This window comes from Saccoglossus kowalevskii, chromosome 16 (genome assembly GCF_978046115.1).
Source record: "Saccoglossus kowalevskii chromosome 16, keSacKowa6.1, whole genome shotgun sequence".
Classification (NCBI taxonomy): Eukaryota; Metazoa; Hemichordata; class Enteropneusta; family Harrimaniidae; genus Saccoglossus; species Saccoglossus kowalevskii.
Window position 1 is genome coordinate 14365645 of NC_140656.1, and position 51130 is coordinate 14416774.

General features: G+C 35.9%; 3 protein-coding genes across 4 annotated transcripts in view; 1 reads left to right on the forward strand and 2 right to left on the reverse strand.

Moving 5' to 3' along the window:
* LOC100372174 (trace amine-associated receptor 1) overlaps nt 1-916 on the reverse strand; it is a 12279-nt gene extending 11363 nt beyond the window's left edge. The window contains exon 1 of one of the 2 annotated variants that reach the window (XM_078010964.2): nt 654-916. The gene's annotated coding sequence lies outside the window, so the exon portion shown is untranslated. Of the gene's footprint in view, nt 1-493 lie in introns of both variants that reach the window. The other variant, XM_085491095.1, reaches the window with a different exon arrangement.
* A 22193-nt stretch (nt 917-23109) lies between these two features.
* Nucleotides 23110-23772, reverse strand: LOC144356058 (uncharacterized). The gene has a single exon (XM_078010971.1). The coding sequence runs from the start codon at nt 23770-23772 to the stop codon at nt 23110-23112; it is 663 nt and encodes a 220-aa protein (XP_077867097.1).
* Nucleotides 23773-24181: 409 nt separating this feature from the next.
* LOC102801490 (iron-sulfur cluster co-chaperone protein HscB-like) lies at nt 24182-50743 on the forward strand. The gene is made up of 6 exons (XM_085491097.1): nt 24182-24562; nt 25064-25160; nt 26774-26863; nt 47501-47642; nt 48590-48637; nt 49540-50743. The coding sequence occupies exons 1-6, from the start codon at nt 24192-24194 to the stop codon at nt 49635-49637; spliced, it is 846 nt and encodes a 281-aa protein (XP_085347223.1). The 5' UTR covers nt 24182-24191; the 3' UTR covers nt 49638-50743.
* The last annotated feature ends 387 nt before the right edge of the window (nt 50744-51130 follow it).

Genomic DNA, 51130 nt, shown 5'->3' on the forward strand with positions numbered 1-51130 from the left:
GACTGGAAAAAATAGCTATATTTTTCAAACGTTAACATTATCGTCTGTGGGTTTAGGTGTGGTAAGTGAAAGAATTATATTTTCATGTCTGTGATAGTTAGATACCGTTCCTAAAATTGCGTTCGTGTATTAAAAGGTCTCGGAATCGTGGCAGTCAGACCACAGTCATTGTATTAAAACGCAACAAGGCTGTTATTACCGTGATTTGCGTTCCAATTGGTCTGCCACAGTTTACTTAACATTACATACCATCTACAATACCTACTATCTAGTATCATGGTCATACAGAAAATAAATGCAAAGACATGTTTGTAAACCTAAAGCGCGCAGTCTGTCTTTCATTGTCTGCCTTCAACCATTCTATTTGCATAAGGGAGATACACAAGGTTATGCATGGCAGCGAACGACGATGTTGCACTGCATGCGGTTACAGTATTGACGTTCAGCGCGTGCAGTATTCGCTTTAACACAATACTAATATGAAGGTACTTACCAGTATACTAGCAATACGGGTCCCGCCAAATATGACGTTGGGATAGATCATAGGTGTATCTCGGAGTGCAAAACGCTGACTTGTAAACACATGCGCAGTTCTAGTGTGGTACTATCGAATGTCATTCTTTATAATCCAAAAAAGATACTCGGTTACTTACTGTATCTGTGACTATCTCGACTCCCCTACTTAATACGTCGTAGATGTTTCAATTCACACACACTTTACACGACGGTTAAATTAAGGCACAGGCCAATACTCAGTTGGTCAATTCCAGAAAGATTCGGTGAGCAAAAAAAAAAAGCCATCAATTAAGTCGACTTAACACTGAGCAAGTTCCGCTTCAGTTAGCAGGAATAACTTCTTGTTGTACATCTGATTTGCATACGAGTTGACGTCTCGCATAATAATAACCGATCAGTGATTTGCTCAACAATGTGGTAAGTCGACACGCACCCAATCCTATACTCAGTGTTGTTGTTTTCGTAGAAATGCGGAAACGGAAGTTACTTGCGTGATTTCATCGGGAAATACCAAAATATAAAACAGTTCTAAGTAATATACATTTTATTACCAAACGCTTCAGCGTGGTATTAAGAGTTTCTTTTCAGGGGTGGGTGATACCAAGGTGGGAAATGGATGCACATATGGGGTTAATTCCTTGAATTGCAATATAGAGGGTTCAGGCTGAAATACAATATATAGTGTTTTCATGTTTCGTCTGATATTTCTGTGGTATTCTGCTGCTGTAAGTAATGCACGATTTGTTCCGAGTTGGGGGCAATGCGACTAAACAGTAATTGAAATTCAGGACACTATTTTTTAAAACGCGTTGCTTGAATAAAACTAACCAGACACATTCAATTTACCAGACTATTGAACAACTAAGAAAAGTGAAAAAAATACTTCTTATCGCCAGCATAAATGCGTAATTTTTTTTTTTTACAGAAAATATAATTTTTCACCTTTGATTGAGTAACGCGTCGTAGATTACAGATATGGGCATGCAAAATACACTTGTGAAAAGCTTGAAGTCTGGCGATTCTAAAAATATATACTTTCCCGGGTCTATTTGTAGTCATTTAGTCACAATTAGAAGATGCAAACAAGTATGCAAATAATAGTCCCGCTACCTTAATTAGCTGATTATTAGCTGAATTGCTGTGTTATGTCTGTCATCGTTTAGGTCTATTTGAAGTTTTGGACGGAACTTGGCTCAGTGATTTGGAACTAATTACCAGATAACCGCCGCTTTTTAGACTACTCATTCTGACAGTTTACATCCATAGTTATTAATGTAGTGAACGATTAATCAAAAGATATGACGTATTCAGTACTTAGTGTGATTGGCTTTATGATTGAAGGTTACGCCCTAGAGTCTTTTTACTGCTTTGTAATTGGTTAGAGTTGTGAAGATGAATAAAGAGAGTTTGAGTTGGTCTTGGGGAGCACAGCACGATAGACGCAGTAGAAGAGAGAGTGCAGTCCTGGAGAGTCGAGAGTCCAGTCCAGGGGCGAGCCTTGAGGCAGTCCAGTCTTGGGCGAGTCTTAGTTCAGCCTTGTGTGAGTCTTGGGGACTTTTCTCCAGGGCGCTGTGTCTTATAGAGTGCTCCAAAAGATCGACTAAGACGAGAGTTGAAACGTATTTCGTTGTGTGTGTCTTATTTGACTGTAAAGTTAAAGTGACTTTCCCGATCCCGTACCTCAAAGGGACGAGATAGAGAGACGAGACGAGTTTCCCCCCTGGCAAGTGTGGAGAACCCCGAGAGAGAGAGATTTTCCCCCTGATAGTATTTTCTAGATTGGAGGCAGCATTTGCATTTTATTCAAAGTTCAAAGCTGCGTTGGGATTACGTTGACAGTGCGCAACGTAGCCAAAATAAAGGCATGATCATTTGGGCACTGCTATTACAAGACTGGTAGGAGGCAATAAATTTGGCGAAAGTATTCAAAAAACAGATTTTGGCTGTTGCCATGGTAGCGGTGGGTCAGGATTGTTTTTCCAATTAGTGATGGTACGACCTGCCTGTCAAGTATGAACAAAATCAGCCAAGCCAAAAAAAAAATCAATGAAGAGTTAAAAAGCCATTCCTGCTGAACAGTTACTCTAACTTCGGGGTCAACTTTCTCATTAATGAAAAAAGATATCAAAAATTCAAATAGTAACTTTTTGCCCACACTCAAGTCGAGTACAATGAGCTATGTCTGAGGTGTTGTATAACAGGGAGTTGGACAAACTTATGTATTTTAATAAATTATTGAATAATAAAATGTTATATAACTTTTCTTTTACCCCCCTCCCCTTCCTGGTATCTATTTCAAGTATTTTTGTCAGGTTCAAATCGTTCACCAGCATTTTTGGCATGTTAGATGTACATCACATAGAATATTAGGATTGGGAGAACTTAATGTTTGTTGACCACCTGGAAACTGAGTTTTATAAATCTTGAAGGGCTCTCGGAAGATCCACCCGCTGCCTGGACCCGCAGTAAAATCTTCGATTAATATGGAGCCGCAACCATCAACATCGATATACCATGAGGTTTCTGCTGGCGACGTTGCGGCGTTACTCAGTTCCAAATAAAGATTACCAACGCCAAATTAGCAAAATTTGACCGGTAACCAAGACTCAGTCTATCCACGACCAGCAAGCAACACCACAAACAAGGTTGTAGTGTGCAGCTCACGAGTCAGCGACGACCGATTTCAACGAAAGTCATTCCGTCAGTGGAGTACCGCAGTTGCACGGCATGTTTGCCAATGCACAGATCTGTGGAGGAACTTTTAACTTCAACATCAACCGTGTATCGTAGTCGCCCAGTTTAAGTTCTGGTTCTGTCGTGGTCCCAACTAAAGGGCGACAGTCGTCGTGTCGCGTCCTGTTCGATATGGGACTCATAGCGACGTATACAACGCGTGTAAAATACATTGTTTATTTACATGATATTCGAACACGCGCTGCGCTACGACCACCGCGCTTAAACATCCACGAGTTATTTATTCGGACAATGACTCAAATTAGACGTCTGATTATTTGATTTTCACAGGTACAGCGACACGCGTTCTACACTGACAAGCGTTGCTAGGTCGCAGCACTGTCTTGGAGCATATTAATGGGCAATTGGGTTCCCCGATCTAAATTTCTATCCCGGTTTGTGGTACGTTCTTGTTTTAATATGAAATAATCAAATATGGGACATATGTATAATAACAGAACCCCACACCCTCCCCGTGGCTTCGCTCGTGAAAGTACGGCAGCAGGATACACCGCATCACTCGTGAAAATAACTTCCATACGCAATGAAAGCCACGGGGAGGGTATCTGTCATAATACTTCATTATCACTGAAAACATTTTTCCCCTGAAATAAATTCCAGTGAATATGCCATTTCCCTCATACTCTATTGAGACACAGCGCAGTGAAAATTGGATTCACATGTAATGCTTGAAAACATGTCAGCAAAAATAAATTAAGTGAAATTCTACGTGACTTCATAATAGTTGGAAATGAACACATTACACCCGACCCTACCACTCCATATACAATGTAAACTACACCCCAAAACATCCTTTCACCCACCGTGGTTACTACCGTGTTTCACCAGTGCATTCTATTAGACGTCAGGAGAAATTGAAATAAACAAATTAATTATAATTTCAGCCTCTAGTTGACCACTGATTAAATAAACTACCTCGTCTTTATGTCAACTTGCAGTTATTCGTTGCCTACATCAGTGACTTCAAAATATATGTTTCAATCCCAGGAATTTCACTCGCTGTTAATTGCATGGGAGTGCCAGTCTTTAATGAATTTTTATTGTCATGTCAATTTCTTGCGATATCCCTCAATGTCTCGATTGCGTGTCTGGTAATTCTAACAAACTACTATTTCGCAAAATTTTACCAGCCTTGCTTCCACCAGTCATTTAAGTCAACTCCCATATTGTCCTTCACAGTGAAGGGTAATTACCACATACCGCCTAGGTGTTGTAATTAAATCCTGATGTAAGCACCATATGAACTATGAACAATGCATGTGAAGTCAGCTGTGGGGTATATGCAATCCAATAGATTTCTCATTGTTTGGTAACTATTTGCTGCAAATGCAACAAAAATCAATATAAAAAATATTACCCACACAGTATTCTACAGGTTACTTGTTTAAGATTAGTGTTTGTCGAAAGTACGTGCGTATTGCGCGTTCAACATTTTTACAGTCTACAACTAGGCAGCACGGGGAAAGTCCAGTCCACGCTTGTTAGTCCCTTTCTAGCTCCATGGTTCCATGGCCAATCTGATTTACAATTTAGTGTAATCATGGACGTACTCTTGTATGTCCATAGTGTAATGTACTTGGTTTATGTGCGCCATTCAAGATAAAAACAATGACGACAACATTAAATAAGTAAAGAAAAGTAAACAGTATATATATACTCTATTTTAATCCGATTTACTGCGAGTGTAGTAGCGATGGCGTGACGGGGGGGGGGGCATTTCATATCAGAATCTGATAAGAGATCGATTATTAAAGATACTGGGGATGAAAACTTTTTCTTTTTTCCTTCATGTACATTTGAGCTAGATTTTTCTCTAAATAAGGACGTTGTTGTATTATTCTGTTTGCCTTTTCGTGTATTTTATAAATAAAGCGGTCTTTGTTGCGAGGTCTCACTATGTGCTGAACCCCCCCCCCCCCTCTCAGAAGTTTCTAATTGCCAACCGTAAAGACTTAAGATTGTGTATATTTTTAATTTGAAACCACTACGTAAAATGGTATAGCAATTCATAGTCGCTAAGTTCAAAGTTCAAACCATCAAACACAGCATCGGCGGAGGCTTCGATGAGTGTGGTAGTTAGTGCGTATGCCTGCAGAGGCGAAACATTTACCGTAATTGTGAGTTATAATGCTTTATGTTGTAATATCCGTCTGCTTGTTTTGTAGTATGTGCAGTTTGTTGGAACGTGGAACTTGGATAAACTATTTGCAACCTTGGGGTATATTTTGTTTTAGTCCCTGTGTTTTCTTTTCCTGGGGAAATTGTCTCGACCCCACCCAGGGATTCTGACTGTCCTGCATATCTATCAAAAAGATAGTTGTATTTTTAATTAGTGAATGGCAGTTTTTTTCAATATCTAAGCATTTTAATTTTACTATTGATTCTTATGGTACAGATATTATGACATATCTCAAATCATAAGCTGACGACATACTTTTGGTTATTCTAAATTATTTATCTGCATTTTGAAGATGCAATATGCACAGGAAGGTGTAATTTTTAATATTGTTATTTGATACTGTATGTAAATAAATACATGCTATGATTTATCGTGAAGTGAAAATGTTGTCTGCAGCACACATGTGAACATTTCACCGGGAAGTGAACGCTGAGGAAATACAACTTACAAGTCACGTCGGTTAGACAATGAAATTCTCGAATACCCATGAGCACTAGTACGTACATTAACAATTCCCGTGGTTCTGTTTTTTCATCTAACGACATTCAATGACCTTCAAACGCAATATTTGTAGTTTGATGAAATTGAAGAAAAAAAATTATGAAAAAAAAAAAATAGGCCAATGACTTTCTAAAATACGATTATGACTGTGACAAACTATAGAATACTGCCATGCTATAACTTCGGCTCCATCATTGTCCACGAATATTGTCATACAATTGCCGACCAGATTTCTGAAACCTAATTGTAGGTACTCGGCATCGCTCAACATTACAAACGTAATCAACTATATTGTAAAAAAAAACATATTGCAAAAGCCAACTTGAAGAAAATCTGGTCATCCTTTTAATAGTTGCCAAATGTATTAAAAGCAAAAACAAGTGTCGATACCATTAAGACAGTGTGCCATTACATAAGTCTGATATCATATCACGGGAAGACGGCTCCCATAAAATCGGGATTATGTCTGGTTGAAATTTAGTATTGTAACCGATATCCTTTGCTGTTGTCAATGTTGTTCGGTTCTGTGAACGAGGCCGGGGAAGATGCGGAACACCATGGGCTCAGATTACATACGAGTGGCTCCGTTGCCATGGCACTGAATTGTCTGACTTATCACGCGTACAAACTCGCATTACGGGTTTAAAATTAATAAATCTGAGGGAAGGGTGAATTTTAAGAAAGAGAGAAGCATTCGAAGAAATCCGGAAAAGATAGAAAAATTAACTGAATTTATTGAAAAAATATCCACGCATGTTGTTTGCCATAGCACCATGACAAATCTCAAAAGTAAGTAATAAAAAAGTGAATGCCATTTCCCTGCCTACGTGTTCACCTGGGAGCTATGAGTTTCGTACAGTATGTTCGATTTCAATATCAAGAGGATACAGGAGCGGGATTGACATTGAATTTCAGCCAATTGCAGCAAATACATCATTGCTTTCAAATTACATGGGTTTGTATTGAATCCGTGCGCTGCAATAGTGTTTTCATTGGCCAATCGGTACCACGTGCTGTCCACTTGTTATCCAAATGGTTGTTAATTTCATCTGCAAAAATTATCTGTAAGCGTGTTTTCGTGAGACAATGTCTTGTGGGATGTCGTTGACTGCTGACCTCGCTCCGGACGCGCCAATCAAAAGGTCGATTTCTTTCTTTCCAGTCGTATGAATTTTTCGACATTTTTGGGTATTAAAATAAAAATAAAGTACTCAGGGTTCGAACGGAGATATTCGCTTGAATAATGGACGCGACGTGCGGATCTCTGTCAGCAGTTGTCAGCCTGTTATGTAAACAATAATGAATCCCCCTTACAACGCTATATTGAAGAGAAGTTCACATTTAATATCATGTGATGATGTAATGATGTGACGTCATTAACATCTAATTCTGATAGCGGTGATTTTAAAACACGCAATAATGGACAGTGTATCGCCCTTTATTCCCTATATAGTCATCGTGGTTTATTGAATTAAAAAATAAAGGCCAACTATATCAGCGTAGTATACATTTTGTGTAAACCAACTGCAAACTCTGCGCTTTGAAAAGCAAATAAGATAAGATAAGATAAATTTTATAAAATGCCATGACCAAGAACAAGAGAAAAAAATTACATAACTACTAAACTAAAATAAACTAAACTAAAAAAAAGCTCTAAAATACTAAAAACAAATTTGGCTAAGCCTGAATAGATAAATTTATCGGTACTTGAAAATATTTCTGCAAATAAATGGTCATCCCCTATGATTTCAAGATTTGGTGCATACATAAATAAAGTTGTAAAAAAATCATTTCTAAAATAACTGATAAAATAAATAAATAAATCATTCAATTTATCAATAGTCATTATACTGACAGAAATCGACACCAATATGGCGATCAACGGGACTTTTAAATTGCTCTGGTAAGGAGATGTATAATGCTGAGAGGTGTTTTGGTCCGACAGCAGACGATTAGCTTGCGTAATTTATTGAGCAACGTATTCTTAATCACTTGACTGGGAATTCTCGTCTCAAAATTAATTCTCGTACACGAGTCGTAGTTTAACGACCAATAATCCACCGCACACTCACATAAAAAACATTTCAACAACGTGTACGACATGTTAATTAACCAATTAGCGTAAGTGATTTTCACGTCACCGAATCTGTCATGCAAATTAACGTATAACTATTGAAATGTGATACATTTCTCTGCAGTATTATCACATATTAATACTGACGTTATATAAACGGTGACGTCATATATGCCTTCATGCAAATAACCTTGGTGCCCGAAGTGTAACCGATTTACCAATTTATTAAAGCGCGGTGGTCGTCGCGCAGCGCGTGTTCGAATTTCACGTAAATAAACAATGTATTTTACGCGCGTTCAAGTTGTATACGTCGCTATGAGTCCCATATCAAAGAGGACGCGGCGCGACGACTGCCGCTTCTCGATAGAAATTAAAATGATTACGTAACAAAGAAAACATGCACTCACTGACTAAATTCACAACAATATATACTAGTAATTAATAATTGCAAAAATATACAACTTTCAAATACTGAATTGTACTGCAAAGACACTGTAATATAGCGCTGTCTTTTAAAGAAACAGTTTTAATGATTTTTTCCAGTGATATATAGATCATAATGTTTTTGCTTTTTATTAAAATTAGAAACTTTGAACTTCTCCGATTGTTCAAGTTCATAAAATTGTCTATATGTGTTTAGCCTCTTCTTGTAAGATCTTCCGATTTATACTATAAAGTGACGTGTTTTTCATCCTCCAATTCGAACATACCTTTTTTTCTTCTGTTTTTTTTTTGGGGGGGGTCTGGCATGTCTTCCTTTTTCAATTTGTAATTGGTGGTTCTACATTTGATAACGTAAGGTAGTTTTTCACGTCAGGTTGATTGTTAAAGCGGGAGAGTCGTCACCTGCGCATGCGTCAGATGGTCATAGCGTGTCATTGTTTACTCAATTCCCGCGCGTGCGCAGCTGGCGACCCTCTCGCTTTAAATTCCCTGTACGTTCTCTATTTTTACCTTTTTGATTATTAATTCAATCATTATTGATTTTTTTTTTCTTTGCATTGTAAATTGAAGATTTTAATTCATTACCAATTATTCTAACTCTCAGATTTTGAAATTGTACTTTTTGGTCTATAATTTGTGGTAGGTTTATTTTCTTCAAATGATATTTTATTGTGCTTATATCATTTTATAAATTGAGTTGTTTATTGACAAGTGCAGCCTGTTTTACACTTTCTTTTGACGCATTTATGGCCCGGTTTTAATATGTAGCTAAATGTTTTTTTAATAAAATGTTCGACATATGTACCCAATTTGAGTGTATTTTTTGTTCACTGTATAAAAAAACTGCCAAAGATAAGATAAAGCTCCCCCACCTTTGATTAGTATGAACCTCCTCCCCAAACATCACTGCCATAGACTAATATCGGACGGACTAATTTACCGTTTTTTTTAAATTTAGGTCATCAAGTGTTGGCAAACAGCATAGAGAGAGATTTAGCAATAATACTGCGAATTCCCCTCAACACTGCAGGGTGCAGATCATCGAGTCTTTGCAAACAGCACAGAGAGAGGTTTAGCAAAAACGCTAATTTTCTTCAAAATTGTAGGGTGCAGGTCATCGAGTCTTTGCAAATAACACAGAGAGCGATTTAGCAATAATACCGATAATTTCCCTCAACACTGTAGAGTGCAGATCATCGAGTCCTTGAAAACAGCACAGAGTGAGGTTCAGCAATAATACCGATAATTTCTCTCAACACTGCAGGGTGCAGATCATCGAGTCTTTGCAAACAGCACAGAGAGAGGTTTTAGCAATAACGCTAATTTTCTTCAAAATTGTAGGGTACAAGTCATCGAGTGTTGGCAAACAACATAGAGAGAGATTTAGCAATAATACTGATACGTTTTTTTTTTCTCGTTTCCATCTTTTATTGATTTACTGTTTATTGTTTTTTTTTCAATATTATTACCAACATATATCAATAGTTTTTTTGTAATTGTAGTCTGCTGATTTATTTTTTAAACCATTGTTGTGCTTTAGACAGTAATTCTTGTAAAATTTGTATGTGTTATATATATATGTGTGTTTTAGAAGTTAGTGTAACAATTTTAATTTTATCTGAGGAATTTTAAGTGTTTCAATAAACCTACTATGATAATTTCCCTCAGCACTGTAGGGTGCAGATCACCGAGTCCTTGAAAACAGCATAGAGAGAGATTTAGAATTAATACTGATAATTTCCTTCAACACTGTAGGGTGCAGGTGATCTAGTCTTGGCAAAGAGAATTGAGAGAGGTTCTGAACCTCTCCGAATCAGCAATAATACTGTTAATTTGCTTCAACACTGTGGGGTGCAAGTCAGCGAATCATGGGAAACAGCAAAGGGAGATGTTTAGCAATAATGCTACTAACCTCAGGCTTTTCATCACCTGTTCCCTCTTTTCATCACAACTTCACAAAATAGTCCCGTTTTAAGTCAGCACCTTCCTCCCGAAGATTGGGACAGACAAATTTTGTCTGTTGACTCCAAAATTAGGGTTCACTTCCAGAAATACTGAATAATACAAGAAAAAAATGCAGAATAAGTTGGGCAACTTGAGGAAGCCTGGCGATGTAAAGGTTTTATTCCCATAATTCCCTTCAGCATTGCGATTATGAAATTCCAATACTATATATTAATAATAATATTGATTTAAATATGTGACCGAATACGTTCATCAACATTTCTGTATCTTTATCGTGGTGATATCTGCAAAGAACTTCCGTTGTCACAGTGTCTTACAGTTTTTCTGATTACAACAGCCGCGCTAAGCGAATTGGGAAGATCCTCAGTGGGCATTAGTGGGATGGGTTGAGGAGTGGTGGTGAGAGGAAGCCATTCAAGCACCTTTCGGTGAATAATGTTATCATACTCATAGCACCATGTAGAACAGTTAATGAGTTTAGGTCACTCAGGGCATGCACTGTGTGTAACAGGTTCCATACACGTGTTACACTGTGGACGTCTCTTGCGTTCTCATCTTCAGCACGTGTGTAACAAGTTCCATACGCGTGTTACTAGTACAGTGTGAAAGGCTGACTCTAGTCGTTAGAATTGCAGAGCAAATGTTACAGTGTGAACGTCTCCAAATTTCATTTGCGTGTTTGTAGTGTGACGTCTCTGGCGGTTACATCTTCAGCACGTGTGTAACAGGTTCCATACACGTGTTACACTGTGAACGTCTCTGGCGCTTACACCTTCAACACGTGTGTAACAAGTTCCATACACGTGTTACACTGTGAACGTCTCTAGCGATTACATCTTAAGCACGTGTGTAACAAGTTCCATACACGTGTTACATCTTCAGCACGTGTGTAACAACTTCTATACACGTGTTACACTGTGGACGTTTCTGGCGGTTACATCTTCAACACGTGTGTAACAACTTCCATACACGTGTTACACTGTGAACGTCTCTGGCGGTTACATCTTCAGCACGTGTGTAACAGGTTCCATACACGCATTACACTGTGGACGTCTCTTGCGTTCTCATCTTCAGCACGTGTGTAACAAGTTCCATACGCGTGTTACTAGTACAGTGTGAAAGGCTGACTCTAGTCGTTAGAATTGCAGAGCAAATGTTACAGTGTGAACGTCTCCGAATTTCATTTGCGTGTTTGTAGTGTGACGTCTCTGGCGGTTACATCTTCAGCACGTGTGTAACAACTTCTATACACGTGTTACACTGTGGACGTCTTTGGCGGTTACATCTTCAACACGTGTGTAACAACTTCTATACACGTGTTACACTGTGAACGTCTCTGGCGGTTACATCTTCAGCCCGTGTGTAACAACTTCCATACACGTGTTACACTGTGAACGTCTCTGGCGGTTACATCTTCAGCCCGTGTGTAACAACTTCCATACACGTGTTACACTGTGGACGTCTCTGGTGGTTACACCTTCAGCACGTGTGTAACAACTTCCATACACGTGTTACACTGTGGACGTCTCTTGCGTTCTCATCTTCAGCACGTGTGTAACAAGTTCCATACGCGTGTTACTAGTACAGTGTGAAAGGCTGACTCTAGTCGTTAGAATTGCAGAGCAAATGTTACAGTGTGATAGTCTCCAAATTTCATTTGCGTGTTTGTAGTGTGACCATCTATGTTCAACTAAAGTACATGTGCTACAGTGTGGACGTCTCTAATCGTTAATTACATGTAATTAAAATTACTACCCACGTTACTTTACAGCTCATTTTGATTACTGCAGTGTATTTACATTTCGTGAAACACAGAATACAAAATGCATTTGTCAGCAATAATTGATGGCCTAGTCAAACTAATCAACTGATCAGCAGTCACACAGTACACATCAGCTTAGGGCTGCCGTATCGATCAACGGATATATGCTATTAACGTAATGTTTAACGGCGGAAATCTGAAAGGGCGTTTTACGTTTTTTATATATTTTTTTTTTAAATTCTGGTTTAGTATTTTAATCAAACAGAAGTTCCCCCTATTAAATGCCTATTAGCAAACTTGAACTCAATCATGGAACATATGCACAAATAAAGTTTTACACGAACGTGATACACTAATTTTTTTTTCGATGGCGTTTAATGATGATTCCCCAGTGTCGAGGACATATTTAACGGATATCATAAACGTACATGCAAGCGTAATGTTGCATGGTTCCAAGGCAATGATCGTTATTACGGTCACGGAGTACGATATAAAATAGGTAAAACAATGACCCGTCATATTGCTACTTACTCACCACTTATAATGGTAATTTTTCAAAAGATAACGCATTTCAGCTCAGGTAATGTTTATCGTGTTTTTTTTAATGCGTGGCTTCCTCAAATGGCTTTATGCGTGACATACCGTACTAAACCAAATTTGCATATTTGTTTTTAACTCACAACCTCGCTCTTATCGCAAGATACCGAGTTTTTGATATTGAACCTTGACTTATTTTTATCGATAGATTAATCGTCCTAATTGAATCCTTACTAAGTTTTTTTGTAGGCATCCTTTAAGCTAAACTGTCGAATTAATAAATACATTTAAAAAAAAACGAATTTGTTCAACAACAAAAAATACTCCCGCTACCTAAAACGTGCTATTCAGTTTATTGACGTTTTTTCGTAGTAGTTTTTTTTTTTACCACAAATCGTACTGCTGTACATCTTTCCTATAAATTGCGCCCTCTAGTAACGTAGAGCATCGCTGACGTAATTGGGTGACACGAAGGTCAATATCGTTTTGATCTGTTGCTTATCAATGAAGATTATGTGTTTTGAAGAGATTTTACTCTATGCTAGATGGCGAATGACTACACAACCAAACATATTTGTCGATTTGAACAATACTAGTATCCATCATTTTGACGCCACAGAAGCGCCCTCTTTTGGTACCTTGCTTTACAGAAAAATAATCGCACAAGTAAACGTATCATGTAACATTACGTGATGTGCCGCATCATATGCCTGTATCTATGTTGTTTGTATTATTAAACACACGTTTTAACTACCTCGCATTTGTGTGCATCGTGCCTAATTTACATGCATTTAAAGGGCAGTGGTTGTCGCACCGCGTCCTGTTCGATATGGGACTCATAGCGACGTATACAACGCGTGTAAAATACATTGTTTATTTACATGAAATTCGAACACGCGCTGCGCGACGACCACCGCCTTTTAACCAAGACAAACTATTGGTCATGTGCTATTGGATCTGAGCAGATTGTAATCCTACATGTGATACAATTCGGTAATCAAAGATAATAATCCAACTCACTTGAACATGACATGTACTTAATGGCATATTGTTAAAACATAAGTCCTCCCATGGACCGCAGATGAAAGACAATATAGTTTTGCTGAATGACAGTTTGAAAATGGTTTGCTGAAAACAGTCATCAAAACAAAAATGGAAGAAACAGTAGACAAACTTGAAGCTTTGGTGAGTTCCCGGTTTTGCACTCAACTTTTACACGTTAGACTTTTATGTACTAGCATGGTTTATAGTTCCATGGTACTAGTATAGGCTCGAAAATAGTATTAAGAAAATCTGCAATGAATGTTATTTTATCGTGCAATTGTTTTGTTTTACATTAAACCACATTTATCTGTCGAGTATGGATGTCACCACGGACGTACTCCTAACCATGGACGTACTAGAAGATGAACCGAACTATAATCGGGCGTGTTCGTAATCGTTTCCCGTGGAAAGGAAATTATGCAGGCACGATCTGGATTAACAGTAAACTGGTGGCGGCAACGCACATACATCAAAGCGAGTAAACACCGTGCAGCGTTCATCTCTAGTACGTCCTAACCAAGTTAACAATGATACCTAGACTCCATTTACAGTTTCTGTCCCTCGAGTATACTATGACGTAAACTTGCCATTCCTGTTTGTTATACTGCCCTTAACGATATTATACACAAGCGGCACGCGAGCCGCTCTCTGGACGCCCGAGGCAGAGTCACTGCAACGCAGGGGCAAGAAACTAGAACCGAGTCTACATGACACCATACAATGCTCCAGTCCAGAAGACAATAATAATTTTTTGATGTCTTGTAATTTCATCACATTTACACATAATATTCATTTCAAATTGTATGACATTTTCTAATTGACAATATACAATATCCCCTCATTTCCAGTAACATTAATTGCAACTAATCCATTCTTGCAACTCTATGTCAATTGTTAATCTTGAGTAACCTTTTGTCGGATGGTGTTTCCATGCAAATCATTCCTTAAATTATCCTCGTATTGGTGTAAACCAATTCCTGCAATGTGTTGGAGATCTCTCTAAGAGTTCGCCAATGGGCAATTCACGTGAACCAACTTTAATTAACTCATATTGTCGGCGACAATTGCAATTTTTTAGGACTCGAAATGATAGGTAAAATTAACGCGTTCTTATATAAGGCAGCCATACTTACATCACAGTTGTCACTACTTTCAAGGCAGTCTTTTCACCTACTTCGTCAAATTAATGCTCGAATCCCCTGTAGCTCGGTTTATGTATCGACTCTAGAGAGTCTCCCAGACGTAGAAATGATTTTCAATTGTTCAATTTAGCTTGTAACAACATACAGTTTCATCATTTATTTTACATTTTTTGACAAGTGCAATGGCACTAGCGGTCAATGAACTTCTTGTAGTAGAGTTTTTTGCTATTGCAATTGCATAGCACATTTCTGAAGTAACATATTCTTTGAATCCCATCAAGTTATATATTTTTCAAATAATATGAAATAAATATTCCAACAAAAAAAATGGAACCGTGTAATCACGTGATCACTGTGCAAATAGAGAGGTCTCATTTTCGAAGAAACGTAAATAAGTACGCGGTACTCATAACACTTTTTAAAAACATCGTCAACATTGTTTTAAAATATGATATGTCGTGCCACAGTCCACGAAGGGGAAAGTTGTGTCGTATTTTCTAAAGTCAAAGTAGTAGACAAACTATCTTTGCCAGATTTCACTAACAGTTATCAGAGAATACCTATGCCAAAAATCACCATCGTGGAGCAGCCGGGAGTCGAGATCAACTCTCTAGACTAGCCGCAAATGCCGATGCGACTCGTCTGTAATTACAAAACGGTGTCTATCACTCGGCAGTTTGACATGCAATTCATGTGGTTCAATTCAATCTCTGACAAAGTCGTACACTAAAATGTACCATGAAATTCAATCTTGCATTACGATAGTGTGTTAAATAATTCAAATATACAGTGTGCCGGATTACAATGAGACATTCTAAACATAAATATTTCATAATCTACCGTGATTTTTATTTGAAAGAAAATAAATTGTTAAATAGGCGAATTGTGTGTTTCAGTGTCACGTGACATTATTGTCTGGGTACGTCATTACATCCGCCATTTCGGTAATCCAAGTCGGTTGTCGTCAGGTTGTAAATGAAAAAGTGCTACATCAAAGGATTTTTTCACACAATTACGGTCATAACACGTTTACAGTCGTCTGGTACAAGTGAAAGTTGCCGACGTAACAAGTAAGTTCGGGAACTCAAACGTGCAAATAGTCTGTCTATCGTAGTTCCTTCTGTTTACGGTCTCTCCAAACATTTGTGTTAGTGTAACACGAAAAATAACGACCGATATCGAGATAATCAAGTCTGCGTAAGAAAGAATGGGTGGAAATTAATAAACTGTAGATTGATATCTCACCATCGGCATGCCCGTATTGTTGTTAAATAATTATAAGTATTGCGAAATTCGGTTCACAAGTTGATTTATAGATTTGTTTTTAAAATCGTTCTTAGTTCTGGTGATTACGACAAGATAGAGAGACAACCAATCAGTCAAAGATTACCACGCACCAGCTGTCAGTTGTTTAACTCAGCGTATATGCTTAACAGGGTTCAATCTGCCAGTATAACATTTAGCCGACATTATGTAGTCAGAAAAATGTTTTAGGTACGTACTTCAAATTCAGCGGAGCGATACTTGTTGCGCGTGGTTGATTTGTAATGCCTGACATTAGAAAACAGAGACATGCGACCCCCGTTTACGACAACAGGACATCCAACTTTATGTGTGCATGGAAAGTACTAACGGAAAGAGCCACGACGCCTATCAAGTGGCCAGTTAAGCCTCTTATACGGCAACCGAGGTGGCTCACAACATGGCATTTTATAAAACTATTTTCACAATTATTTTTTATTTATAATTCCTTTTCAATAACCATTTTCGGTTCTGAAATCGATTTTTAAACCCCACTTTCGCTTCTGATATATGTTTTCATTATAAAAAAACAATTGTTTGAATCCATTTTCGTTTTTAAAATCCGTTTTCAAAATCCGTTTTCATTTTCAAAATCCATTTTTTGATTTCAAAATCCATTTTCGTTTTCAAAATCCATTTTCATTTGTTTTAAATCCATTTTCATTTTCAAAATCCATTTTTGATTTTAAAATCCATTTTCGTTTTTAAAATCCATTTTTGTTTTTAAAATCCATTTTTGATATCAAAATCCATTTTCGTTTTTAAAATCCATTTTTGTTTTTAAAATCCATTTTTGATTTCAAAATTCATTTTTAAAACCCATTTTTGATTTCAAAATTCATTTTCGTTTTTAAAACCCACTTTGTTTTCAAAATCCATTTTCATTTTTAAAATCTATTTTTTTAATCCGTTTTTGTTTTTACTAATCCGTTTTTATTTTTAAAATCCATTCTCACGTTTTTGTTGACATTTGAAGTATAGGTATATACGTATTTTTCACGTTGACGCAAATTTTCCATGAGAATTTACATAAGAATCGCTGTTGTTTCCCGCCTATCGCTAACTGTTTTTACTAAGATTCTCATTTCGATTCGATATTCGATTTGTGTTTAGTATACCATTTTACCTTGACCTGATAGTTTTTTTTTTATTTCAACCAGTGATGTTTCCATGACAAGGCTTCTCTACGTAAGTTATTCTTCAGGCTATAACTTTATTTTGGTTCATAAAGGGCTCTTGGCTTCACCGGTTGGTCACAGTCAGCTGGCGCACACCTGATATAATAACAAAATCTTGGAGCTCTCATTTTATCAGCTGTAACGTTGATACTCACATTAGAACAAGTTATAGCTGTGGGTCTGCTGTGTTATCGTACCGGATAAGGTACTGTAGGTATACAAGGCAGCGCCATCTGTGTATGTTCAGGCATTCCACGCCACAGCGTAAGCCGACAGATGAAGCTAAGAACCCTCTATAAATCCAAAAACGCCGTTGAATCACGGCCAAATAGGTTATAGTCTTAAGAAGACGAACTTACGTAAAAAGGCCTTACCATGGAAACGTCACCGGTGGTAATAACAAATTCGGAATCCGAGTTACAATTCCTAGTCACGTGGTATGAGGTCAGAGGGCGAGGTCACAGGTTAAAAAGTGAAAATGAAAATGGATTTTGAAAATGAAAATGGATTTTAAAAATGAAAATGAAATTTGAAAACGAAAATGGATTTTAAAAATGAAAATGGATTTTAAAAATGGAAATGGAATATGAAAACGAAAATGAATTTTGAAAATGAAAATGGAATTTGTAAACGAAACTGGATTTTGAAAATGAAAACTGATTTCAAAGATGAAAATGGATTTAAACAATTGGTTTTAAAAATAAGAACAGAATCCAGAAACGAAAGTGGGTTTTAAAAATCGATTCCAGAACCGAAAATGGTGTTTAAAAAAAGATTAACAAATAAAAATGAGTTTTCAAAATGTAAATGAATTGTAAAAATGGTTTTATAAAATGCCATGTTGTGAGCCACCTCGGTTGCCGTACTCTTAACTAGCTTATTTCCTTTTGTTTCAACCCAAATTAATCCTGATAAGGACATTGTCTAGCTCATCTTTGATGTCGATGATCGTTTGCGATTGTTTACACAAGTAACGAGTTAGCGGAGTATGATATAACCTCGCCGATTTTTAATGAGACCATAAAAAACATGAGCATTATGAAACTACGGTCAACTACGGTTAGGTGTGAAAGGTCAAAATACGTATTTCACAACCGGAAATTCAACAGATAAACGTTTGACTTCACAAATTTCACATGTTTTAATTATTAGCAACTGTAACTATAACAAGATTCCGAGTGCATACAACAACAATTCCTAAGGACTCCTAAAAATATTATCACAGAGAAAGTGTCTAGGCATGCTCTTCTTTCGATACTATCTTTTCTGTTGGTGTTCGCTGATGTCCGTTGGTCAAAAATTTCGACAGTTTCGGGTGCCAAACCCACGCACTGACAATGGTACCATTGAATAATGCAATCGTGTCAAGCAATCATTGATTACGTCTCATCACCATTACGAATACAAAATTCACGATATTTCATCAGTTCTTCTTCAATCAATGTTATATTTCACAATTTTCCATTAAAGTTCGCCAAGATCCCCGGAAACAACAGCATTCAAACTAGACGCCATTTTCAATATTGTACATGTGAGCACCGTCCCTCAAGGTGTTGAGGGACGGTGATGTGAGGTTCGACTATCGCTTCCGAACATGCTCCGAATATTACCCAATGCTCGAGATGGTACGAAGGTGCTAGAAGCTAACAAGAACAATGTTTGTGAATAAACATTGACAAACGATCATGGGGTAAAGCTAAAACAATAGCGTCGTGGCTCCTTCCGTTAGTACCTTCCATGATGTGTGCAACATGGGTTATATCACAGTCCCTCAACAGTTGAGGGACTGTGGTTATATGTCTTCAATTCTGTTAAAGAGGGGGTGTCGTCACCTGCGCATGCGTCAGATGGCCATAGCGTGTCATTGTTTACAAACAAGCGTCTACCCATGAGCCTTTGCGTTTAGCGTGTGTTGTTATCGTCGCTTGGGACTCAACTCCGCGCGTGCGCAGGTGACGACCCTCCCGCTTTAAATTTTGCATATAACTGAATAATTCAGCAATTCATTCAATTTAAATTCTTGTTATATATGTGAAGGCTCATCCTGTGGCAATATTTACATTTGTCATAGTATACCGGTGGACTAAATATGATAAAAATGCACTTGTTATAATGATACACAGTCTTACTGATTGTTGTTTACTTTTAGACAAGTTTTGTTACCTTGCAAAGAAACTTGTAAAACTGGACATTTCTAATTTCGCGTAATCAGAAATAATGTTAATGAAAATACAATAAAAGTTTCAACAATCGTGATAAAATAAGATAACTGAAAAGATAATAGAAATTATTTTGTTTAAATCATCATGTAACAAGTTTCAGGTCCTGAGATAATACAACTTTAATATTGTGGTGTTTTGATTCGAGATAAAAATTGAAATTGTACTTTGATATCAAACTTTGTGAGTGAAAATTTGCTGAGTTAATTACGTTAAATAGTATGTTTCTATAATATACAGTTGATCAAATGTATTGTATTGTATATTTTATTTCACCATAAAGTAAATACAATAGGGTACTTGCTAAATACATAATGTTTTGTCATTATGGTGTGGAATATGATAAATAGCTCAAAAAGAGCTAGTAAAACATCATGTCTCTACCCTAATTATAAACTAGTCAAATTATCAGAAATATTCTTACAAATATTCAAATGTAATGTATATAAGAATACTTAAAACTGATCAAAAATAAGTCATAAAAGTCAAGAGAGTGACAATTGTTACATAAGTCAATACTGGGTTATTTATTACAGAGATACTTTTTGAGACCTTGTTTAAATGTGTATCGAGAGGTAATATTTTTTAATGACACTGGCAATGAGTTCCAGAATAAGGTATTACTATAAATTTAATTACACTGTGTTGACTTTGAGTTAAACGTTTTCTTTCTACAAAAAAGTTTGCGTTTTCTACAGATCTTGTACTGTGTGAGTGCTGAATTAGGTCAAAATAATCTAGCACACATCTCGCATGATTATTATTTTTCAGATCAAAAATTAACATTCCTGTTTGTAATTTACAAAGATCATATATATTTAATATACCCATGTTTTTAAAGAGTGGTTTGGAATGATCATAAAAGTTTGACAAATTAATTAGCCTCACAACTCGTTTTTGTAGAATAAATAGTGGCTTAAGGGTTGTTTCATAAGTATGGTCCCAAACTTCTATGCAATATGACAAATTTGGTAAAATAAGTGAGTTATAAATCATTACTAGGATTGATTGAGGAACACAGTGTCTCAATCAATTTTGAAATAATACCCACAATGGGAGTTATCGTTTTAATTAATTTCTGAATCAAGAATCAAGAAGAACGCCCAAATAACTAAAAGACTCGACTTGACTCAAAGAAATAGTATTAATTTTTAAACTGTTTGTGATTTTTACTTCTCTCCTATTTGTTTTGAAAATGGAGAAACTAGTTTTATCTGCATTAATGGTAAGTTTGTTTGACTTACACCATAATATAACTTTATTAAATTCACCTTGAATGTCAGACAAATTAATATGACGAGAATTAAAGAAGCGGAACATGCTTGTATCATCCGCAAATAGTTTAAAGCTAAAGACGTCAGTAGAATTACAAATGTCGTTAATGTACAACAAAAACAGTAAAGGGCTTAAAATTGAGCCCTGGGTAACACCACATTTAATTTCAAGCTTTTCTGAAACTGTATTGTTAATTTTAACATATTGTTTCCTATTCGACAAGTAACTTTTGAACCAATCATATACTGCCCGTCTAAATCTATAAGACTTCATTTTTTAAGTAAAATATCATGGTCAACAGTGTCAAATGCTTTTTTTAAATCAATAAAAATACCAAACCCAATATATCCTTTATCTAAATGGTTTGTGATGTAAGTTACAAGATCAAGTAAAGCCAGTTTTGTACTTCGTTTTTTGCGAAATCTGAACTGTAAGTCTGACAAAATATCAAATTTCTCAATAAAAGATATAATCTGTTTATTGACAACACTTTCAAAGATTTTACTGAAAACCGGAAGTATCGAAATTGGTCTGTAGTTGTCTAAATCTCATGTTGAGCCTTTTTTTATACACAGGAGTTACTCTAGCAATTTTAAGAAAAGTCGGGAATATTCCGTGCTTAAAGGAGTTATTTATGATATGGGTAAATGGGCGACAGATGTACAAGAAAGAATCAATCACAAGTCTTGGGTGAACATTATCATAGCCACATGATTTCGTTAAATTCAGTTTGTGAATTTCACTCAAAATGTCAAACTCGCCGACAGGATGAAAATAAAAGGAATTAATAGTTGGAATTGGAAGAAATGAGGCAAAGTCTACATTTGAATTCATTTGTGCTGCAAATTTAGGCCCTGTATTTGTGAAAACAATATTAATTTAATTAGCTATTTCCTTGTCTGTAGTTGTGTAATTTCCAATATTTCCTTCTAAATTACTTTGCAATTTCCGGGAGGGGGATTTGAGAATGTTACAATTCTTGTTTACAACTTCATTAATAATTTGCCACGTTTTACTTATGTTTCTCCTGTTTTCTGAAATACGCTTGTAGTAATACATTTTTTAGCCTTTCTGGTGACAGTAGTTAGCATATTGAGATAATGTTTATATTTGCTTTTAAAATTTTCTTTTCTTCGATATTTGCACATTTTTGAATAAAGTTTATGTTTTGTTTTTACCGATTTCAGAATACCACAAGACAACCATGGTTTACCCAATGGTTTTCCATGTGCCATTTTTGCTTAATTGGTACATGCCTAGGACAAATACTGCTAAAAATATTCATAAATTTTATAAATGAAGTGTTAGGGTCTGTGTCATCATAAACTGGAGACCAATCTACAGAGCTCATTTCATCACTGAAAGATTGTCTATTGTACTAAGTTGAACAATCTAAAAATCACGAAGTAGACAGTTTCTTGAAATTATGTGAAAGATCCTTAATGCGAGCAATAATAGGAAAATGGTTACTAAGGTCATATTCAATTGTACCTGTCTCGAAAAATAGATCACTAATATTTGTAATGAAATGATCAATAATAGAATTTGATGTCTCAGTTACCCTAGTAGGTAATAAAATACATTGAGAAAAATTATACGAGTTAAGCAAGGTTTCATACTCAGATTTTTTAACTACATAATCTATATTTAAATCACCAAAAAAGATACACTTCTTATTTTTTGAGACAACAAACTGAGACTTTTTTAAAAATTATTTAAAAACTCGTTAAGTGAAGTACCTGGCTTACGGTAAATTGATTCAACTACATATTTCTTACCGTGCAGACAACTTTTCAATGAAAATAGATTCACAATGATTAACATCCAGATCATTGGATTTAATAGTAGTAAATGGTATGTTTTCGGGAATATAAATGCCGACTCCACCACCTTTACTTTCACGGCGGTTTTGAAATAGAAAATTATAGGAAGGAATTTGGAAAACAGACACGGGCGAACTTTCTGACAACCAGGTTTCAGATAAACATACTATAGGGAAACAAAATTCAAGCGACGTCAAAAAAGATAAGAACTCATCAAAATGAGCGCATATAGACATAATGTTACAATGTAATATAGTAAAATCATTGTTAGCAATATTAGCCTGAAACGACTCTAGATTATACGACTTAGAAACAAAATTTATCAAAGATCGGCTGTCCCCCATCAACAGCGTAACATTAGTAACAGGACGCTAGGCGTCAACTCGAACTAGATCTATATAAAACGTTGCAGGTCACTTTCCGTGTTGATGACAATGCCTGGCGTGCGGTCTTCTTTACGAATAAAAATGTTTCCATTAAAAGTCAAAATAAACTTCCAGTATAGTTCTTTGCGACGTTTATTTGCTTTATGAAACAGCTGCTTCTTTGTAGGTGACAAGTGTTCATTTATATAAATTGGGTTGGTTGCATTACCAATGCCGATATCAGTGGGTGTCTTACTCTTCAATTTTTTCTTAGCTGAATATATCTTATTGCGCACACTTCTACGGGTAAAGCTCACAACAATGGAAGGAGCCATGGTGGCAGTTGGTTTCTTGAAAGGACGGTGGGAAATATCTATATCACCTGGTTGGATAGCAACACCTACCGCAGACGCGATCTTCTTGGCTATCTCGTCAGTATCTTCATCTGGTAACTCCGGTATTCCACTGATTTCGATATTATTACGTCTCATATATTGCTGAAAATCTTCAATCTCGGACTGAGCATTCTTTAGACAGGATTCCGTATTGGTTAGACGATCATTCAGATGCGCATTCTCTCGCCCAAGGTCGCTCATACGTTGCTTGTACTCATCAAAGAAACTGCTGACAAAATTTACAGTGTCCTGTAGATCATTGATTTTCTTGTCAATGGAAACCACTTTGTCGTACATTACATTCAGATCTTCCAAGGCACGGTGAATAGCAGATAGAGTATTCTCAGGTATAACTTACTGCGTGTTCAAATCACTTTTCATTGGCGTGGTCGCAGATGCGCTTACCAAGGACGCGGTGGACATCTTGTCTTGTTTCGGGAACCGTCGATTTTCGCATTTCTTACACAACTCCATATCTCCTTGACACAACCGTACGTTCTTGAAATCTTCACATTTCATGTTGACCTATTCGAAAACATCTTCATGAATGCAATGCAGTAGGGGATGAGAAACATTACATTTTATATTGTAACAATTATTAAATCAAAGAACATAGATCTAGGTTCCCTGCAGGCCAAAACTTGTGAATTTATTTTGCCATCGGTAAATAGCGCCATCTTCGCCAGGGTACGTTACATCCAGGACAGTCTCTCAAAATGGCTGCCCCCATACGACATGTCTGTCGAGCTTGTCCAAATTTACCTTTACTGTTCATGCGTTCGGAGACAGTCTCCGTCAAGAGTGAATTCACCGGTCTGTCCAGATGTCGTTCCTCCGTACAAGGATGTTGTAGTGTAAAAAAACTCCCTAGCAATGGGGTAAATCCAGGGGCGACGCGCGATAATCTTCTCGGGCAGCCTCCAATGTGGTGTCCGCTGATGGAAAAGTATTGCTCACTGACCCTAGTGTGTTGGAGTTGTCAAACGCCATCACCCAAAGAAAAACAGAAAACTATGTTTTTCTGTGAACATTGCGATTCAATTCAACCAGTTATAGACGAAGTCAACCACTTCGAAAGGCTAGAATTGTGAGTATACATAGTAATTGTATCTTCGACTTCGCAGTTATTTTTAACATCACCTTGTTTGTAAATAATACATACAACAGGTCGTATCTGCCCTATAGCGGTATCAGATTTCTTTTTTTAAATGCAGTTTCACACTCCCTTTGCTATTATCACCGATTTTCAGTCACCATAGTGATTTACTTCCCGAATTCTCGTTTCTTGGGTGTCTCTAATTAATATTTTTTCTAACTAGCAAACTGAACTCTCATCAAATTTATTTTTTTTTTAGAAATTTTGCGAAATGTTTTCTCCCTTAGAAATTCAAGGGAATTACGACTATGTTTGCAAGGTCGCAGATTGTTTCTTCTGGTTCGTGTGGATTCACAAAGATTCACTTGTTGCTGCAGCCCGCAGTATTCAAAACAACAACGATTCTTCAAATATTTGCTGAACAGCTGCAATAAAAAAACATTTCACGTAATTAATTGTTCACTATTTTGTGACATATATTGCATTTTACAGTAAGACGTCCTTCGATGTTGATATTGACAAACTTACCAGGAAATATAGAGAGTTGCAGTCAATCCTACATCCTGATAAATATGGCACAAAAACATTGGTAAGTAAAAGCTGAGTATACCCTGTGAGTGGCTATGTTTACATCATCCCTGGCTAAAAAATAAGCCTTCCAGATGATCATTTTCTAGCATCTGGTGAGCATCGCATAGTTTCACTAGTGATTTTCGGAATTCTTGCGGGTGATGTGAAGCAAGGTGAAACATTGTCATGTTTATGAAAATATAAGCAACGTAACTATGTTTGAAATTGTGGTGAAAAACATGTACTATTATTAGAAGAAAAACAACATAACCTGTTGCAGCACTGAATAATTAACATAATCAATAACCCTTATCTTGCCAGCCCTCTGCACTTTTGACATTGACTTGACCTAAGGCCAGCATTCAGTTGTCTCTGTGGATTATTCAAATTCCACAATTTTGTTTTTCTCATGCATTTATGTAATTATCTCACTGTTGATAATCTGCCAAGTAAATGATGGTAACTGATAAGATATATGTTTGTTGATTTTGGACTTAAAATAAAAGATAAAAGCCCCTCCTACAACAACATTGCTAAACAATAGTGGCCCACTATGGAGCTAATAGAAAACAAGAATGAGATTATAATTCCATTTGAGTTTTGTATGCACTAACTTTTCATTTTCATGGTTTCCGTAAGTTATTGCGTCCTTGCTGACAGATTCACATGGTTGCAAACTTTGAGTGAATCCATCGGCGTAATAAGTATTGTGGACCATGTCTGGCTATTAATCATGCTGTTTTCTTCTACTGACAGAGATGTGTTGAGGGGTAGGGAGCTAGAAATATTAGGATTCATATTTTGGAAATGTAATCATAATGCTGGACAATATTAAGACAAGAACAGAAAAGTTAACGACATGAAAATTGGACGACTTTTTGCAAAGTTACAAGTTTTGCCATTTCAAACAATTTCTTTTCATGGACAAAATTGTGAATTTTATTAATTTATTATTATGCTTCGAACTTACTTTTGAATGGGGTACATTGTGAGATTGGGAACTCAAGTCCAAATGCAGCTTTGCTGCTTCTTTCCAGCATGTTTTGACAGCAGCCATGACAACGCAATTGCTGTAAGAAAGCATGCTTTTGAACAAGTTGCCTGTGACTGATAAACACATGTGGTGTTTCTGTTTTATCATTTTCTGGTCTTTTGAAGATTAATTCAGTTGGGGGTTTACGACAGAAGTGTTGTAAACTGTCAGCAACATTATTGACTTCTTGTTGTTTAATTTGAATCATGGTTGTAATGAATGCAAAACTTTAAATATTCATCATGTTAAGTTTTATCTGCAGAGCAAATAGTTGTCAGAAATCACAATGACAATAGCTCAATGCTGTAACTTTAGGACTAGCATCTGTTCAAACAAAATACTATTATTATCTTTCAGTCTTATGTGAATATATTGAAATTTCTATAGATGTTCATGCAGATATTGGACTTTGGTTGCAGCATGGAGGTAATAATATAGTTGCAAAAAGAAGCAGGATTGCCAGCACTCATTATAAAAACAATTGTTAAATTGAGAAAGCAGTTGCAATAGTGGATGTTCTGCTCTGACAGCAGTTGCCAACCACTTGTTGTTGGTATTCACATTATAATACTGAAATTCAGTTTCATTATTTCTTACAGGAAGAACAGAATTATTCTTCTCAACAGTCAGCCGCAATCAATAAAGCATATAAAACTTTATTTAGACCGTTATCAAGGGGACTGTATTTGGTAAGTAGGTAGCCATGTAGGTAGCCATCATTTCTTAAACAATCTTTTAACCCTTTGACCATAGAAACTTTATTTAGACCGTTATCAAGGGGACTGTATTTGGTAAGTAGGTAGCCATGTAGGTAGCCATCATTTCTTAAACAATCTTTTAACCCTTTGACCATAGAAACTTTATTTAGACCGTTATCAAGGGGACTGTATTTGGTAAGTAGGTAGCCATGTAGGTAGCCATCATTTCTTAAACAATCTTTTAACCCTTTGACCATAGAAACTTTATTTAGACCGTTGTCAAGGGGACTGTATTTGGTAAGTAGGTAGCCATGTAGGTAGCCATCATTTCTTAAACAATCTTTTAACCCTTTGACCATAGAAACTTTATTTAGACCGTTATCAAGGGGACTGTATTTGGTAAGTAGGTAGCCATGTAGGTAGCCATCATTTCTTAAACAATCTTTTAACCCTTTGACCATAGAAACTTTATTTAGACCGTTATCAAGGGGACTGTATTTGGTAAGTAGGTAGCCATGTAGGTAGCCATCATTTCTTAAACAATCTTTTAACCCTTTGACAATAGAAACTTTATTTAGACCGTTGTCAAGGGGACTGTATTTGGTAAGTAGGTAGCCATGTAGGTAGCCATCATTTCTTAAACAATCTTTTAACCCTTTGACCATAGAAACTTTATTTAGACCGTTATCAAGGGGACTGTATTTGGTAAGTAGGTAGCCATGTAGGTAGCCATCATTTCTTAAACAATCTTTTAACCCTTTGACCATAGAAACTTTATTTAGACCGTTATCAAGGGGACTGTATTTGGTAAGTAGGTAGCCATGTAGGTAGCCATCATTTCTTAAACAATCTTTTAACCCTTTGACCATAGAAACTTTATTTAGACCGTTATCAAGGGGACTGTATTTGGTAAGTAGGTAGCCATGTAGGTAGCCATCATTTCTTAAACAATCTTTTAACCCTTTGACCATAGAAACTTTATTTAGACCGTTATCAAGGGGACTGTATTTGGTAAGTAGGTAGCCATGTAGGTAGCCATCATTTCTTAAACAATCTTTTAACCCTTTGACCATAGAAACTTTATTTAGACCGTTATCAAGGGGACTGTATTTGGTAAGTAGGTAGCCATGTAGGTAGCCATCATTTCTTAAACAATCTTTTAACCCTTTGACCATAGAAACTTTATTTAGACCGTTATCAAGGGGACTGTATTTGGTAAGTAGGTAGCCATGTAGGTAGCCATCATTTCTTAAACAATCTTTTAACCCTTTGACCATAGAAACTTTATTTAGACCGTTATCAAGGGGACTGTATTTGGTAAGTAGGTAGCCATGTAGGTAGCCATCATTTCTTAAACAATCTTTTAATCCTTTGACCATAGAAACTTTATTTAGACCGTTATCAAGGGGACTGTATTTGGTAAGTAGGTAGCCATGTAGGTAGCCATCATTTCTTAAACAATCTTTTAACCCTTTGACCATAGAAACTTTATTTAGACCGTTATCAAGGGGACTGTATTTGGTAAGTAGGTAGCCATGTAGGTAGCCATCATTTCTTAAACAATCTTTTAACCCTTTGACCATAGAAACTTTATTTAGACCGTTATCAAGGGGACTGTATTTGGTAAGTAGGTAGCCATGTAGGTAGCCATCATTTCTTAAACAATCTTTTAACCCTTTGACCATAGAAACTTTATTTAGACCGTTATCAAGGGGACTGTATTTGGTAAGTAGGTAGCCATGTAGGTAGCCATCATTTCTTAAACAATCTTTTAACCCTTTGACCATAGAAACTTTATTTAGACCGTTGTCAAGGGGACTGTATTTGGTAAGTAGGTAGCCATGTAGGTAGCCATCATTTCTTAAACAATCTTTTAACCCTTTGACCATAGAAACTTTATTTAGACCGTTGTCAAGGGGACTGTATTTGGTAAGTAGGTAGCCATGTAGGTAGCCATCATTTCTTAAACAATCTTTTAACCCTTTGACCATAGAAACTTTATTTAGACCGTTATCAAGGGGACTGTATTTGGTAAGTAGGTAGCCATGTAGGTAGCCATCATTTCTTAAACAATCTTTTAACCCTTTGACCATAGAAACTTTATTTAGACCGTTATCAAGGGGACTGTATTTGGTAAGTAGGTAGCCATGTAGGTAGCCATCATTTCTTAAACAATCTTTTAACCCTTTGACCATAGAAACTTTATTTAGACCGTTATCAAGGGGACTGTATTTGGTAAGTAGGTAGCCATGTAGGTAGCCATCATTTCTTAAACAATCTTTTAACCCTTTGACAATAGAAACTTTATTTAGACCGTTGTCAAGGGGACTGTATTTGGTAAGTAGGTAGCCATGTAGGTAGCCATCATTTCTTAAACAATCTTTTAACCCTTTGACCATAGAAACTTTATTTAGACCGTTATCAAGGGGACTGTATTTGGTAAGTAGGTAGCCATGTAGGTAGCCATCATTTCTTAAACAATCTTTTAACCCTTTGACCATAGAAACTTTATTTAGACCGTTATCAAGGGGACTGTATTTGGTAAGTAGGTAGCCATGTAGGTAGCCATCATTTCTTAAACAATCTTTTAACCCTTTGACCATAGAAACTTTATTTAGACCGTTATCAAGGGGACTGTATTTGGTAAGTAGGTAGCCATGTAGGTAGCCATCATTTCTTAAACAATCTTTTAACCCTTTGACCATAGAAACTTTATTTAGACCGTTATCAAGGGGACTGTATTTGGTAAGTAGGTAGCCATGTAGGTAGCCATCATTTCTTAAACAATCTTTTAACCCTTTGACCATAGAAACTTTATTTAGACCGTTATCAAGGGGACTGTATTTGGTAAGTAGGTAGCCATGTAGGTAGCCATCATTTCTTAAACAATCTTTTAACCCTTTGACCATAGAAACTTTATTTAGACCGTTATCAAGGGGACTGTATTTGGTAAGTAGGTAGCCATGTAGGTAGCCATCATTTCTTAAACAATCTTTTAACCCTTTGACCATAGAAACTTTATTTAGACCGTTATCAAGGGGACTGTATTTGGTAAGTAGGTAGCCATGTAGGTAGCCATCATTTCTTAAACAATCTTTTAATCCTTTGACCATAGAAACTTTATTTAGACCGTTATCAAGGGGACTGTATTTGGTAAGTAGGTAGCCATGTAGGTAGCCATCATTTCTTAAACAATCTTTTAACCCTTTGACCATAGAAACTTTATTTAGACCGTTATCAAGGGGACTGTATTTGGTAAGTAGGTAGCCATGTAGGTAGCCATCATTTCTTAAACAATCTTTTAACCCTTTGACCATAGAAACTTTATTTAGACCGTTATCAAGGGGACTGTATTTGGTAAGTAGGTAGCCATGTAGGTAGCCATCATTTCTTAAACAATCTTTTAACCCTTTGACCATAGAAACTTTATTTAGACCGTTATCAAGGGGACTGTATTTGGTAAGTAGGTAGCCATGTAGGTAGCCATCATTTCTTAAACAATCTTTTAACCCTTTGACCATAGAAACTTTATTTAGACCGTTGTCAAGGGGACTGTATTTGGTAAGTAGGTAGCCATGTAGGTAGCCATCATTTCTTAAACAATCTTTTAACCCTTTGACCATAGAAACTTTATTTAGACCGTTGTCAAGGGGACTGTATTTGGTAAGTAGGTAGCCATGTAGGTAGCCATCATTTCTTAAACAATCTTTTAACCCTTTGACCATAGAAACTTTATTTAGACCGTTATCAAGGGGACTGTATTTGGTAAGTAGGTAGCCATGTAGGTAGCCATCATTTCTTAAACAATCTTTTAACCCTTTGACCATAGAAACTTTATTTAGACCGTTATCAAGGGGACTGTATTTGGTAAGTAGGTAGCCATGTAGGTAGCCATCATTTCTTAAACAATCTTTTAACCCTTTGACCATAGAAACTTTATTTAGACCGTTATCAAGGGGACTGTATTTGGTAAGTAGGTAGCCATGTAGGTAGCCATCATTTCTTAAACAATCTTTTAACCCTTTGACCATAGAAACTTTATTTAGACCGTTATCAAGGGGACTGTATTTGGTAAGTAGGTAGCCATGTAGGTAGCCATCATTTCTTAAACAATCTTTTAACCCTTTGACCATAGAAACTTTATTTAGACCGTTATCAAGGGGACTGTATTTGGTAAGTAGGTAGCCATGTAGGTAGCCATCATTTCTTAAACAATCTTTTAACCCTTTGACCATAGAAACTTTATTTAGACCGTTATCAAGGGGACTGTATTTGGTAAGTAGGTAGCCATGTAGGTAGCCATCATTTCTTAAACAATCTTTTAACCCTTTGACCATAGAAACTTTATTTAGACCGTTATCAAGGGGACTGTATTTGGTAAGTAGGTAGCCATGTAGGTAGCCATCATTTCTTAAACAATCTTTTAACCCTTTGACCATAGAAACTTTATTTAGACCGTTGTCAAGGGGACTGTATTTGGTAAGTAGGTAGCCATGTAGGTAGCCATCATTTCTTAAACAATCTTTTAATCCTTTGACCATAGAAACTTTATTTAGACCGTTATCAAGGGGACTGTATTTGGTAAGTAGGTAGCCATGTAGGTAGCCATCATTTCTTAAACAATCTTTTAACCCTTTGACCATAGAAACTTTATTTAGACCGTTATCAAGGGGACTGTATTTGGTAAGTAGGTAGCCATGTAGGTAGCCATCATTTCTTAAACAATCTTTTAACCCTTTGACCATAGAAACTTTATTTAGACCGTTATCAAGGGGACTGTATTTGGTAAGTAGGTAGCCATGTAGGTAGCCATCATTTCTTAAACAATCTTTTAACCCTTTGACCATAGAAACTTTATTTAGACCGTTGTCAAGGGGACTGTATTTGGTAAGTAGGTAGCCATGTAGGTAGCCATCATTTCTTAAACAATCTTTTAATCCTTTGACCATAGAAACTTTATTTAGACCGTTATCAAGGGGACTGTATTTGGTAAGTAGGTAGCCATGTAGGTAGCCATCATTTCTTAAACAATCTTTTAACCCTTTGACCATAGAAACTTTATTTAGATCGTTATCAAGGGGACTGTATTTGGTAAGTAGGTAGCCATGTAGGTAGCCATCATTTCTTAAACAATCTTTTAATCCTTTGACCATAGAAACTTTATTTAGACCGTTATCAAGGGGACTGTATTTGGTAAGTAGGTAGCCATGTAGGTAGCCATCATTTCTTAAACAATCTTTTAACCCTTTGACCATAGAAACTTTATTTAGACCGTTATCAAGGGGACTGTATTTGGTAAGTAGGTAGCCATGTAGGTAGCCATCATTTCTTAAACAATCTTTTAACCCTTTGACCATAGAAACTTTATTTAGACCGTTATCAAGGGGACTGTATTTGGTAAGTAGGTAGCCATGTAGGTAGCCATCATTTCTTAAACAATCTTTTAACCCTTTGACCATAGAAACTTTATTTAGACCGTTATCAAGGGGACTGTATTTGGTAAGTAGGTAGCCATGTAGGTAGCCATCATTTCTTAAACAATCTTTTAACCCTTTGACCATAGAAACTTTATTTAGACCGTTGTCAAGGGGACTGTATTTGGTAAGTAGGTAGCCATGTAGGTAGCCATCATTTCTTAAACAATCTTTTAATCCTTTGACCATAGAAACTTTATTTAGACCGTTATCAAGGGGACTGTATTTGGTAAGTAGGTAGCCATGTAGGTAGCCGTCATTTCTTAAACAATCTTTTAACCCTTTGACCATAGAAACTTTATTTAGACCGTTATCAAGGGGACTGTATTTGGTAAGTAGGTAGCCATGTAGGTAGCCATCATTTCTTAAACAATCTTTTAACCCTTTGACCATAGAAACTTTATTTAGACCGTTATCAAGGGTACTGTATTTGGTAAGTAGGTAGCCATGTAGGTAGCCATCATTTCTTAAACAATCTTTTAACCCTTTGACCATAGAAACTTTATTTAGACCGTTATCAAGGGGACTGTATTTGGTAAGTAGGTAGCCATGTAGGTAGCCATCATTTCTTAAACAATCTTTTAATCCTTTGACCATAGAAACTTTATTTAGACCGTTATCAAGGGGACTGTATTTGGTAAGTAGGTAGCCATGTAGGTAGCCATCATTTCTTAAACAATCTTTTAACCCTTTGACCATAGAAACTTTATTTAGACCGTTATCAAGGGGACTGTATTTGGTAAGTAGGTAGCCATGTAGGTAGCCATCATTTCTTAAACAATCTTTTAACCCTTTGACCATAGAAACTTTATTTAGACCGTTATCAAGGGGACTGTATTTGGTAAGTAGGTAGCCATGTAGGTAGCCATCATTTCTTAAACAATCTTTTAATCCTTTGACCATAGAAACTTTATTTAGACCGTTGTCAAGGGGACTGTATTTGGTAAGTAGGTAGCCATGTAGGTAGCCATCATTTCTTAAACAATCTTTTAACCCTTTGACCATAGAAACTTTATTTAGACCGTTATCAAGGGGACTGTATTTGGTAAGTAGGTAGCCATGTAGGTAGCCATCATTTCTTAAACAATCTTTTAACCCTTTGACCATAGAAACTTTATTTAGACCGTTATCAAGGGGACTGTATTTGGTAAGTAGGTAGCCATGTAGGTAGCCATCATTTCTTAAACAATCTTTTAATCCTTTGACCATAGAAACTTTATTTAGACCGTTATCAAGGGGACTGTATTTGGTAAGTAGGTAGCCATGTAGGTAGCCATCATTTCTTAAACAATCTTTTAACCCTTTGACCATAGAAACTTTATTTAGACCGTTATCAAGGGGACTGTATTTGGTAAGTAGGTAGCCATGTAGGTAGCCATCATTTCTTAAACAATCTTTTAACCCTTTGACCATAGAAACTTTATTTAGACCGTTATCAAGGGGACTGTATTTGGTAAGTAGGTAGCCATGTAGGTAGCCATCATTTCTTAAACAATCTTTTAACCCTTTGACCATAGAAACTTTATTTAGACCGTTATCAAGGGGACTGTATTTGGTAAGTAGGTAGCCATGTAGGTAGCCATCATTTCTTAAACAATCTTTTAACCCTTTGACCATAGAAACTTTATTTAGACCGTTATCAAGGGGACTGTATTTGGTAAGTAGGTAGCCATGTAGGTAGCCATCATTTCTTAAACAATCTTTTAACCCTTTGACCATAGAAACTTTATTTTGACCGTTATCAAGGGGACTGTATTTGGTAAGTAGGTAGCCATGTAGGTAGCCATCATTTCTTAAACAATCTTTTAACCCTTTGACCATAGAAACTTTATTTAGACCGTTATCAAGGGGACTGTATTTGGTAAGTAGGTAGCCATGTAGGTAGCCATCATTTCTTAAACAATCTTTTAACCCTTTGACCATAGAAACTTTATTTAGACCGTTATCAAGGGGACTGTATTTGGTAAGTAGGTAGCCATGTAGGTAGCCATCATTTCTTAAACAATCTTTTAACCCTTTGACCATAGAAACTTTATTTAGACCGTTATCAAGGGGACTGTATTTGGTAAGTAGGTAGCCATGTAGGTAGCCATCATTTCTTAAACAATCTTTTAACCCTTTGACCATAGAAACTTTATTTAGACCGTTATCAAGGGGACTGTATTTGGTAAGTAGGTAGCCATGTAGGTAGCCATCATTTCTTAAACAATCTTTTAACCCTTTGACCATAGAAACTTTATTTAGACCGTTATCAAGGGGACTGTATTTGGTAAGTAGGTAGCCATGTAGGTAGCCATCATTTCTTAAACAATCTTTTAACCCTTTGACCATAGAAACTTTATTTAGACCGTTATCAAGGGGACTGTATTTGGTAAGTAGGTAGCCATGTAGGTAGCCATCATTTCTTAAACAATCTTTTAACCCTTTGACCATAGAAACTTTATTTAGACCGTTATCAAGGGGACTGTATTTGGTAAGTAGGTAGCCATGTAGGTAGCCATCATTTCTTAAACAATCTTTTAACCCTTTGACCATAGAAACTTTATTTAGACCGTTATCAAGGGGTCTGTATTTGGTAAGTAGGTAGCCATGTAGGTAGCCATCATTTCTTAAACAATCTTTTAACCCTTTGACCATAGAAACTTTATTTAGACCGTTGTCAAGGGGACTGTATTTGGTAAGTAGGTAGCCATGTAGGTAGCCATCATTTCTTAAACAATCTTTTAACCCTTTGACCATAGAAACTTTATTTAGACCGTTGTCAAGGGGACTGTATTTGGTAAGTAGGTAGCCATGTAGGTAGCCATCATTTCTTAAACAATCTTTTAACCCTTTGACCATAGAAACTTTATTTAGACCGTTATCAAGGGGACTGTATTTGGTAAGTAGGTAGCCATGTAGGTAGCCATCATTTCTTAAACAATCTTTTAACCCTTTGACCATAGAAACTTTATTTAGACCGTTATCAAGGGGACTGTATTTGGTAAGTAGGTAGCCATCATTTCTTAAACAATCTTTTAACCCTTTGACCATAGAAACTTTATTTAGACCGTTATCAAGGGGACTGTATTTGGTAAGTAGGTAGCCATGTAGGTAGCCATCATTTCTTAAACAATCTTTTAACCCTTTGACCATAGAAACTTTATTTAGACCGTTATCAAGGGGACTGTATTTGGTAAGTAGGTAGCCATGTAGGTAGCCATCATTTCTTAAACAATCTTTTAACCCTTTGACCATAGAAACTTTATTTAGACCGTTATCAAGGGGACTGTATTTGGTAAGTAGGTAGCCATGTAGGTAGCCATCATTTCTTAAACAATCTTTTAACCCTTTGACCATAGAAACTTTATTTAGACCGTTATCAAGGGGACTGTATTTGGTAAGTAGGTAGCCATGTAGGTAGCCATCATTTCTTAAACAATCTTTTAACCCTTTGACCATAGAAACTTTATTTAGACCGTTATCAAGGGGACTGTATTTGGTAAGTAGGTAGCCATGTAGGTAGCCATCATTTCTTAAACAATCTTTTAACCCTTTGACCATAGAAACTTTATTTAGACCGTTATCAAGGGGACTGTATTTGGTAAGTAGGTAGCCATGTAGGTAGCCATCATTTCTTAAACAATCTTTTAACCCTTTGACCATAGAAACTTTATTTAGACCGTTATCAAGGGGACTGTATTTGGTAAGTAGGTAGCCATGTAGGTAGCCATCATTTCTTAAACAATCTTTTAACCCTTTGACCATAGAAACTTTATTTAGACCGTTATCAAGGGGACTGTATTTGGTAAGTAGGTAGCCATGTAGGTAGCCATCATTTCTTAAACAATCTTTTAATCCTTTGACCATAGAAACCTTATTTAGACCGTTATCAAGGGGACTGTATTTGGTAAGTAGGTAGCCATGTAGGTAGCCATCATTTCTTAAACAATCTTTTAACCCTTTGACCATAGAAACTTTATTTAGACCGTTATCAAGGGGTCTGTATTTGGTAAGTAGGTAGCCATGTAGGTAGCCATCATTTCTTAAACAATCTTTTAATCCTTTGACCATAGAAACTTTATTTAGACCGTTATCAAGGGGACTGTATTTGGTAAGTAGGTAGCCATGTAGGTAGCCATCATTTCTTAAACAATCTTTTAACCCTTTGACCATAGAAACTTTATTTAGACCGTTATCAAGGGGACTGTATTTGGTAAGTAGGTAGCCATGTAGGTAGCCATCATTTCTTAAACAATCTTTTAATCCTTTGACCATAGAAACTTTATTTAGACCGTTATCAAGGGGTCTGTATTTGGTAAGTAGGTAGCCATGTAGGTAGCCATCATTTCTTAAACAATCTTTTAATCCTTTGACCATAGAAACTTTATTTAGACCGTTATCAAGGGGACTGTATTTGGTAAGTAGGTAGCCATGTAGGTAGCCATCATTTCTTAAACAATCTTTTAACCCTTTGACCATAGAAACTTTATTTAGACCGTTATCAAGGGGACTGTATTTGGTAAGTAGGTAGCCATGTAGGTAGCCATCATTTCTTAAACAATCTTTTAATCCTTTGACCATAGAAACTTTATTTAGACCGTTATCAAGGGGACTGTATTTGGTAAGTAGGTAGCCATGTAGGTAGCCATCATTTCTTAAACAATCTTTTAACCCTTTGACCATAGAAACTTTATTTAGACCGTTATCAAGGGGACTGTATTTGGTAAGTAGGTAGCCATGTAGGTAGCCATCATTTCTTAAACAATCTTTTAACCCTTTGACCATAGAAACTTTATTTAGACCGTTATCAAGGGGACTGTATTTGGTAAGTAGGTAGCCATGTAGGTAGCCATCATTTCTTAAACAATCTTTTAACCCTTTGACCATAGAAACTTTATTTAGACCGTTATCAAGGGGACTGTATTTGGTAAGTAGGTAGCCATGTAGGTAGCCATCATTTCTTAAACAATCTTTTAACCCTTTGACCATAGAAACTTTATTTAGACCGTTATCAAGGGGACTGTATTTGGTAAGTAGGTAGCCATGTAGGTAGCCATCATTTCTTAAACAATCTTTTAACCCTTTGACCATAGAAACTTTATTTAGACCGTTATCAAGGGGACTGTATTTGGTAAGTAGGTAGCCATGTAGGTAGCCATCATTTCTTAAACAATCTTTTAACCCTTTGACCATAGAAACTTTATTTAGACCGTTATCAAGGGGTCTGTATTTGGTAAGTAGGTAGCCATGTAGGTAGCCATCATTTCTTAAACAATCTTTTAACCCTTTGACCATAGAAACTTTATTTAGACCGTTGTCAAGGGGACTGTATTTGGTAAGTAGGTAGCCATGTAGGTAGCCATCATTTCTTAAACAATCTTTTAACCCTTTGACCATAGAAACTTTATTTAGACCGTTATCAAGGGGACTGTATTTGGTAAGTAGGTAGCCATGTAGGTAGCCATCATTTCTTAAACAATCTTTTAACCCTTTGACCATAGAAACTTTATTTAGACCGTTATCAAGGGGACTGTATTTGGTAAGTAGGTAGCCATGTAGGTAGCCATCATTTCTTAAACAATCTTTTAACCCTTTGACCATAGAAACTTTATTTAGACCGTTATCAAGGGGACTGTATTTGGTAAGTAGGTAGCCATGTAGGTAGCCATCATTTCTTAAACAATCTTTTAACCCTTTGACCATAGAAACTTTATTTAGACCGTTATCAAGGGGACTGTATTTGGTAAGTAGGTAGCCATGTAGGTAGCCATCATTTCTTAAACAATCTTTTAACCCTTTGACCATAGAAACTTTATTTAGACCGTTATCAAGGGGACTGTATTTGGTAAGTAGGTAGCCATGTAGGTAGCCATCATTTCTTAAACAATCTTTTAACCCTTTGACCATAGAAACTTTATTTAGACCGTTATCAAGGGGACTGTATTTGGTAAGTAGGTAGCCATGTAGGTAGCCATCATTTCTTAAACAATCTTTTAACCCTTTGACCATAGAAACTTTATTTAGACCGTTATCAAGGGGACTGTATTTGGTAAGTAGGTAGCCATGTAGGTAGCCATCATTTCTTAAACAATCTTTTAACCCTTTGACCATAGAAACTTTATTTAGACCGTTATCAAGGGGACTGTATTTGGTAAGTAGGTAGCCATGTAGGTAGCCATCATTTCTTAAACAATCTTTTAACCCTTTGACCATAGAAACTTTATTTAGACCGTTATCAAGGGGACTGTATTTGGTAAGTAGGTAGCCATGTAGGTAGCCATCATTTCTTAAACAATCTTTTAACCCTTTGACCATAGAAACTTTATTTAGACCGTTATCAAGGGGACTGTATTTGGTAAGTAGGTAGCCATGTAGGTAGCCATCATTTCTTAAACAATCTTTTAACCCTTTGACCATAGAAACTTTATTTAGACCGTTATCAAGGGGACTGTATTTGGTAAGTAGGTAGCCATGTAGGTAGCCATCATTTCTTAAACAATCTTTTAATCCTTTGACCATAGAAACCTTATTTAGACCGTTATCAAGGGGACTGTATTTGGTAAGTAGGTAGCCATGTAGGTAGCCATCATTTCTTAAACAATCTTTTAACCCTTTGACCATAGAAACTTTATTTAGACCGTTATCAAGGGGTCTGTATTTGGTAAGTAGGTAGCCATGTAGGTAGCCATCATTTCTTAAACAATCTTTTAATCCTTTGACCATAGAAACTTTATTTAGACCGTTATCAAGGGGACTGTATTTGGTAAGTAGGTAGCCATGTAGGTAGCCATCATTTCTTAAACAATCTTTTAACCCTTTGACCATAGAAACTTTATTTAGACCGTTATCAAGGGGACTGTATTTGGTAAGTAGGTAGCCATGTAGGTAGCCATCATTTCTTAAACAATCTTTTAATCCTTTGACCATAGAAACTTTATTTAGACCGTTATCAAGGGGTCTGTATTTGGTAAGTAGGTAGCCATGTAGGTAGCCATCATTTCTTAAACAATCTTTTAATCCTTTGACCATAGAAACTTTATTTAGACCGTTATCAAGGGGACTGTATTTGGTAAGTAGGTAGCCATGTAGGTAGCCATCATTTCTTAAACAATCTTTTAACCCTTTGACCATAGAAACTTTATTTAGACCGTTATCAAGGGGACTGTATTTGGTAAGTAGGTAGCCATGTAGGTAGCCATCATTTCTTAAACAATCTTTTAATCCTTTGACCATAGAAACTTTATTTAGACCGTTATCAAGGGGACTGTATTTGGTAAGTAGGTAGCCATGTAGGTAGCCATCATTTCTTAAACAATCTTTTAATCCTTTGACCATAGAAACTTTATTTAGACCGTTATCAAGGGGACTGTATTTGGTAAGTAGGTAGCCATGTAGGTAGCCATCATTTCTTAAACAATCTTTTAACCCTTTGACCATAGAAACTTTATTTAGACCGTTATCAAGGGGACTGTATTTGGTAAGTAGGTAGCCATGTAGGTAGCCATCATTTCTTAAACAATCTTTTAATCCTTTGACCATAGAAACTTTATTTAGACCGTTATCAAGGGGACTGTATTTGGTAAGTAGGTAGCCATGTAGGTAGCCATCATTTCTTAAACAATCTTTTAATCCTTTGACCATAGAAACTTTATTTAGACCGTTATCAAGGGGACTGTATTTGGTAAGTAGGTAGCCATGTAGGTAGCCATCATTTCTTAAACAATCTTTTAACCCTTTGACCATAGAAACTTTATTTAGACCGTTATCAAGGGGACTGTATTTGGTAAGTAGGTAGCCATGTAGGTAGCCATCATTTCTTAAACAATCTTTTAACCCTTTGACCATAGAAACTTTATTTAGACCGTTATCAAGGGGACTGTATTTGGTAAGTAGGTAGCCATGTAGGTAGCCATCATTTCTTAAACAATCTTTTAACCCTTTGACCATAGAAACTTTATTTAGACCGTTATCAAGGGGACTGTATTTGGTAAGTAGGTAGCCATGTAGATAGCCATCATTTCTTAAACAATCTTTTAATCCTTTGACCATAGAAACTTTATTTAGACCGTTATCAAGGGGACTGTATTTGGTAAGTAGGTAGCCATGTAGGTAGCCATCATTTCTTAAACAATCTTTTAACCCTTTGACCATAGAAACTTTATTTACACCGTTATCAAGGGGACTGTATTTGGTAAGTAGGTAGCCATGTAGGTAGCCATCATTTCTTAAACAATCTTTTAACCCTTTGACCATAGAAACTTTATTTAGACCGTTATCAAGGGGACTGTATTTGGTAAGTAGGTAGCCATGTAGGTAGCCATCATTTCTTAAACAATCTTTTAACCCTTTGACCATAGAAACTTTATTTAGACCGTTATCAAGGGGACTGTATTTGGTAAGTAGGTAGCCATGTAGGTAGCCATCATTTCTTAAACAATCTTTTAACCCTTTGACCATAGAAACTTTATTTAGACCGTTATCAAGGGGACTGTATTTGGTAAGTAGGTAGCCATGTAGGTAGCCATCATTTCTTAAACAATCTTTTAACCCTTTGACCATAGAAACTTTATTTAGACCGTTATCAAGGGGACTGTATTTGGTAAGTAGGTAGCCATGTAGGTAGCCATCATTTCTTAAACAATCTTTTAACCCTTTGACCATAGAAACTTTATTTAGACCGTTATCAAGGGGACTGTATTTGGTAAGTAGGTAGCCATCATTTCTTAAACAATCTTTTAACCCTTTGACCATAGAAACTTTATTTAGACCGTTATCAAGGGGACTGTATTTGGTAAGTAGGTAGCCATGTAGGTAGCCATCATTTCTTAAACAATCTTTTAACCCTTTGACCATAGAAACTTTATTTAGACCGTTATCAAGGGGACTGTATTTGGTAAGTAGGTAGCCATGTAGGTAGCCATCATTTCTTAAACAATCTTTTAATCCTTTGACCATAGAAACTTTATTTAGACCGTTATCAAGGGGTCTGTATTTGGTAAGTAGGTAGCCATGTAGGTAGCCATCATTTCTTAAACAATCTTTTAATCCTTTGACCATAGAAACTTTATTTAGACCGTTATCAAGGGGACTGTATTTGGTAAGTAGGTAGCCATGTAGGTAGCCATCATTTCTTAAACAATCTTTTAACCCTTTGACCATAGAAACTTTATTTAGACCGTTATCAAGGGGACTGTATTTGGTAAGTAGGTAGCCATGTAGGTAGCCATCATTTCTTAAACAATCTTTTAATCCTTTGACCATAGAAACTTTATTTAGACCGTTATCAAGGGGACTGTATTTGGTAAGTAGGTAGCCATGTAGGTAGCCATCATTTCTTAAACAATCTTTTAACCCTTTGACCATAGAAACTTTATTTAGACCGTTATCAAGGGGACTGTATTTGGTAAGTAGGTAGCCATGTAGGTAGCCATCATTTCTTAAACAATCTTTTAACCCTTTGACCATAGAAACTTTATTTAGACCGTTATCAAGGGGACTGTATTTGGTAAGTAGGTAGCCATGTAGGTAGCCATCATTTCTTAAACAATCTTTTAACCCTTTGACCATAGAAACTTTATTTAGACCGTTATCAAGGGGACTGTATTTGGTAAGTAGGTAGCCATGTAGGTAGCCATCATTTCTTAAACAATCTTTTAACCCTTTGACCATAGAAACTTTATTTAGACCGTTATCAAGGGGACTGTATTTGGTAAGTAGGTAGCCATGTAGGTAGCCATCATTTCTTAAACAATCTTTTAACCCTTTGACCATAGAAACTTTATTTAGACCGTTATCAAGGGGACTGTATTTGGTAAGTAGGTAGCCATGTAGGTAGCCATCATTTCTTAAACAATCTTTTAACCCTTTGACCATAGAAACTTTATTTAGACCGTTATCAAGGGGTCTGTATTTGGTAAGTAGGTAGCCATGTAGGTAGCCATCATTTCTTAAACAATCTTTTAACCCTTTGACCATAGAAACTTTATTTAGACCGTTGTCAAGGGGACTGTATTTGGTAAGTAGGTAGCCATGTAGGTAGCCATCATTTCTTAAACAATCTTTTAACCCTTTGACCATAGAAACTTTATTTAGACCGTTATCAAGGGGACTGTATTTGGTAAGTAGGTAGCCATGTAGGTAGCCATCATTTCTTAAACAATCTTTTAACCCTTTGACCATAGAAACTTTATTTAGACCGTTATCAAGGGGACTGTATTTGGTAAGTAGGTAGCCATGTAGGTAGCCATCATTTCTTAAACAATCTTTTAACCCTTTGACCATAGAAACTTTATTTAGACCGTTATCAAGGGGACTGTATTTGGTAAGTAGGTAGCCATGTAGGTAGCTATCATTTCTTAAACAATCTTTTAACCCTTTGACCATAGAAACTTTATTTAGACCGTTATCAAGGGGACTGTATTTGGTAAGTAGGTAGCCATGTAGGTAGCCATCATTTCTTAAACAATCTTTTAACCCTTTGACCATAGAAACTTTATTTAGACCGTTATCAAGGGGACTGTATTTGGTAAGTAGGTAGCCATGTAGGTAGCCATCATTTCTTAAACAATCTTTTAACCCTTTGACCATAGAAACTTTATTTAGACCGTTATCAAGGGGACTGTATTTGGTAAGTAGGTAGCCATGTAGGTAGCCATCATTTCTTAAACAATCTTTTAACCCTTTGACCATAGAAACTTTATTTAGACCGTTATCAAGGGGACTGTATTTGGTAAGTAGGTAGCCATGTAGGTAGCCATCATTTCTTAAACAATCTTTTAACCCTTTGACCATAGAAACTTTATTTAGATCGTTATCAAGGGGACTGTATTTGGTAAGTAGGTAGCCATGTAGGTAGCCATCATTTCTTAAACAATCTTTTAACCCTTTGACCATAGAAACTTTATTTAGACCGTTATCAAGGGGACTGTATTTGGTAAGTAGGTAGCCATGTAGGTAGCCATCATTTCTTAAACAATCTTTTAACCCTTTGACCATAGAAACTTTATTTAGACCGTTATCAAGGGGACTGTATTTGGTAAGTAGGTAGCCATGTAGGTAGCCATCATTTCTTAAACAATCTTTTAACCCTTTGACCATAGAAACTTTATTTAGACCGTTATCAAGGGGACTGTATTTGGTAAGTAGGTAGCCATGTAGGTAGCCATCATTTCTTAAACAATCTTTTAATCCTTTGACCATAGAAACCTTATTTAGACCGTTATCAAGGGGACTGTATTTGGTAAGTAGGTAGCCATGTAGGTAGCCATCATTTCTTAAACAATCTTTTAACCCTTTGACCATAGAAACTTTATTTAGACCGTTATCAAGGGGTCTGTATTTGGTAAGTAGGTAGCCATGTAGGTAGCCATCATTTCTTAAACAATCTTTTAATCCTTTGACCATAGAAACTTTATTTAGACCGTTATCAAGGGGTCTGTATTTGGTAAGTAGGTAGCCATGTAGGTAGCCATCATTTCTTAAACAATCTTTTAATCCTTTGACCATAGAAACTTTATTTAGACCGTTATCAAGGGGACTGTATTTGGTAAGTAGGTAGCCATGTAGGTAGCCATCATTTCTTAAACAATCTTTTAACCCTTTGACCATAGAAACTTTATTTAGACCGTTATCAAGGGGACTGTATTTGGTAAGTAGGTAGCCATGTAGGTAGCCATCATTTCTTAAACAATCTTTTAATCCTTTGACCATAGAAACTTTATTTAGACCGTTATCAAGGGGACTGTATTTGGTAAGTAGGTAGCCATGTAGGTAGCCATCATTTCTTAAACAATCTTTTAATCCTTTGACCATAGAAACTTTATTTAGACCGTTATCAAGGGGACTGTATTTGGTAAGTAGGTAGCCATGTAGGTAGCCATCATTTCTTAAACAATCTTTTAACCCTTTGACCATAGAAACTTTATTTAGACCGTTATCAAGGGGACTGTATTTGGTAAGTAGGTAGCCATGTAGGTAGCCATCATTTCTTAAACAATCTTTTAATCCTTTGACCATAGAAACTTTATTTAGACCGTTATCAAGGGGACTGTATTTGGTAAGTAGGTAGCCATGTAGGTAGCCATCATTTCTTAAACAATCTTTTAATCCTTTGACCATAGAAACTTTATTTAGACCGTTATCAAGGGGACTGTATTTGGTAAGTAGGTAGCCATGTAGGTAGCCATCATTTCTTAAACAATCTTTTAACCCTTTGACCATAGAAACTTTATTTAGACCGTTATCAAGGGGACTGTATTTGGTAAGTAGGTAGCCATGTAGGTAGCCATCATTTCTTAAACAATCTTTTAACCCTTTGACCATAGAAACTTTATTTAGACCGTTATCAAGGGGACTGTATTTGGTAAGTAGGTAGCCATGTAGGTAGCCATCATTTCTTAAACAATCTTTTAACCCTTTGACCATAGAAACTTTATTTAGACCGTTATCAAGGGGACTGTATTTGGTAAGTAGGTAGCCATGTAGATAGCCATCATTTCTTAAACAATCTTTTAATCCTTTGACCATAGAAACTTTATTTAGACCGTTATCAAGGGGACTGTATTTGGTAAGTAGGTAGCCATGTAGGTAGCCATCATTTCTTAAACAATCTTTTAACCCTTTGACCATAGAAACTTTATTTACACCGTTATCAAGGGGACTGTATTTGGTAAGTAGGTAGCCATGTAGGTAGCCATCATTTCTTAAACAATCTTTTAACCCTTTGACCATAGAAACTTTATTTAGACCGTTATCAAGGGGACTGTATTTGGTAAGTAGGTAGCCATGTAGGTAGCCATCATTTCTTAAACAATCTTTTAACCCTTTGACCATAGAAACTTTATTTAGACCGTTATCAAGGGGACTGTATTTGGTAAGTAGGTAGCCATGTAGGTAGCCATCATTTCTTAAACAATCTTTTAACCCTTTGACCATAGAAACTTTATTTAGACCGTTATCAAGGGGACTGTATTTGGTAAGTAGGTAGCCATGTAGGTAGCCATCATTTCTTAAACAATCTTTTAACCCTTTGACCATAGAAACTTTATTTAGACCGTTATCAAGGGGACTGTATTTGGTAAGTAGGTAGCCATGTAGGTAGCCATCATTTCTTAAACAATCTTTTAACCCTTTGACCATAGAAACTTTATTTAGACCGTTATCAAGGGGACTGTATTTGGTAAGTAGGTAGCCATCATTTCTTAAACAATCTTTTAACCCTTTGACCATAGAAACTTTATTTAGACCGTTATCAAGGGGACTGTATTTGGTAAGTAGGTAGCCATGTAGGTAGCCATCATTTCTTAAACAATTTTTTAACCCTTTGACCATAGAAACTTTATTTAGACCGTTATCAAGGGGACTGTATTTGGTAAGTAGGTAGCCATGTAGGTAGCCATCATTTCTTAAACAATATTTTAACCCTTTGACCATAGAAACTTTATTTAGACCGTTATCAAGGGGACTGTATTTGGTAAGTAGGTAGCCATGTAGGTAGCCATCATTTCTTAAACAATCTTTTAACCCTTTGACCATAGAAACTTTATTTAGACCGTTATCAAGGGGTCTGTATTTGGTAAGTAGGTAGCCATGTAGGTAGCCATCATTTCTTAAACAATCTTTTAACCCTTTGACCATAGAAACTTTATTTAGACCGTTATCAAGGGGACTGTATTTGGTAAGTAGGTAGCCATGTAGGTAGCCATCATTTCTTAAACAATCTTTTAACCCTTTGACCATAGAAACTTTATTTAGACCGTTATCAAGGGGACTGTATTTGGTAAGTAGGTAGCCATGTAGGTAGCCATCATTTCTTAAACAATCTTTTAATCCTTTGACCATAGAAACTTTATTTAGACCGTTATCAAGGGGACTGTATTTGGTAAGTAGGTAGCCATGTAGGTAGCCATCATTTCTTAAACAATCTTTTAACCCTTTGACCATAGAAACTTTATTTAGACCGTTATCAAGGGGACTGTATTTGGTAAGTAGGTAGCCATGTAGGTAGCCATCATTTCTTAAACAATCTTTTAACCCTTTGACCATAGAAACTTTATTTAGACCGTTATCAAGGGGACTGTATTTGGTAAGTAGGTAGCCATGTAGGTAGCCATCATTTCTTAAACAATCTTTTAACCCTTTGACCATAGAAACTTTATTTAGACCGTTATCAAGGGGACTGTATTTGGTAAGTAGGTAGCCATGTAGGTAGCCATCATTTCTTAAACAATCTTTTAACCCTTTGACCATAGAAACTTTATTTAGACCGTTATCAAGGGGACTGTATTTGGTAAGTAGGTAGCCATGTAGGTAGCCATCATTTCTTAAACAATCTTTTAACCCTTTGACCATAGAAACTAATATTTCCTAGCTTAAAGGGCGGTAGTCATTGCGCCACACATGCGTGAAATATATGGGTTTCATATAAACAAAGATGGCGACTTAGACTGTTATGCAGATCAAGGAGTACAAACTGAGACTCTTGTCTGGATACTAATACATGTATTATGATCATTAATATATTGCATGCCACACAGGAAAGCTACTTAAGGTAGCAACTCACGTTCGTGGTCTTCCATTCCATTTCTTTTTTCTGGCTAACAGTAACACTCTCTGCAGACAGTTTGTATTTATATTATTAGATATTCGTTCTAAATTGATGACGTGAAAAAAAGGCTTTGAAAACGGTTGACCTGTTTTTCCCAAAAAAACAAAATTTGTTAGTTTTGTTAATTTGCTGACAATAATGATTTTTGCAAAAGTCATTGATATCATTCCTGTTTTACCTTTATAGTTATTTTTGTAGGGATATTCGGTTTTAAAATATTCAAATTTGGGGAGGGGGGGGAAACAAAAATTCGAAAATGTTCTATTAGGCCCTCAAGTCAGAAAATTGAAAAATTGGGTCGGCCGGATTTTTTTTTTTTTTTTAACTCGTGAAAACTAAAGGTATCGTAAATAGCCGAGGTATATGGGGAAAAAAACCGCGACCCGATATTTCATATTTTTCGGTCGGCCGCTGAGGGCAACAAAACAATTTTTTTTTTGGTCTTATGGTGGCCATTTTTAATCCCTTATAAACATGTTTGTGTTGTTTTAGAAAATAATCTACACTTGATTTGTGATGCAAACAACATTGTGTAAAAATGTTGACTATTTTTGTTTTCTCTTACAGCTTGATCTGATGGGGAGGTCAATCAATGAACATGACCAAAATGTAGACATGGCATTTCTTGCCGAAATCATGGAAGTCAATGAAGAGATAGCTGATGCTAAAACTAAACCGGAATTACTGAAAATTGATGACAAGAATAAAAGTAAGTGGATGGGCTTGCTTTTAATCTTTTAATCTAATCTTAAATATATACATTAAATACATTATGAAAGATTATTATATTTGTCAGATTAGAGCAATTTATTAAATTAAGTAATGTTTTTCTGGTAATTTTTAAATGACAATAATTTTTTCGAAATATTTCATCGTATGAATTAGTCTCAGCGTTTGGTGCTGGCTGACCTGATTTTAAATGTTGGCTTCATTTCCATAAACAGTTTTATTTTCTATATTAGCTTTCACAAAAAAGAATCATAAAGCTTACAATATATGAATCCAATCAAATATACTCCACTTTTAGTTATAGACATTGCTAACCAATTTGCATGTTTTGGTAACTGATTGTAGAAAAAAATGTTGTCATGATGTGTCTTCTTACATCTCATCACAAACTGTAGGATTTCCTCAGACACAAATATAAGTTAGAAGATATATTGCATTTTATATTTGCATGCATTCAAGAAGAAAAACTTGTTCAATCAGAGAAATTTACTTACTTACGGGTAGTTCATTTCACATTATACTTTATATAAATTATAAAAATAATTGACCTTAGATCAAGAAAACTGTTTCTTGGCAATTTGTTTTTCAAAATTAATGAATGCATTTTATTTTTCAGTTTAATATTATCAATAAAATTGTGCTTTTATCTTGACTTTTAGAAAACTATTTCATATCTTTTCAAAATTCTGCCAAAAAAATGTGAAACGCACAGCTTAAAAACTGGTTCATGCGATGAACAGATTTTTTGTCTGGGCTTTATCTCTATACATGTATACAGAATGCTGTACAAATTGTACCAAGCATATTTTGTCTTTAAGAAGAATGTTATTTGCATTAACGTTTCCAGAGAATTGCACTGCTTGTGGACATGATTAGTATACTTGGAATATGACTACGTTATTAACTAATATTATTTCTATTTTACAGCAAAACTTGACCAGCTTGTGCATGATTTATCCAAGGCATTTTCTAAAAGTGAGTAAAAATCTTAAAATAAACTCACAAATGTATGTTATGTTCAGATAAGGTACTTCTCTGTTGTTCCTGTCGAACGTAGTCTGAAACATGGACCTGTGTTTTGGGTTTGTTTTCCATGGATATTTCATAGATATACCTGGACGAATCTCATTCAAAGTTGGTACAATGACAAGTCATAATGGTATACATATACACAGTGATTTGTTTTTCGTTTCTGCATTGAAATCACTCATGCTTGGTTACTGATGCACATCATTTTGTTTCGTGACTTAATTAAAAATGGCCGACTGATAGCCTTTTTTTTTTCAAGCTCTCTCCTCATTTCTCAGATAATTTCACAGGTTTGGTTTTAGTTTAGTTTTGGTTAGTTTTGGTTTGGTTTAAATTTGGTACATAATAAATTGCATATTCTCTTCAGTTATTTTTGAACTTTTATGCAATTTAACCGACTGGCAGCCATTTTTTCCCCTAAATAATAAAATCACCAAATGTAAATTTTTCTTAAAGAACTATTACGAATTATTTTATTAATACAATTACATAAATTATGACAATATGACACTATAGATGCATAAAGTTTATGAATTACTGGTAGATCTAGACAAAGAAACATGCTAATTACTCCCAAGTTCTGATGAAAAATAATATGCAAATTAGCCGCAGCTCTATCAAAAATGCATATACCCCGGTACTATCACTAATTACCTGAGATTTGAGCCATGATGGCCACCACCCTTTAAAAACTTATTTCTATAAATATTAGTTTTTGTAACTTTTTGTTTCTACAAATTTCCAGTCCCTTTTCAATGGATGTCAAACCTGAATAATAACCACTGTACAATCAGCTTCTCAGAGAGCTGACATTGAGTATTACAAAGTGTCCTATGTTTCCTTTACAGATGACCTGGACACTGCTAGAGAACTCCTCAGAAAGATGAAGTATTATGTTAACATTGAAATGAAAATTAAAGAGAAGTTAATGCCGACTGCATCGTAAATTATTGGATTCAAAGGTGACTGTAAATATTTGAAAGCATAATGGAGCCTGTACAGAACAACAATGTTACATATAGTATTGCAATGGATTGATGTATAAAAATAGTTTTCCCACAATCCTTCAAAGCGGTGATGATTTTTTTCCTTCACTCAGTCTAAAAATGCTGCAAGTTTTTGTATTATCTCTCATTTTTAGGGTCATAGTGGATTATTTATAGCTCAGGTATGTTGGCATGGTAACTAGTTTGGAATAATAAGAGAATAGTAAGAGAAGTAGTACTTCTAAACGATTAATCACTTCTCTGGCGAATATTGTTTGTCCTGATTTCGAAATCTTACTAAAAGAGAACTGATGTAATTATAGAATGTGGTACAGTGTGCGACTTTTTGGCGATTTTTTTATGAATCGTGTTATCATTTCAATGCCACAGCAGTTATATACATGTCTGTCTTTCTTTAGTTTTTATTTACTTGTTCACTTGTCTGAATCGAGCATCACATGACGTGATGCCATTTGAAACACGCGCCTTGCCAATCTGTAGTCATTTGTCAATGTTTTTGAGAGATTTACGATATTTTAAATGAACGATTACATAACCAAATATTGCAACTTAATACAGAAAACAAGTCAGCCTCATATCTAAACTACAAAAGCAAAACCTGTACAAAAAAATTTGTTTGATGTGATTTAGGTTTTTGGGTTGTCCATTTTTAGACATCAGTTTTGACAAAATCAAATTTGTTGGGGCTTTCGATATATAACCTACTAGATATGACCAATATGTTTTTTACTTACTGCTGCATTACATTTGAATGTACACCATAGTATTTACATGGGAATGAAGATGAAACCAGATACCAGAAGAACATGGGCATTTTTGTTCCAGGATGTGTAACCTTTAAGGGTCATGGAATGTTATTGCAATAGCCAGTATTTTTTGGGGTTGTTTTTTTCCCTATATATGTTTCAACTGTATTATAATGTATAATTTACTGGAATGTTTTGTACTTGACCTGTCAGTGCACTGAGTTATCAAAAACGGCTTTATCTGATTGTAGTCATATTAGTGACGATAAAGCCGAATAAAATACTGTTAAACAACAAAACTGTGGTTATTTTAATATTTAGAAACTAACAAAGGTGTGATGTCATTACATTTAGTTTCAGATCCAATCATTAAGTAATTTACATGTGCTTATTAAATGAGAACACAGCCAGTCAAATGTACCTTGACTGGCACATCTAAAATGAGTTTATGAAATACAAATGAAATAAAAAAATTATAAGCATTAACCAACGTTATTCAAATCAACTCGTGCATGAAATTAAGTGACGAGAACATTTTTTTAGTAACAAAAAATATTTATATTATGTTACTGTATTATACAAGTTGAAAATTTCATGCGCATCCAATTTGCCAGATGAGTCATAACAGGTGTAGAACCTACCCATCCAGCTTGGTGTCAAACTAAAATAATATTCGCTATAACTTC

What these genes read in the sequence shown, in the direction of transcription:
- LOC102801490 (XM_085491097.1), top strand. Translation starts at nt 24,192, where the DNA reads ATGGCTGCCCCCATACGACATGTCTGTCGAGCTTGTCCAAATTTACCT. An exon ending in CACTTCGAAAGGCTAGAATT is followed by an intron (nt 24,563 to 25,063) that starts GTGAGTATACAT and finishes TGCATTTTACAG; the next exon opens with TAAGACGTCCTTCGATGTTG. An exon ending in TATCAAGGGGACTGTATTTG is followed by an intron (nt 26,864 to 47,500) that starts GTAAGTAGGTAG and finishes TTTCTCTTACAG; the next exon opens with CTTGATCTGATGGGGAGGTC.
- LOC144356058 (XM_078010971.1), bottom strand. Translation starts at nt 23,772, where the DNA reads ATGTACGACAAAGTGGTTTCCATTGACAAGAAAATCAATGATCTACAG.